Source organism: Schistocerca nitens, chromosome 5, assembly GCF_023898315.1.
Source record: "Schistocerca nitens isolate TAMUIC-IGC-003100 chromosome 5, iqSchNite1.1, whole genome shotgun sequence".
In the NCBI taxonomy this organism is placed as follows: Eukaryota; Metazoa; Arthropoda; class Insecta; order Orthoptera; family Acrididae; genus Schistocerca; species Schistocerca nitens.
The window spans coordinates 588,273,397-588,345,485 of NC_064618.1; positions in this window are offsets into that span (position 1 = coordinate 588,273,397).

A 72,089-nucleotide genomic window follows, 5' to 3' on the forward strand; every position below is an offset into this window, starting at 1 on the left:
GTCATGTTTCCGGGGAGTTGCCACTTCGCCACTCGAGGAACTTGGGACACTGGTGACGCGCGCAGCCGCAATATGAGCTCAGTGGTGGCAGGGCGGAGTGGGGGAAGGTGAGGCGAGGCGGCCACCTGCTCATCAAAGTTGTACGTGGGAGGCAGCGACGTCTGCCCCATTTGCCTTGTCACCTCTCGGCTCGATTCGCTGCTTGCCTGCGTGCCACTGTGTCGTAATGATCCACTCGACCCTTTACTACTGTTTGCATGAAATTAATGCATTTGTGCGGATATTCTTTCATATTTTTAAGGGTGGTCTAACTACGCGAAATTTTGTCAAAAGAAAGAGGGGTATTTCATATCTTGTTCTTGTAGGCCAGTGTTAACGAATAGTGATTAAAGTTAAGTTATACATACGTTTCATCTTCTCCCTAGCACATATGACGTAGATTAAAACCGACTACAAAAACTTGACGTTGGTTGCTGCCTGTTTAAGTTACAATTTGTGATATCCTTCTATTGACTTGTTCGAGGACGTGATACAGATCGGAAGAGACATAGGTGCGTTATCCAGATCTTGCTTGAAATGGATGATCATGACCACCGACTAGCTCTCCGATGGCCAGATACATTTCATGTCCATCAGACCATCAGTCCGTCATTTACAAACTCAGAAAAAGTGGTGAAAACCGACACAAGGCTAAAACTAAATTTAGTCTATAACTACACCTACATATACACTCTTAAAACCACTCTGAAGTAAATGACAGAGGGTAGGCCCCATTGTACCACTTATTTGGATTTCATCCGTTTGATTCACGTATGGAGTGCAAGAAGAATGATTGTTTAAATGACTCCTCGCGTGCTGACACACACACACACACACACACACACACACACACACATATATATATATATATATATATATATATATATATATATATATATATATATATATATATATATATATATATATATATATAAAAACTTATCTTAACGATCCGCATGGGAGCAATACATAGGAGGTTGCAATATATTCCTGGAGTGATAATGTAAAACTGGTACTTTAAACTTCGTAAGTAGGCTTTCTTGGGATGATTCACGTCTATCTTCAAGTATCTGCCAGTTCACTTTCTTCGGCATCGTCGTGACATACACCCACGAGCCAAACAAATCTGGGACCATTCGTGCTGCCTTCTCTGTACACGCTCAGTAGCCACTGTCGAATATATTTCGTATGGGTCCCAAATACTTGAGCGATGTTCTAGGACGAGACGCACAAGTGATTTGTATGCATCTCCTTTGCAGACTGATTGCACTTCCTCATTATTCTACCAATAAACCCAAGTCTACCATTTGACTTACCCATGACTGAAGCTTTATGATCATTCCATTTCACATCTTTACACAATGTTACTCCGTGGTATTTGTATGAACTGACCAATTCCAAATGTGACTCACTGATATTCAAGTCATAGAATACTACTATTTCTCGCTTTATGAAGCACATAGTTTAAATTTCTGATCAATGAAAGCAAGTTACCAGTCTATGCACCCCTCTGAAATCTTATTGAGATCTGATTGAATGTTTATGGAGCTTCTGAGGCAGCACTTTATTATAGATAAGTGGATCAGTTGCGAATAATCTGAAGCTACTATTAAAATTGTTCACAAGATCATCAACATACAACATGAATAGCAAGAATCCCAACACTACCGTGGGGCACACCTGAACTTATTTGTACATCCGTGGAAGACTCTCCATTCAAGACAACTTGCTCCGTCCTTCCTTCCAAAGAAATCCTCACTCCTGTCAAAAATATATCACATCATAAACCGTACGACCATACTTTTGATAATAAGCGTAGATGTGGCAGGGGGTCAAATATTTTTTTTACCTGACTACCTTGATCCAAGGCTTTCATTACGTCATACGAGAAACGTGCGAGTTGCGTTAACCACGATCGATGTTGATTGGAATTGATCAGGTCATTCTGTTCAAGTTACTTTATTGTGTTTGAGTTAACAATATGCACTAAGATTCTACAATAAATCGGTGTTTCGGATGTCGGACGGTAGTTTTGTGAATTGCTTGTACTAGCCTTCTTGTTGACAGGTGTGAAATGTGCTTTTTTCCAACTACTGGGCACCGTTTTTTTTTTTTTTTTTTGGTTCGAGGCCTCTGCGATACATTATAACTAAAAGCGGGGCTGACTAAGCCGCTAATTCAGTACAGGGTCTAGTACAGATTTCATCGGTTCCTGGAGCTCTGTTCAATTTTAACTGTTCCAGCTGTTTCTCCATGCCACTGACAAATTATGACGAAAGGTCAAGAACTAAGGAATATGCTCTGGGATTGCAGCAGACTGTTTCTCGCTTTCAACGACTATCGTAATAGCAGCAACTCCATCCACTGGAATACTAGCGCAAATCACATTAGCGTAACTTTACAATTCGAGAAACGGGGAAACTATGACTGCGCAACGTCTTGCAATGGAAGTGGCAGAAAACATAGATGAATCTAATAGTCCGTATTAAGATTTTCTAACTTCAACGTAAAATCGAACTGTGTTTCCACAGCGGAAGATCATTGGTGGTGACGGAGGCTGAGGTTACATCACTGAACAGTGTCTGATGGTTACCGAAATTTTCTTACACTTGTTTGGTTCTACTGAGTTTTACTGCACATTGAGTTCCAGAGGTTATCAACTTTATGTTTAATTCGATAACGTTTAGGAATGTGAATAATTCAGTTACTAAGCTATAATGCTACTAAATAAGTGGAGATTCATTTGTAAAACAAGAACTCATTAGGCAGAAAATCGCAATAGATTTCTATTCATTATTATCCTCTCAGAGATGTCATGTCACTTGGAGAGGTGAGAGTAAACTGAATTAAGGAAATCAAATGTAGTTCTTGTCAGTTGTAAGACATTCTTTCAATACTCTACGTAATTAGTAAATAAACAGTTAGTTACAATAAAAATTACTTCATGATTTAATTAGTTTTATGTAGTAACTAAATATAACTGCATTTGTCTTACATACATGATCAAATAAACACAATTAAGTCAAAAAACTGTTGAGAATTATGTGAATCTGTAACGAAAATTTTATGTTACACTATACAGTAACGCAAGCTGTTGTATAGTGAATAATATCTTACAAAATCTATTAATAAGTAATTTATTTTATGGATTTTTTACACAAGCTCAAGTACCTTAGTACTGTACCTTCCACAACACTCAGTAACTCTGAAGATCTTTACTCCTGGTACCTTGTCTGATCTCGTGTTATTCACAGCTGTACCTCGTTACAGGATTATCTATTTTCTCTATACCAAATTTCCTCTCCTTTTTATTAAGCCCTAGGAAAACTCTTCTCCTGCACACAGGATGTGTTAATTGAACAATTCCAGCTTTCAGTTCCACACAAATTACGTAACATACTCCTAGTAATGAACTAAAATTCCCAATAACAAAATAATTTTGTTTGGTGAACTGATAACATCTAACTGACATTTTTTTCGATATTTAAGGGGTTACTCATCTGAACCTTGCAAGTCAACACTCCAACTTTTTACTTTTAGAAACTCATGTTTAGTCCTCCGATACGTTGCGTCGATGTTTTCTGTGATAGTCTATTGCTTAAATTCTCTACATGTCTGTCTCATCCATTATGATTCATCCTATTTACATTTTGCGTTAATTTTATTTCGAAGCAATCCATATAGCTGGCGTTCTTTCTAAGCGTTTGTATATTACAGATGGAGTAATTCCTGAGTGATCTATCTATGCCTTTTGTACCTCTGTATAAGTCGCATATATTCTATCTTGTCCAACCTTAACTACGTCCTTGTTTCTTAAGCTGTAATTGTCCTTTGGTAAATTGCTCTCAGCATTTTTAGTTAGGATTTTAACCACTGTCTCAGTTAATTTCCACTTTGTCTCAGTTTGACCCACATTTTCAGTGTCACAGCTTGTCGTATATTCATTTTTCTGTAATCCATTGATATTTAGCTCGCTGTTCATCCCAGGTGAGCCTATTTCTACACCTGGGCTTCCATTATAGTGCGATATTTGAAATTTTCTTAAATTTCGTGTGCCGTCTTCCTGTGTATTCCGGGCAGCTCTGAGCATAGCTTCTTCTGTTGTTTTTTGGAATAAGATTGTATCTCCAAACTCGAGAATTGCGTATCTCCTAATTCTTTCACGCAATCAACGTTCTCCTGTAATTTCGCTTTTTATTCTCTCCCCTACTACAAAGTTATGGTCACGTAGGACTAAAAGTTTCGTAGAATTTCACGTATGAAATTACTTTATTTCCTCATTTATTTCCCGAACATCAGTTTGACTCGAGTGCATATTGAATCTGTGCAATGACAGTTTAACTGATTTCGATTCAGTCTTTAAAGAAATAATTTGGTCTTTCGGTTGCTCATAGGAACTCACCGTATAACCTAGCGTGCTGTTTATAGTGGTTCTTATTTGTACGCTTGAATGATGCTGTCATAGCTGAAGTGCACTCATGTGACTATAAATCTCACTCTTGTTTCCTTTTAATTCTAGTAATCGGTTTTGAATGTTACTGCAACCCATTTGTCTCTATTTTATGATTCCTCTCATTCTTTGAAATTTTCAGTATTGTATTTGCTAAACGTTATCTTACCCATTTCCCTCGCGAAAAATTCTCCTACTCATCCATCACACTGAGATCCGAATGGGGTTTTACTTTATCCCTGGATTTCTGACTTAGCGATCACAATAAGCAATTTCCGAACAGTACTTCCTTTTCTGTTTTGCAGATGCCAGTTGAGAAGTGTCGTACGTGAGCTTTCTACGAGGGCAGTTTGACAAGATTAGCAAAAAAGAAGTCAGTTTGGTAAATAACTCAGCTTACTTCCCGGTATAGTTTCCTTTGAGGAATATACACTAGGTTTAGCTATTTCATCCCATTGGAAAAATAGGTTTTGTCAAACTGTACAAAATACTCGTTGACAACAACTATCACTTCCTCATTTGATGAAAGTTTCTTCCTACCAAACCAAAGTTTCAAGTTAAGGAGTAGGAGGAAGTCACTTGAGGCATAGTCTGGTGAAAAGGGTGGGTGAGGAACCAATTCAAAGTCCAGTTCATGCACTTTAGGTGCTGTTATCGCTGTTGTATGGGATGGTGCATTATCCTGGCGAAAGAGCACTTTTCCACGTGTCAATCCAGCAACGTAGTATAATAGAACTCAGTTTCGGTGCTGGCTTTACCCAAGTAATCTATGACTATTATTTCTTGGGAATGCCAAAAAAAGTGAGTCTCACCCCGCTAGCTGATAAAATGGTCCTTGCCTTCTTCGCTGCACCTTCACCAGGCTTTGTCCATCGTTTTGACTCTTATATAATAAACGATAGGGGATTCATCATCAGTCACAAATCGGTGAAAAAATCTTGCCGCCAGCAATTGAATATCGCCAGACGTTGTGCTAAAATGTTGAGCCAAATGTACTTTTGGTTGACTGTGAGCAATCGCGGGACCCACATGAAACACGATTTCTTTACAGACAATTCTCTGTGCAGGATTACACTCTCTCGCTCAGTTGAGATGTCTACAGTCTCAGCAGTCTCACGAATTTTTTATGTGGCAGTGATGAGCTACAATATCATGGATTTTGTCAATTGTTTCCTTTTTTGATGGCCTCAACTGAACAGCAGGAGCACGTTTCGTCTTCGGTACTTGTCAGATCACATTTAAAATCATTAGTCAAAAAATAGTCTTCAATGATGGTTCAGAGTCCACGTGAGCTTCATCCAATTCTGTTTTTGTCTGTGCAGCAGTCCAATCCTTCGAATTAAAATTTTTAGTAACAGCACGAAACTGTTTTGTCCATTTTCATTCGCAGTCAACACACCAATGTAGACGCCTGTCAACAATGAGTTATATGCTGTACATTGTTGAAATTTTTTATACTATCCTTGGAGTAATGAAGCTTATCAATCAAGAAAGGGCAACAATAATGTTCAATTCATTCATAGAAATTTGTCAAACTTACGAAACCATTTGTAGTGGAAGTCAACAATATGGTAGCTAAAGAGTGGAACTTGAAGCAAATTTTGGGGAAGTATTTATTAATTACAAATTATAGTGTTCGGATATTTGAAGTAACTACCAGGCAATTTGGAGTGCAACTTTGTGCACACAGCATGCAAATCAAAGTCAACCATTGAGACAGAATTAAGAAATCTGGGTGTCTTCTGAATATGAACTGAAACTTCTTGTAGCAATATCGTGGAACACGTTGCATCATAAAGTTTTGGATTGGTTTTTCGTAGTGTTCACGTCATTCGCTTACAAGGATAGTGTCACAGTAGATGAAGAATACTATTCGAACCACATCCAAGTTATTGGCCCAATATCTACGGTTACCCTCGGCTATTATTAATATAGCCCCATGTGTTTCTTCATTGCATTTGTTTTAATTGCACACTATCACTCAATCTCCAATAACTCTCTATACCTCTACCTCTTACCTATAAACCAACACAGATTAATCATCAAACATTCAAACGTGCTAACATGCTTCACAAACATTGGATAACCTAGCTGGTATTCGTCAGCAAGTTAACGTAACTGAGTTGTCAGAGAAAATGTCGTTACCCTACGACACATTCAAGTGAGAGAAAGAAGCCAATAAAATGTAACTTTTCATTGACTTATTGTGACAAAAACAACGGTCTCGTTCTCTTCCTTAGGGCACCATTCTTATGCGGCATGTGGTCAGCACACTGCTCGACACGCCGTCGTCCGTTTTTCACAACCTGTAGTATACGCTGCTTATTCGAGGAGCTCATCAGCTGTTGTCATGAGGCTGACTGGACCCCATTCCACTCTTCTCACCAAGCAAAAGTCCTTGGCACGAATGACAACGTAGCTACTTTTCCTTTGTTACACTGCAACTAGTCTACATTCAAGGTTTTAATGAATTCCACAATGCAAAATTAACGAACACAAACAGATTAGTAAATTTAGTGGTGAATCTTTTTTCACTGACGTGCACAATGTTTACGCAGCCGCAGACGTTATCTTCCACTGGAGCATTTACATTCATGTATGTAATGAATTCCACAATACAATTCTACCAAAAAAACACGAAAACTTAAATTTTATTGAAAAAATTTTGTCTTTTTGGGGATGAAAGGAGGCAGCACACAATGTTTCACTTTGTAGAAGTGGCACCATTCTCACTTTTGACCACTTGCTTTTCTTTTTCGCTAAGTTACTTACGCTTTGTGTCGAATATTTCTTTTCCATATTCACTGACTAGTTGAGTACCCGGCATTGTCCAGATATGTATTTATCCCAGTATTCTATTAGTCCATTTCCTTCTTGCCCCTCTCTGTCCATCTCGTCCTCTCGTCTCTCCATATCCGTCTCCTCGTCTTCCCTTTCTGTCCATTTCGCCCAAGTCTCTGTCCTCCTCCTCCATCTCTGTCTGCCCATCTGCTCCTCCCCTTTTTCTCTCCACGTTATCGCAGCTACCCCAATACGTGGTTGCTGATTCTTATCCGGACAGTATTTCTTTCCAGGTAACAATTAATACTCGTTTGTGTACCAAGTTAGGTTGAAATCGATCTAGGGGTGGATTGGTTCGCGTACACGTATGTCATGTATATTTCACAAATATTGGTACACATATTTCATCTGTATATCAAGCGACTTTCTCCGTGTAGTTTCGTTTTCACGCACTTAGCTATATGTCTTACAATGACATAATTTTGCAGGTAAATCCAGTGGTATGAGTGGACACTGTCAATAAGGAAGTAATAAATTGAAAAGTCATCACTGATACTGCAGTTTTACTGCATGAATAGCGAAAATTTAGCAAGTGGTAAAACATTTTTCCTTGTATCATTCTGTAGGGAGTATGAGTATAAAAATGTTTCGTAGGGATTTGAAATTATGTGCAAAGTTGGTTGAAAATCATGAAGTGCTCTCATTCACAAATAATGGATAAACTGGTGGTTCTTTCCAGACCGAAGGCGATATGTGTATAAAATTTGGTTCAAATAAATCCAGTAGTTTAGGAGGATATGTGGAACATACATACACACGTGCTTACATACACCTTTATAATATGTATGGATTTACTGAAACATAAATATTACGATGGTGGACACAAATTGTGACATATTTTTAAATAATTATATATTTTTTTGTATGAAGTGTGGTTGAGATTATAATGGATATACTCACATACTTCTGACGTTTAATAGAATGGAACGCAGAGGATACGGGTTAGGGAGATGGGCAGCACTGCGGATGTAACTCTCACTGCTGATACAATCCATTAGTTCTGCTGTCAGCCGCAGCCGCCAAAATCAGCTGAACGTAGTCCGATTGCGTTTGACGTATGTGCGCATCCCCTGGCGATTTTACTGCAGTCTCCCTGCAATTAACATCAGCCATGCGGAATGTGACCATAGGCGTTATATTGCACTGAACACTCGATTTGCAACGTTACGGCCTTTAGTAGTGAATTGATGCAGTAAGGGAACTAACAAACGCCTTGGTGTAGGTCGGAATCCATGAACACACGACCATTGTCCTGACTGTTTTTCATTTTCGACTTCTCTTGTGTAAGCTAAGGAGCAGGTTATAAGTCTTCTATAAACATGCAAATAATGACCTGCTGCAAATCAATATATATATTTTTTTCATTTTGTCACTTTTTCGCTTCTGAGTCGACTAGTTTTCTTTTGCTACGATTACCACCATCAAGCAGTTACATGATACATGACGTTACAGCAAGAAAGCTAAATTCCTGACAGAATTAAATTCTTTGGTGCACAGTAGCTGGAGGATGGATCTCCGGCTTTTGCGGGCATTTATCTTACCGACTGGGAATTCTAGGTGTTGTTCACGGCTTGTCTCAAGAGCTTCGCTCTTTCTGCAATTACCATCATTTGGACGACGTATGCCGTGGAATGAGTCATTTTACAGGCTGTGTGTATACAATTTACTTGTGAGTATGGCTGCATCTTGGCCTTTTACGGAGCACTTACGTTGTTCAGTGAATTGAATAAAAAGGAATCTACAGAGTGTGTCAAATAGGACTTTACAGCTTTGATATGGTGTAGAAATTTATTGCGAACTTATAGAACCGGTAGATGTGTCATTTTGTAGCAAAGCGTTTCACGTAAAAGTTTCAAGTGTCAATCTGGTTCGATGTGACTACAATTTGTGATACGGCAAACTTACCACACTCGTTCCAGAATTTATCATGTCACAGTAAACAACGCATCTCAACGAATTTCTTGTGAAAGAGTAAATTTTAGGCCAGCTTGGAGCTTCTTTAGCGTATTAGGTGTGATATTTACGTCGAACAGATATTGCAGAGTTCGTTTTTTGAAACCAAAACGCACAGACAACAGGTTCCCCTGCCTAAAGAGTGACTCCAGAAGTTTAAAAAATACCGAAACGTTACTCACAAGAGAGATTTTAACACTCCAAATATCACACGTACCGGATTTCACGAAGAAATACAATTAAGTGGAAAGGGCTTTTCACAGTCTTAACAATCCTCCATCAAAACATGTAATCAATACAAAATTAAATACATCTGTTAGAAGTTGAGCTTCAGTCTTTGAACTAATAAGTATTTTGTGTTGCTGAGCACTTGTGCAGAGACACAGAAATCCAACATGAAGTATTATCATTGTATGAATGGGGAAACACTTACTGCAGACCTGCTTCAAGGTGTGGAGGATCATTATATCAGAAAAGGAACACAGTTCAAATCAAGACATGACCTCAGTACAGTAAGTGGAGACAAACACTTTGAAATATAATCTATTGAATTAACAGTGCTTGATATCACCAAGAAATTAATCATTTTGTATGTGTGTAGATCTCCCATTCTTAGTGCGAACACTTTTTTCAATAAATTAACAGAAGTTTTAGATAAAGTCTCAAGTACAAAGGTCAACATAATCCTGTGTGGGGACATTAACATCAACACTAATATCATAAATGAATCCAGCAGCACCCTCATAAATATCTTTCAAAGTTTTCGCATGTCCCTATTGGTCAATAGTGCAACAAGGGTTACTACAATGACTGCATCAATAATTCATGTTGTGGCCACAAATATTGCAGGGAAAAATGTGATGTAGCTGCAAAGGATCTCGGACTATCAGACCATCTCTGACAAATAATAACAGGAAAATCAAGCATCGAATCATTCCCTGAACTATAAGCCTACAAACGACATCTGTCAGAAATCAAAATATAAGATTTTTCAAAAGAACTAGCGAAACAAAGCTGGGATGAAGTATATAAAGAAACCAATGTGAATATAAAATTTTCTAAACTCTCTACATAATTTAAAATGAACTTTGAAAAGGCATTTCCAAAAGTATGCATGTCTGTATCAACATCCCACAAAAACAAATGGATACCAGCAGGTATTAAAAAGCCCTCCGAAACACTTAAATACCTCAGTTACATGAAAAAGACTAGCAGTGATCCAGAATTCTTAAATTTCTATCATAGATAGAAAAAGGTGCTGATTGCTGCAAAAAAGTCATTTATTGATAAAATAATATATAATGTAGAGAATAAAATCTAAGTAGTCTGGGATGTTATAAAAAAGGAAACGGGGAGAGGCACACATACGCAGAATAACCTACTGTTAAGCGCTGGGGATAAGGCAATGAATGATCCAGAATACTTAGCAAAGTATGTAAACGAGCATTTTTCAAGTACTGCAGATAAGTTACAGCAAAAATTCCCCAAAACAAATATAACACTCTTAACTATTGTTGCACTACATACAATGATGTTACTTCCAACCACAGAGAATGAAGTCAACAAAACTGTTCAAAAAGTAAAAAATAAAACGTCGGAAGGCTTAGACGAATTACCAGTGTGCGTACTGAAAAAATGTATAGAGATTATACAAGGCTCCTTAACAAATATAATAAATCAATCCTTCACGTCAGGGACATTTCCATAGCAGTTAAAATTGGCAAGAGTTCTACCTTTGCTTAAGGAAGGTAATGCATAAGACATAGAAAATTACCAGCCTATTTCCTTGGTGTCACTATTTGGGCAAGAGTTGTACCTTTGCTTAAGGAAGGTAATGCAGAAGATATAGAAAATTACCAGCCCATTTCCTTGCTGTCACCATTCTCAAAAATAATAGTAGCAATTATGAAAGATAGATTAATGAATTACCTGAATAAATACAATCTTTTAAATGAGACACAGTTTGGTTTCTGAAGGATCAAAAATACAGAGTCAGCCATAGAAGAACTCACAAAAGTTGCACTTGATGCTCTTAACAAAGATGAGTGCATCGGAGGCATTTTTTTTATCTTTCTGAGGCCTTTGATACAGTCAACCACAAGATTCTATTACATAAATTAGGAGCATTAGGAATAAGAGGGTTAGCTAATGACTGGTTTCGATCATTCCTAGCAGATAGGTTACAAAGCCCAGAGATATCACATACTTCAAATAGATCTAAACGTTTAGTAAAACACTTATCAGAACCAAAATGTATTAATATAGGGGTTCAGCAAGGGAGCGTAGTAGGACCAATACAATTCCTAATATACACCAATGACATTCCCAATAGTATTACTCATGATGAAAAAATTCGCTTTGCTGATCACAGCAATATTATATTCACTGAGAAAACAGGAGAACTCCTTGCAGAAAAAGCAAATGAAATTCTCAAGGAAGTTTATGATTGGTCAATAAGCAAAGTGACATTGAACATAAAGAAAACTAATGTCATGAATTTCAGTTTGAAAAGGGAAAATGACAATGTTAAATTAAATGTAGATGGCACCTCGATAGACTGTGTAACAAATGCTAAATTTCTAGAAATGAATATTGAGTCTCAGTTGAAGTAGTGTGCACACACAAAGGCACTTGCAAACAGAATGTCATCATCAGTGTGTAACATGCATTATCTTCTAGTTACCTTCAATTCATATGTACATTCAGTTCTTAGCTATGGCATTATTTTTTGGGGGAAAAAAGTACAAAATATGAGCACAATTTTCAAACTCCAGAAAGGAGCCATAAGAACAATAGCCAAAAATAGTAGTCGAGCTCATTGTAAAGATCTGTTCAAAACCACCGGGATTTTGACTGCTCTGTGTGAATACATTTACGATCAGCTGTACACATCAAAAATAACATTGGTAATTACTGCGCAAACAGCTCTGTCCATGATCATGGAACATATGCTAGACTCAACTTACATTCAGCAAGAAAAAATAAACATAAAACTCAAAACAGCATTTTCTACCAAAGAATAAAATTGTACAATAAATTACCAGAAAAGGTTAAAGACTTCCAAAAATAACTTATTTGTAAAGACAACTGCAAAGTACCTGTTATGCAATACATTTCATACATTGAATGATTACTTAGATAAAATAGAGTTAGGGGCTTTGGCAAAAAAATTTTATACAAATAATTAATAATGATGATTATAAAACATCCAACATTCCACATAAAACCTTCACACTACGTTTTCTCCTTCTTTTTCACTTTTCTAGAAATCTTACCCATAAGCTATGCATAGCACAATATTAATACCTCTTCCTCTTTCTGAGCTCAACATCTCACTCATTACAGAGGGATGCTGACTCTATTTTTCAGGATAGTAAATGGGAAGCTGCCGTACAGTAAATGGCCCAGAGATCACCAGTGCGCGTGTGTTTGTGTGTGCAGTGAGTGAAGCGTTATGAAAAATGTGTTTATGGTGTGTACAGTGGCTGATAGTGAGATATGAGTAAACAACGTGGTATTACATTACTTAATAAGTTACTTGTAAAAGAAGTATTATATACCAGGAGAAAATCGAATGACTGTCCCTAACTAGAAGTCTGTAAATGTATGTGTGTACGAATTAACTTAATTTAAATTGGTCTAAACTTGTAAAGACTTTGACATGTCCTATATCCTTGTAAAAAGAGATCTACAGATGAATAAAGCTGCTACTACTACTACAACTACAATGAGCATAAGTGAAAGCAGCCATTTAACCTGTGCATTATGGTGACGCTCCTGGTGGTGGAGTGGGCAACTGATGCATTACGTGAATCATACTTGAGGTTGTTTGCCAAAAAATGACACATCTACTGGTTCTGTAAGCTATCTCAATAAATTTCTACATAATAAAAAGCATTAAAGTAGTCTCTGACTCACCTCATACTTGACCTTGTTAGCAACCATGGTACATCTGCAACTACAGCTACATCTATACCCCACAAGCCACATTATGGAGTGGGTCGAAGCGTAATTTGTGTGCAACTATCAGTTCCCCCATTTCCCGGACGGCCTGCGGAAAGACTCCATGTGACATCGAATCCCATTAATTTTAGCATGATGCTCTTTTTGTGAAATATACTCTGGAGAAAGCAAAGTATTGGTTGAGTCTTCTAGGAACGTACGCGATCGGAATTTTTACAGTAAACCACACTATGGTGGACAGCGCCTCTTTTGTAGCGTCTGTCACTAGCATTGGATGAGCACCTCCATGACGCTTTCGCGCTTACTGAATGAAACTGTGACGAAACGCACTGCTCTTCTCTGTATCTTCTGTATTTCCTGATTGGATTAGGTGTCCTCTCCTTTCCAGCAGATTCATACCGAGGAGATCCTCTGGGACATAGAACTTGTCAGAAAAACATGAATATACAATAAACATTTACAAAGAAAAACAATATGCTAATGTACTTTAGTTGTCCTGTCTGTTACAGATCACAGACTGATGAGGAGTATTCTAGTATTGGTCAAATGAGAGTTTTACATGCTACCGTGGGAGGCCTACTGTTACTGAGTATTCTTCCAATAAATACTAGTCCAACGTCTGCCTTACCTGCATTTAGTTTTGTGTGTCGTTCCACTTTAAATCACTCTGTAAGCATCCTATGTGATACACAGGGTGCAATGCCCATAAGTGTAGATATTGTCTTATGTGATACCTTACCACATACACACATCAGTGTATTGGTTGGTTGTTCTCTGCATCGAACAGTCTTCTCACGAACGTGTCACATATTTTATTGAATGATATTTTCTGCATGGACCTAACTGCGTCACTAAGTGGACTATGGCTGTCAATACAGGCTGTTTTGCGTCCACACATACACATTTCAACACGTGGACTGTTGCCTCTGGGAAAATAAGCATTAATGGCTTGATATTGTCACATGTAGTTGCAGGTACTAACCAACATAAAAATGTATTACTCCTCATAGTTCTAATTATTACTCTGTAAATGAAGTAAATACTGAAGTAATGTTGTTCAGTACACTGATCTCCGTCACCAGTAAAAATGTCTGTACCCTTTGTGCTCTGTATAATGGATGTGCCTGCAACCAATGATTTTTCTACAATCATGTAATCTTAGAATAATAAGTTTTTCTGCCTGTTAATGCCCAGTTCGTTGAATTTGGTTATGTTGTGGCTGAAATGTCATTCCCTAAACTAAATGACGATCACTTGCAAGTCACCCTGCAGTCTGCTACAATTTTCTAGCTTTGTGACTTCTGTGTATAACGCAGCGTCATCCAAAAGAAAATTTATGGAATCTCCAGTGTTGTCCACTACGTCATTTATATACAGCTATGCAAATAGTCAACAATGAAGTAAACATATCTTTCTTCTGTACTGCACTGTTATTAATTGAAAATTCATTATGCAGCAGCACAGATGTCCGGAAGAAACTATTTTAGAACACATGTAGACTTTTCTTTGATATCTGTGAGAATTTTGCTATTCAATAAACAAAGATATTTGTTCCTGCATATTGTTTCTGAGCCACTGACAGCTACAGTAATGAATAACGAAGGTGATCTTTCTTCCCTTACAATTTTGTCTAATAAAAACACGGATGGAAACCGTGACTTAGGAGACAAAAATTTTTGATGGTCACAGCAACTAGCCACAAACTGGTTTCATGTGTTATTGAAAAAGTATAGTTACTGGTTTCCAGTTGATAATATTCATCATTGGAGGGGTTAACTTCTTTAGTAAAGAAGTATCTAGGCAGTCTTATGATGAACTGTATCCATTCGAAATCAGAAACGGTATTTTTTCAATAAAACCTAAAACCAGTTTGTGGCTCGTTCCTGCTGTACGCCATTAGCAATTTTCTTCTATTGTTGTAGCTGAGTACATAATTATTCCTCTAAAATTTTGATTGATATATTTCATAAATTTCATAAGTGTATGCACAAACACTTTTTATTTATAGCTTCAGTTTTCAGCCAGCATTTACGGGGATTCTTAGATATGCATTGTATTGTCTCTGGAGTGTCAGCTGCCCTCTGTTATTGGCTGACTCCTTAATACACCGGTCGTTTCAGTGGTGGCAACACCAATTTAGGTAGGCTAGTAATTCTGAAAGATTTTTCAAATCCAGTAATGTATCTAACATAACCTCAGATCAGACGGTTGTATTTCCCTCAACAATCTTCCGTCTTTGTAACATTATTAGTAAACTGTCGTGCGTGGCTGGCTGATGCAACGAAAAGTGGACGGTTGCCATAAGCAAACCGTCACGCATCTGTGGGTCTAGGTGAATCACACTAAGGTGACTGGTGAGTCGAGATTACTAACATCCACCTAGGTCAAGCTTATTGACCTTCTCCGTGTAAAGCTACTTCAGTATCCCATACTGCTCATTCCACAGATATATATCATCTATTATATACTGCAGTTACGTAAACAGAACCATTTTTGTCACAAAATCATACCAGAGTAAACTATGAACATCATTAAAGTGGTGTCACTCAGTAAGTTAAATGCTGTCTTGTTATTATACTGTTACTACTTGTCAGTTATTAATTCAATATGTCATATTACTTCCCCCAGTTGCCCAACTACCTTCTCGTTTTCCAACTTAACGACTTTGCACACACATTCTGACACATGGTTAATGTGCTCAGTGGGGGGTGTGGCCACCTCTGGCATCAATACAGGCCCCACAACGACGGGAAATGCTGTGAATGATGTCATCAATATCATGTTGAGGCAATAAGGCCCATTCTTGTAGCAGGGATGCTCGAAAGTCTTGGAGAGTGGTTGGTGAATGCTGACGTGATGCAATCCGTCTCCCTACTGCACTCCAGAAATGTTCTACGGGATTCAAATGGGGAGAGTGAGCAGGCCATGCCTGTTGTGAGACTACCCGGAAAACACAAGCCCTTTTGATAGATACCCTGGTTATCCATTGACTGGAATGCCATCTTCCGTGCAGAACATGATAGTACGGACATACGTTGACGGTTTGTTTGATTATATCGTGAATTAGATACAGGACCGGGAAATAGCAGTTTATTGATTTAATTTTCTACACCAGTGTATTTTAGACATTGCTGACACACATCTGCACTGCTCCGTTCCGCTCTGGTATATCATATCTCCCGCCAGAGATGGGCTTGCCACTAGTCAAGTACTGCAAAAGCAAAATATTTGACGTCTCCTCTGAGTCCCTTTATTTCCAGTAACACTGACAATCATTTGATCCTTCCTTTTAAACTGTTCTTCAAAAGAAACAGGGATCAATGGCGACCATGCTTTACTTTATTACTAAATGCCTAACCTTAGTACCTTTTCCAATTTCTTAGTTAACATAAAACTTTTCCTCATAAAATTATCCAATATAGACGAACGTTCATGGATAAACCCTGTCGTACATACTATAAAATAATGCTTTCTAAGATTCTTTCCTTTTTTTACATTCCCTTTGGATAGAATGGCAAGTAGGTTACAGCTTCAAAATAAATTTAAATTAGAGATTGTACACTTCTTAGACGTTAGAACTGCTGCTCCTGCGATTTTGTTTATTTTGTTAATTATATCAGCTGATTTAGATCAATGACTGCGTACTCTGCCAGAAATACAACTTAAATTTTTCTTACCACCATTCCTCATATTAAATAAGTAAGAAACATGGCTTATTGCCTCAGGCAAGAAAAAGCATAAAGCGATAAAATCATAAACACCATTACATGCAGCTGTAATGTCTTGTAGACTAAATGGAAGTTTCTGTAATCTTGTATAATGTTAGGGAAGAGAGAGATAGCATTAGTAACGCTCTATGATGCCTGAAGTAAGTGCTGTACCCTCCTCCTGCGTTAGGAACGTAAATTTCTCTTTACTCTACTCCAGTTATGTCTCCGTTAGTAAATACATTTCCCCTCGACACATATTGCACCTCCACCAAACGTAGCATGCGTGTTGCTCTCCGCCGTCAACTACAACTAAACTTCATTCCCTACACAGCCAATACTCGTCCTAACAGTTTGTACGTTACACATTCATAACGCAGGCTTCCTTCACATAAGTCCTGATTCTCATATAATTGTCACAGAAATACTTAACACAAGAATCCACATTAGTGTCAAGACCGGTAATCATATGTTATTTACGGACATTGCTTTTAAAAGCCATCTCTTCCTCAGCATTATTATTATGGATTAAATACTTTTCAGCTTTTCTTTTACCTTTGTCCTAATGTAACGACTCTGACTTTCCGGCTCAGGTTTTAAGACTGTACAGCTATTTTCTAACTTACCCAGTACCCATCTTATCATTCAGTTTCAGCAGAATCCAGTTTAACGCTTAACTCTATCAAATTTAGATACTGTCTGACAGCACAGTTCCCTGAGCGATTTATTGACAGTATTTAGTTTCAGTCCTATCGTATGTATTGCAAAACCTAAATGCTTGTCTTTATCAGCTTCTAATCTTTCCAACACAAAACTATTAGCTCATTAATAACAAAAGGAGCGTTAGCATTGGTCGTTGGAGTAGAAATATTTATTTCTGTTCAATCGATTTCAATCGCTGCATTTGTACATTTGGTCTTACAAGTACTCTTCATTCTTATGTGCAGCTACTGCAGTTTTATGCTTGTATTTATGAGTCCACAGGGCTTTAATATTAGCACTGATGATGGATGCACAGCTATTGAAATCAATCGCAACAGAAATAAAAATGTCTGCTTCGACGACAAATGCTGACCCTCTTTCTATTACTATGTTGTGGTCGTGGTGCTCGCAGCTCCTGACGGAGTACCAATTCAGCAGAACTATTAGCTCCTATTTCCTTATACGTGCTGTGTATGAGAGTACATAAACTAGGTCCCTCCTCCTTTCCAGGCCTACTTCCCGTCTAACTGTTCCCTTCTTTGGAGACTATTGACGCCGTAAGAGCTATATCCACTACACCGACTACCTGCTGACCAAGTCTCGAGAATGAGTCCCTATCTCTCATCTACAGATCGCTCTACCAACCCTCACAATTCCACATACGTTCAAGTCCATAGCAGTTATTATTGTTTCATTACTCGTCTTATCATTGCCAAAATCCCCTCAGGTCTCTTCGAAGCCTCCCTCGTCAGTGCCTTCCCTCTGCATTGTACTGGCTGCCCTGGAGAAAAGAATATTTATTCTTATGGAATTACGAAGAGTGCAATGAATTAAGACTTTTATGATTTTTGAAAGACATGTGTAAAAAGTACAGAATTAACATTTATCATTCCACTTAATTGTATTTAAAAACGGTATAGGTATATTATGTATATCATTCTTTGTTCTATGTTAAAAACATTAATAGTTGTGAAACAGTCGAATGATTTTATGTAACTAACTACTCTGATCTTAATCTTGGATGAGGATAGACCTGAGAGATATTATAAGTGTACTTACATTTCATTTTGGTTAAATATATGTGTTTATTTGCTTTTGAAAACTTTACTGATGTAGGAAATTAATAACTTATTATTTCAGAGTATTGGAACGCACAATACAGCACGAGCCAATGATCGATTGTTGTCGGCCATTTGCACGTCCGCAACGTTTTATTCGAGTATTGTCTGTAATAAAGGGCACAGGGCTGCCGGAATAACTTACAAAGTTTGCGTCTTAATTATATTATTTAACTTCAGCGTCATTTTAATTTATTTGGAAAGATTACTAGCAGGTTTCGTTAAATTCTTGTGGTTGCCGCATAACAGCTATCTTGTATCTCAGCTACGTAAATTCACAAAAATTAGCTTACTCCGAAACGATCAGTGATAAATATGCCACACAATAATATTTCTCTACGCATACCTATGCCATTAAAGCAGTATTAATTTCAACGAAATTGCAATGCAAAAAGAACATGAGATGTTTTGGGAACATGCAAAGGAGTACGGTGATTCACACCACTCTATACGTTTTTCATACTGCGGGCATTAAATCTTCAAATAATACGTATTTCCAAAAAAAGGACTGTGTAACCTGCCCGTGATAAGTTGTGTTGTCACTATAGTGTGTGTGACGTCCTCTGATGAGTAACTATACGTATATGTGTCTACAAATCATACAGTTTAATGAACTGCACAGGTGAACACAATTAAAGCACACCACTTAACGTACAGAACAGAGCACAACTACATACGTATTAAAAAACAACACACCATGCTGCCTTACTCAGTTTTAACTTCAATATCTTCCGCTTATCTTAGTAGTAAACTGGTCGCTGTGTAGTGTAACTAATGGAGTGCTGGCTGCTGATGTGTGACGCCACAGATGGACCCACGCAGAGTCCAACAGCGACCATCGGGCAGCGGTAACTGCCCACTGAAGCGTTGCCCAGGGCGATTCCGCTCGGGCTGTCGCTGATAGCTATCTCCCCCGTTGCGGCTGCACCAGCTACCGTCGTCTGGTGCTATAGCCCGCGTTGTGACTACTGAGCTTGCCAGTGACTCTATCTGTTAAACTAGGTGACTGCCCCGTGTACCCGACTACTGCGTTCGGGGCAAAAATACGTTGAACAGCCATACGAGCGGGTAACGCTCCTCTTTCCCACTCTGCAGAGACCGCAGCCGCACCGACACGAGTCGCCAAGCATTTTCTTGACCGAACTCTTCATTACCAGCAGCAGCCGCAGAAGCCAACCGAGACGCATAGATAAGCCCATTCTGCGTTGTGCCAAGAAGCGCCAAACCCACCGCCCCTCGTCGACCAGGGTCATCTCGTCGCCACGTACCACCTACGTCCACTCACGTTCCCTAAACAAAAATACAGCCTGACGAATCCTTTCTTAAAGGTATGACGGTTCTCTTATACGGAGGCTCTTAGTAGCCTCAGGATTAGGTATTACTGTCATCAATTGGCCCATCAGAACCTGAGAACACTGTGATCAAGCTATCGTCTCATGGAGATGCCATACTTTAGAGGTATTAATACAATACATTTGAAATGAGCTATTTTTAGGTAGGTTTCAAGCCCTGAAATAACTAGCAGAATCGGACCAGTCAGTAGAAAGCCAAGGAAAATCTTAATCACCATGGTTACATGAAATCACCCAACTTTCAACAAAAACTTTAATGGTTCTCGCTACAAGTGAGAAACATCCAAATGTGTGCTAATCTTCATATACCTAGAATCACTATACAGGGTGTTACAAAAATGTACGGCCAAAGTTTCAGGAAACATTCCTCACACACAAATAAAGAAAAGATGTTATGTGGACATGTGCCTGGAAACGCTTAATTCCCATATTAGAGCACATCTTAGTTTTATCAGTATGTACTGTACTTCCTCGATTCACCGCCAGTTGGCCCAATTGAAGGAAGGTAATGTTGACTTCGGTGCTTGTGTTGACATGCGACTCATCGCTCTACAGTACTTGCATCAAGCACATCAGTACGTAGCATCAACAGGTTAGTGTTCATCACTAACGTAGTTTTGCAGTCAGTGCAATGTTTACAAATGCGGAGTTGGCAGATGCCCATTTGATGTATAGATTAGCACTTTGCAATAGCCGTGAGGCGGTACGTTTGTATCGAGACAGATTTCCAGAACGAAGGTGTCCCGACAGGAAGATGTTCGAAGCAATTGATCGGCGTCTTAGGGAGCACGGAACATTCCAGCCTATGACTCGCGACTGGGGAAGACCTAGTACGACGAACACACCTGCAATGGACGAGGCAATTCTTCGTGCAGTTGACGATAACCCTAATGTCAGCGTCAGAGAAGTGCTGCTAGAACATGTGCCTTTACAAGTACGACACAACATGTGGTTCATGCACGATGGAGCTCCTGCACATTTCAGTCTAAGTGTTCGTACGCTTCTCAACAACAGATTCGATGACCGATGGATTGGTAGAGGCGGACCAATTCCATGGCCTCCACGCTCTCCTGACCTCAACCCTCTTGACTTTCATTTATGAGGGCATTTGAAAGCTCTTGTCTACGCAACCCCGGTACCAAATGTAGAGACCCTTCGTGCTCGTATTGTGGACGGCTGTGATACAATACGCCATTCTCCAGGGCTGTATCAGCGCATCAGGGATTCCAAGCGACGGAGGGTGGATGCATGTATCCTCGCTAACGGAGGACATTTGAACATTTCCTGTAACAGTATTTGCATAATTATGTACGTGAAGTAGAATTAGATTCAATATCTATCAGTATCAGCTTCGCTATTCCTCACTGAAAACCACTAAACACGATGATGGTGCAGGGTTTTAGTCTCTGTGCTGTAACATAGAGAATATGGAACCTTTAACTGCCAGTAAGCCATTATGACGTTTAATTTTAATACTATTTACAATAAATCGTATCTAGACCGTTATTTCTTAACTATAAATCTTCGATAATGCGTGTGACGTCAAAATAACGTCACGTATGCACGAAGCACTGTTTCCACTTGCAAGTTTACTTTTACGCTAGCTTCTTACGGAATTATCCCTACTAATCTTAAAAATACTTGTTAAATTTCGCTCGTGTAGTTATAATAAAGAAAATACCTATGGTACACAATACAAAACATTCATGGATTTACGGGCTTAGAAGCTTCGCTTTTATTTCTTTTCGCTGGATTTAGAGCGGCAATATTGGGTTCTAAAAATTAGCAATTGCCTGTTCGCATTCCCAGTTTTTTTACTAGGCAATCCCTTAACGATTTCATTGTAAGTCTATTTAATTTTGTCTATTTTTACACTTTGGGAACGCTGAATAATCTTTGTACCTCAGTATTTGAAGATGGAGCTGCTAGTAAAAGGGAAATGACCATTTGGGGTGTTCCTAAATAAAATAGCCACGATAATGTATCAGCTTAGAACTATATTCCTACAGATTTCTTCTGTAGTTTCGTTTTTAATTTGTTCCTCTCCTTCAACCCCAAAATCCTTGGTTTTGATGAGAATTTCACGTTTCTGTTTATTGTCTCCATTTTACATGTTGATTTACGTCACCGAAAAGTTAAGATCACGAAACACGTATGTTACAGACTGTTCAAATGGTTCAAATGGCTCTGAGCACTATGGGACTTAACATCTATGGTCATCAGTCCCCTAGAACTTAGAACTACTTAAACCTAACTAACCTAAGGACAGCACACAACACCCAGCCATCACGAGGCAGAGAAAATCCCTGACCCCGCCGGGAATCGAACCCGGGAACCCGGGCGTGGGAAGCGAGAACGCTACCGCACGACCACGAGATGCGGGCTACAGACCGTTCCTCCTGATTTCGTACTACTTGGTGATCTTTACATTTTAATAAGTCGAAAATACTCTCACTGAATTCGAATCGTTGTTACATCTGCAATATTGTTTTGAGATAAAATTTTGGGCAAATTTCACATTGTTCAGTTCTTATATTGCGGCTTTTGCCTTTAAGTCTTCCAGTATTTCATATGCCTCCAGTTCATTTGGCTGAATTTCTGTTTTAGCGACATTCAGTTTAATGAGGCTTCTTAAATCAAACTAGGTGGCGAGTTCACTGTTTTGACGAAGATTCACATAACGGTTTGGAATATCTCGGGAAGTGTGGACAGTTGTGGTGATTTTGATTAAAAGAAGGTATTAAAATCACTGGTTACTCATGAAGTGTAATAATGCATTACTGTAACGATTATTAAGGCTGTTCAAGGTAGAATCATTAGTAACGGAGAGGTCCTCAAAACTGATTTTGTGAGAAAGGAAATGGTGCACTTACCTACTATCGAGTAGGGCCCCGCGAGCACGAAGAAGTGCTGCAACACAACATAGGCTCGAATAATGTCTGAATTAGTGATGTAGGGAATAGACTCCAAGAATCCTGCAGGGTTGTACAAAAATCCTTAAGAGTACGAAGGGTCGGAGATCTCCTCTGGACAGCACGTTGCAAGGCATCCCAGATACGGTCAATAAAGTTCATGTCTGGGGAGTTTGGTGGCCAGTGGAAGTGTTGAAAGTCAGAAGAGTGTTCCTGGAGCAACTCTGTAACAATTCTGGACGTGTGGGGTGTCGCATTGTCCTGCTGGAATTGCCCAAGTCCGTCGGAATTCACAATGAACATGAATGCATGTAGGTGATCAGACAGGATGCTTACGTACTTGTCACCTGTCAGAGTCTATCTAGACGTATCAGGGGTCTCATATTACTCCAACTGCACACACCCCGCACCATCACAGAGCCTACATCAGCTTGAAAAGTCCCCTGCTGACATGCAGGGTCCATGGATTCATGAGGTTATCTCCATACCCGTACACATCAATCAGATTGATACAATTTGAAACGAAACTCGTCCAACCAGGCAATATGTTTCCAGTCATCAATAGTCAATTGCCAGTGTTGACGGGTCCAGGCGCGGCGTAAAGCTTTGTGTCGTGCAGTCATCTAGGGTACACGAGTGGGTCCTCTGCTCCGAAAGCCCATATCGATGATAATTCGTTGACGCATGTTGACGGCCTAGCATTGAAATCTGCTGCAAATTCCTGAAGGGTTGCACTTCTGTCACGTTGAACGATTCTCTTCAGTCGTCGTTGGTCCGGTTCTTGCAGTGTCTTTTTCGGGCCGCATCGATATCGGAGATTTGATGTCTTACCGGATTCCCGATATTTACCGTACATTCATGACAAGGTCGTTCTGGAAACTCTCCACTTCACTGCTGCCTCAGAGATGCTGTGTCACATCGCTCGTGCGCCGACTGTAATACCATGTTCAAACTCACTTAAATCTTGATAATCTGCCATTGTAACAGCAGTAACCGACCTAACAACTGCGCCAGGCAGTTGTTGTATTACGAGTATATAGGCTTGCCGACCGCAGCACCGTATTCTGTCTGTTTATAAATCTCTGTATTTGAATACGCATGCCTGTACCAGTTTCTTTGGCGCTTCAGTGTAATTTGACGGCTTCTTTTGGCTGTAGTATACTCTCGACACAAGCTTGAAGTAACAACCATCTCTTATTAGTTGCGAAAAGTAATTTATAACGATCAATCTTCAGAAAATCTTGAAACTGCTTATATAATACTTTTCGCTTTATGCTTATACTGAAGTATGTAGATATACTACGGCACAAATATTCTAAATTTTTGGGACGTTTGCGGAAGGTATGTAATGCCGCAAGATGGGTTAAATGTCACGAGCACTCTACAATGACAAAGTATGGATTTTCCTTTTTTCTAGTAATGTCTGAAACGAATTGTGTTTTTACATCACAACGTTCGTTGTAACCGTAGACATGTATTGCAAATTCATGCTTTATTGTCAAGAAGAAGCCTTTTGCCACCCCATCAGTTATATCGATCATGTCAAAAAATCTGAATTCTACTTTTTTCTCACTGATAAAGAATTTCATAGCAACTGCCAGCTCTTTCTTCATAGACGGTGTGTTTTTCATCTACATAAATAAAAATCAATTGCAGCATGTATGAAGGATCATCATCTGAGAAAGGCTTAATTGATTTGGTTATTGTCAGGTCAAGATTGGAAAAAAAAGAAAATTTTTGGAAATCCATCTGAAAAAACGGGAATTAAAATCAGTCTTTTTTTTTGTAACTGTGGATGGCTATGACATTTTTGATATGAAAAAGAAAATTAAAAAAAATTGCGTTCAGTTTGACAGTTCTGCTTTCACATGCGTACACCACGAAAGTAATCAATTTGACAGTGGTATGTGTAACATCTAAATACTTGTGCAATACATAAAGGGCATACGTTTTTACTGAAAGTCCCGAAAAGTTCGTGACCGATTTATCGCAGAGTTTTGTACTATACTCTACAGAACATTCAGAAGGAAATTGACACAGAGAGGGAGGAAGAGATTGACAGAGAGATGGTTTGGGAGGGAGGAGGCTATTCACAGAGAGAGATGGGGAGGGGAAGGAGGAGATGTACAGAGAAAGAGGGGTGAAGAGAAGAAGGACAGACAAGGGTAGGGGGGAGTGAATAAGGGAAGTAGTTTATATATTCCCATACGTATTTAGCAACTGTGAAGAATTGCTGGGTTCGCTAGTCGATTATAATATTAAAATATTTGTTCTTTACAGCGTCGATAGCTTCTTGTTAATCAGACGATGCTGTGACTTGAAGTAATCTATTTGTTGCTTTTTGCTTTCCTCGATGGACATAATCTGAACATTTTGACTCCAGAAACTAGTTTCACATTAGTCCCACGTAAACAACGACTAATGAAATAGGCGGGACATGTTTTGCAAGAAATCCGTACATATTTAATTCCATTACCAAAACCTTGTCGATATGCGTCTGGTTTTTCCGCAATGTTGACATGTTTCCACGTTTTCATATAACAGCCATATGTTTGGAGTGTTTGGAGCTTTTTATGCACCTCAATAATTCAGACATTCCGCACACAAGATCTCAATCACGGATTTTACAGTAATCTTTTGTCTCAGGTTTGTTAGATCTCATCAGACAAGTCTTAAAATCATAAAGTACCAACCAAAAATTTTTGCAAATATTTTTTCTTTTCTTAATGTTGATCATGACGATCCCAAATCTTGAAACGAAGAATGTTCTTGGTCATCACTTTCTTCAATTTTTATTTATAACAACACTCAAACGAATAATTAATAGAATGTTTTCTCGCTATTGTTGCGCGATGCACAATGGAAAACAAACAAACTCTACAATAACCGCACGAGAAGTTGGTCGACTGCGCCAAGAAACTGATTGTTGCATCACGGGACCAGTCGGAACACTTCGAGTCGACTACTTCGTTGTTCCACGGCAGCCAACGTCAGCTATCTAACAGTTGTAGCAATAATGATGTGGTATTACAACAGCCTTATTTTAATTTCATATTCATTCCAACAAATAAGTGCCACTTTTGAAGATGAGAGTCTCTATCGTCCACATTCGCGATCCCTTGTTACTTAAGTGTGTTATTTTTCCCATGCCACCTGATGGGATTGAGGCATGCATGGCTGTAAGTTGTCAGCCTGGATGACAAACACGGAAACATACCTGCTTTTTCTCTACGACTCACACGCCCCGACGTAATCGTGGGATTGCTGTAGGCGTAATACGATTAAGTTCCGATTTCGCCCTTAACAATGCTAAAAGCCCAATTACTTAGAGGGATGGCATTCAATAGGAGTTTGGGATAATCCCCTTGAATAAATCGGTGGGATCAAAGAGTAAAGTAGCAGTGGATGGTGACTCCTAAAAACAACAAGTTTACCATCTTAAGTTCGATTTTACCCCAAATTTCCCTAAGCCCCTGTGAAAATAATAAAAAAAAACCGAAACACTCATAATACAAGATTTTTCGCACTAAAAAGGGCCGAAATCTCGAAAAGTGGAAACACTGGCACGAGGTCTTGTGAGCTGTTGTCCATGCGAGAGAGGCCAGCATCGAACGCTAACGCAAGTCGATAGCAGTTATTGCGGTTATCGATATTACTTGTGGCGTCAGAATGACGTCACCTTTGCAGGAAGTATTGTGAAGTGAAATGAGCGTCACCCCCCCCCCCCCCCCACAGTTGTCAGGCTGTTGTACAGTTGTCAGGCCGTCGGCTGCCCTGTGTTAATGGCCGGCTCTTCAACCCACCGACCGTTTCATTGGCGGCTACACTAGGTTAGATAGACTAATAATTGCGAAACATTTTTAGAACCCACTAATGTATTTACAATAGCCCCAGATTGGACAGTCGCTTTCCTCTGAGCAGTCTTTCTTCTTTCCAACGTCGTTAGTATACTGTCACGCATGGCTGGTTGGTGTAATTGAACCGTAACGATTGCTGTAAGCGAGCCGTTACAAGATTCAGTAGTTTTTTTATATGTAGACTACGGTGTACAACAGGCACAAGATTATTTACGAATAAATGTACATGTTGAGACGTATAACAGAAGAATACGCAATGATAATATCTCCACGTTAGTGAAAAGTAATGGAATATATTGGGAAAAACGCAAGAAGATCTAAAATGAAGACATATGGCAAAATACTGGAGCAGGTATCCACATTTAACTGTACTGATTGTGAAACACTCAGCACAACAGATCCCGACATAGAAACATAACGTTGCAAATGTTAACATTTATCTGTAACAATTAATACATCTGCGAAATATAAAATCAGAAAGGAAACTAAGCTGAAGTTTTATGAAACAATGGCTGTACTTGCAGTAATACACGGAAGTGATCCATGGCTACTCTCGGAGAAAAACAGAAGGAAAATTACATCAGCTATGGTGAAATTTCTCAAGTCAGTCAAACATTGCACACTGATGGACAAACTATGAGACAGAGAAATAAGACATGAAGCATAGGATTTTTTTATTTGGACGCAAAGCTTAAAAAAGTATGAAGCCAACAGCTGTAACTGTTTAGAAAGAATGCAGCAATATGGTCTGCCCAGAACTGTCATGAGCTACAAGGCCACTGAACAGTGTAATGGCACATGCTAGATGTTTCCAAGGAGGAATACGTAATAGGAAAAAGGAAGCAATGCGCTGCAGCAGAGATGCTGGTAGATAGGGGAGATGTGACAGTCATTTTTTAAGTCGGCAAAAAGGAGAGAAGTCTATGGTATGTCTTGATGAAAGAGGAAGCGGATGTTTTTACCACTCTTCCTATTTTACTGTTTTGTTAATAATATTGGATTTTGGGTTAGTATAAATAATGTGAAGTCAATTACAGTGCCTGTCTATTTATTTGATAAACAGTTCATCCCACCACATCGAAATAAGTTTCTTTCATTAGGTGACACGGTCAACAATTAAGTATTTCCACGGTGACTGAATTCGAGACGATCATCGCAGGATACAATAAGAAAATTAGAATGTTACCGAGAAAAATACAATATTTATGGCACAGTTGATTTATCATTGCAATAGTAAACGATTTTCGTATACATAGCAGTGACAATAATAAGTCATCTTGTCGCAAACGTGTCTCACGAGTGAAATATTCCACAACTATTGAGTATGTTATATTTCAACAATTCAATTACTGTGTGTACCTTATTCTGCCAATAAAAATCGAATCAACTACCAATGAGAAAATTAATACTAACATAGTGATCGTGAATGTATGGAATGAAAATTTATGTATTAGATAATGAAAATAATGCACCGCAACCAAATGACAATGTTACAATCGAAAACAATATACAACTGAACTCAACTATGATGAATGGAAAGAATGGTAGACCATATGATTTCACGTGGCAACAGTCGATGAGGTTAACTCACAGTTCTAAATATGACATGTCTCTTTGCAAAATAATTTGGATAGAAACAATGTAACAGACGTAGGAAATTTTTCCGAGCTCAATATTCAGTGATCTGAACGGAAACTCACACACTCAGGCTATACGCACAAAAAACAATCATCATTGACAGCTGTCAACTAGAGAAAAATCCTTACATAAATTAATACAAATGAATTCTAAGTTACGCACAGATCTGAGTACGAAAATCACAAACGTGTCCACTGGTCTCGGAAATTTCGACCAGTGTCTCAGTACCTTAGACCAAAATGTCCTGACACTTTAGAATGTCTTCAGAAATTTGCGTACTAATATGAACACACAGTTGACAGATGCAGCCATTGAATTAGATGTAAAATTTGCTAATGTACAATCAGCTACAGAAAAAACTGTGTAATATGAGTGAAGATCAAGATGGAAGTGCACGATAATTTGAGGAACTTGCAACGGCACACGGTAGTTTAACAATGTGCACATGAAAGCTTAGCTAAAGTGGTAAGATTTCAAACACATGTATCTGGTATGAAGAACACGCGCGAAAATTTCCCGGAAGATGTACAAAATCTCATGCAAGAGGTTAGGATTTCTGACTTAAGGACAAACTTTCTTGAAAACTGAGTATGAATGTATCATTATGGATGTAACAAGATCAAATGAGAGAACTGAGGCCGGCGCCTTTGACTTACCTTAAGGGAACATGCTCGTGAAAATGACCAATAATTTGAAAAACAATTTATTGGTCTACAGTAAAGAGCATGTCATGCTGATTTCAAAAATGTATAGTTTATGTGCATTATCATCTTCCGTTCGTTCTAAAATTGAGGTTGAACTTACTGCTGCTCAGGGCCACGCCCATCTGTCCGTTTGAAGTGCATCAGAATACGTGATGAATTATTTTGTTCTTCCGTTGCTTCCGTCGTTAGTTACGGATCGTTAACACAGGTGTATCCTAGAAGGCACTGACTCCTGGAACCAAAGTACAGGCATGTCTAGAAGGTATGGTTCGAATGTAAAAAAGGTCTGAGAATATATGATTTCGGAATATCATACGAGTGTGGTTTTGTAGTTATTGTGTGTTGTTTTGTTTCTGTGTGTGTGTTTCCTGTGCTACAAATGCCGAGAGTAAAGAAATTTAGCCCGAAACGAAAGTTTCGCGGCAACCAGTTCCAAACACAACCGAATAATACGCATTAGTTACTTCAAAATCCGCCTGCGGAAACTGTGTCTACAGGCAGTGCTTCTAGATATAAACTTTCGCTTTCTGAATGTAATAAGAACAAACCTAGTAGTATTGTGAGCAGCAACAACGACGGAAGTGTTATTGTGAACCAAAGTATGCTGTCAAGACTTTTGAATGGTGCTGTGAAATGTAAGTACTGAAGTTGTGAAGATAGTATTGACGTTTCTGAGGACATTTCAGCAAGGAAAGGTCTTTGAAGTCGGTTGTGATTGCCTGTAGTTCGTGAAGATGCACATTGATACTATGACATCACCAGTAACTGATAGTCGACATTACTGTGTAAATATTCAGCTTGCTTATGCAATGCGACGTATTGGAAGGGGAAGGAGAGCTGCTCAGATTTTTTGTGCAGACATGGATTTGCCTCCACCTCCACTGAGGTTTGATAGATACAATAAATTAATACATAATGCTTTATGTGGTGTAATTGAACATTCAATGAAAAGAGCAGCAGAAGAAGCAGTAGAAGTGTCTGAGAATACAGGCACTGTGACAGCATTTGATGGGTCTTGACAGAAGAGAGGTCATACTTCTCTGAATGGGGTTGTAGCTGCCACATTTATTGAAATTGGTAAGATACTAGGTTATGAGCGTCCAACAAAGCACTGCCAGGTTTGTTCAAGTAAATTTATTGTCACCTATGTTTGTGTAAAGAACTTTGATGGCCCAAGTGAAAACATGGAAAAGAAAGAAGTTCTAAACATATTTAGAAGAGCAGAGGTCAGTCGTGTTGTGAGGTATGTAGGCCACCTTGGGGATGGAGACTGTAAAGGACACACTAATGTTGTTAATGACGGACCATATGGGGACACACTGATAGAAAAGTTTGAATGTGTTGGACATGTACAAAAAAGAATTGGAGCTCGGCTGAGAAAATTATGTAGACTTCAGTGGAAAAAACTGTCAGATGGGAAACACACAGTTTGGTCCAGGTCGTCTTACAAAAAGTGAAATTGATTCTTTGATTCAGTATTATGGACTAGAGATAAGGAGAAATGTAGGAGATTTGGAGAACATGAGACGAGCTATTTGGGCAACATGGCTTCACAGAGTGTCAACAGATGAAACCCACAGCATGGTTTGTGCCAAAAAGGGGAAGATTCGTGGGGCAAATACTGGTTGAGCAATGCTACAGGCATACAACATACCCATAAGCATTCTTTACCACTGGCCGTAATGAAGGCAATTAAGCCCATATATAGGGATCTGGGAAATAAAAATCTACTTAGGAAATGTATGCAAGGTCTCTCTCAGAATGCAAATGAAAGCTTCAACAGCTTTATATGGGAGAGAATAAACAAAACTGTATTTGTTGGGCTGACAGTGCTGATGATTGGTGTAATGGATGCAGGTTCAATGTTATTAAGAAATTGAACATCCAGACAGGAACGAATATGGCTTAAACTCTAACTGCTACTGATTAGCGACGGGTAACCGAAGCAGAGGCACCTGCAGAAGCTGTTACCAAGGACTCAAGGATAAAGAAAAGAATGAAGAGAATGAGTATGGAGGATAAGGAAACAGGAGGCCAACTGGAGTATGCAGCTGAAATACTCTAAACGAGCTTAGTGGTAAGTTAATAAATCTGTAAATCTTCTTTTTCGATTTACCGAAGGCTTGAATTTTCATCATTCAGGTACACTTTTCTCCTAATTGACTGAAGCTAAACTCACAAAAATTGGTCTTGATATTTAGAATGACCTCTTCTATCTCCCATGCCTACTATTTCCTGAAAAATTTACAACATGGTGATGATGTCGGTGATATTTGAGCTATATTTTTAAATATTTTTGTTGTAGTAAAATCAGTTACTTGTCTTTTTCACAGATCAGCATCAGGTAAGGAAATTGGAGGCCTAAACACTTATATGAATGTTGTCTGTACTCTGACTCTTTTTGCAAGTTGTGCTGTCAGTGGTTCCAAAGAAAATGGTACCACAGTGAAATAGTGTTCCGTTTTTATACTATTGTAAATATTGTTGTTAGTATCAAAATATAATAAATATCTCAATGATTTTTGGGAAGTGCTTTGAATAATGACCCTAACTGTGTGTAAGAATTTTGAGCTATCTCTCATTTATCGATCAGTTGCACTATAAGGGTGAAGATAATGCTAAAAATGCAGCCCGTTCAAGGGCGTGTATCCTTAACTAAAAAGTGCCTCAGGAGACGAAAAACTTATGTTGACGTGATTGAAGAGGTTTTAAACGAAAGTGAACATAAAAGTCCCTCTAAAATGGATGGTAGAGAGATGGTAAGATCCGCTCCGAACTCAGCAATGAAAGAGATAGTTCGAAAGAACCGTCTTCCAAAGCTAATCATAACAGGAAAGCAATACAAAACAGTAGCCATGCGACATATTGTTTCGCCAAAGTCAGATTATGACAAAACCGAAGGAGAACAGTTTGCAAATAATCAAACACATGTGCCAGTGTCACCATGCGCAGCATATCCGCCTCCAAAAAATCGTAGGACAGCGTCGAAATCTGATGACGTAATGCCTGGCCTGTCATCTGTCATCAGCCATCATAGACGAGGGTCTAATAAAACATACACAGTTCCCAGCCATCCCACAAGAATCTCAGAAAAAACACCCCGTTGTAATTGTGTGAGAGTCTTTAGAAATGTTTTGCTTCAGCACTGATTCGAAATGCAAAAGATTCAGTTCCTTGTTGGTTTCATACGAGGTGACGGGAAGTAGTGGGCAGCCGAAGAGGCAGGTCATGGTCGAATATATGAAGAATGGAAACATCCTCCAGGCTGTGGCTAAGCCATGTCTCCACCATATCCTTTCTTTCAGGAGTGTTAGTTCTGCAAGTTCGCAGGAGAGCTTCTGTTAAGTATGGAAGGTAGGAGACGAGGTACTGGCAGAAGTGAAGCTGTGAGGACGGGGCGTCAGTCGTGCTTGGGCAGCTCAGTTGATAGAGCACTTGCCCGCGAAAGGCAAAAGTCCCGAGTTCGAGTCTCGGTCCGGCACACAGTTTTAATAATCTACAGCCGTTTAACATAAAACAAGCCGGAATGCGGCGATATATCGAAAGATACTTGAACTGGACGAGATACTGGAGCAACACGATAACACATGAAGATGTTTTGAGAATAATAAAGAGTCGTTTGCCGAATAACATTGGTGAGAAGCTGGTAACTATGTCAGCTTATGACCAGAATACTCTCTCAGGGTGGTGGATTCGATTGTCCTAAATTATAAGAGTAGTCAAAACTGAAATGAGTGTAACAGAAACCAGGTGGATACATCGAAAAATGAAGGATTTAATAATACAACTACAACGACGCCGATAACAGGAGAAATCAGAACAGTAATATGAACACGCAGTGCGGTTAGCATCCACATACGCCGCCACAGGGGTATAAAGGTAATGTAGGAATCGGAAATGGTCAGGGTACAAAGGCTCACCATCAAGAAATAACCATAATGTTTGGAATAACTGTTGCTGTTCCGAGGCAACAGGAATGAACCCCCACACGTAAATAACAATTATGAAAAGAGCGGATATGGGAGTGATATAAACCAAAATCAGCGAAACACCACCCCCAATTATGCGTAGAATAGAATATGGCAAAATACCAATCGCCTTGTAGATATTGTAGAAGTGACTGATGGCAGTGGCAGCACCCCTCCTCCGCAGATGGCAAATGGCGAATAATTATTTCTTATGCGGGATGAACTATGTACGGATAAGACAAATTATATAGAAGGAGTAAACTATGAAGTAGATGCTATGGTTAATGCCGAACTAGGAACAATATATGTACGTATGATACCAAGCCTTAATAACGTTGAAGCAAAGGCACAAGTTGGGAAAAAACAGTATGGTAAAAGAATAGGTGGCATAACTACTTTTCACTTTGGACAGAAGCTGCTATTGAGCACCTATTCCCAGTCTACCAAACACAGAAAGCTTAACAAAAAGTGGCACTTGTACACAGTTTAATGAACTACTGCGTCGTAAAAAATTAATTAATTAACTAACTGGACATTTGACTTTGACACAGGTAAGACAGGTACAGCATTTAAACTCTCTTTCGATTTTTTTTTTTTTGCCTAGATGCATACACGCTCCTGCATACAGTCCACTTCGGCACGTGTTTAAGTCACAGCACGGTGTAAACAGAGTATCCACAGTAGCCACAGTTACAATCAAAAATGGCACTAGAACTCTTCAGAGAATATTGGTGTAAACAGTCACACGTCTACTAGTGGCTGAGCAGGATGGATCAATGTCTTTGCATAGTAACTAATGAGATTTTTTTTCAGGTTGCTTCACTAAATGCATTTATGACGCTGGCCAAGAGGTTGATGTGTTCTTCCCAAGAAGATGTAGCAATGAGAATATAATCGAAAAAAAAGTAAGTTGACTGCGCAGTTCAGGTCGTCTGGTTTACCAATTTCCAATTCGGACAAGAGAATCTACGGTTGTGGTAACATCTTTTACTTCGGTTTGGATTTTAGGGATTTCCGCAAGAACTTTCTCCTGGGACAGCTTAAGATTTGCCATTTCCGTAGCAAGATCATTTTGCTGAATGTTTAAATACTCCGCATTTAAACCTCTCGGAATCTTGTTTGGTTGGCAATGACTCAACCATAGCATTAATATCTGGCATAGTTAGCCTGATATTTGCTTGTTCAGTTACTATTGCTTCCTGCTGCTTAGGCCGGCCGGAGTGGCCGTGCGGTTCTAGGCGCTACAGTATGGAGCCGAGCGACCGCTCCGGTCACAGGTTCGAATCCTGCCTCGGGCATGGATGTGTGTGATGTCCTTAGGTTAGTTAGGTTTAATTAGTTCTAAGTTCTAGGCGACTGATGCCCTCCGAAGTTAAGTCGCATAGTGTTCAGAGCCATTTTGAACCTGCTGCTTAACGAGACGATCTTGTTTAGCAGAGATACTTGCCTGTTCTACTGCTACAGTATGAACTATAGTGAAAATTTTGTCTTGTTCCGCTGCCACTGATTCTTGTGCGGAAGCTATCCTAGACGGTTCAGTTGCTACAGTTTGCGCTTTAGCAGACACCGATTGTTGATTAGCAGTTAACGTCTGGGTGTTGTGTGATGTCCTTAGGTTAGTTAGGTTTAAGTAGTTCTAAGTTCCAGGGGACTGATGACCATAGATGTTAAGTCCCATAGTGCTCAGAGACTGTTGAACCATTTTGAGTTAACGTCTGCACCGTTTGGGATGTACTAAGTAAAAGATCTTTAATGTGGTCATTACAACTATCAGTGGAAGGGACTTCCTCAACTGACTGAACATTGTTCGTTGTATTCTGTTCCCGTTCCAATCTCGACTGGGCGCGTGTCCTAATCACAAATCACTAAGCCGGCCGAAGTGGCCGTGCGGTTAAAGGCGCTGCAGTCTGGAACCGCAAGACCGCTACGGTCGCAGGTTTGAATCCTGCCTCGGGCATGGATGTTTGTGATGTCCTTAGGTTAGTTAGGTTTAACTAGTTCTAAGTTCTAGGGGACTAATGACCTCAGCAGTTGAGTCCCATAGTGCTCAGAGCCATTTGAACCTTTTGAACAAATCACTAAACAAAAAAAATCTTCATGTGACCCACGCAATTTCAAAATACACACATTAAATCAATATAAATCTACACGTGATTTTTTTCATATTTACATCTGTAACTAATAGAAATAGGAAAACTCTACAGAAAAGGACAGTATTAGATTCCAGACGGGTAAATATGCTGTTGCTTGCCTGCAGCCTGGAGATTTAGGTGATCTGTTGGGATGAACCTCACAGCATGTCTGCCAGCCCCTCTGCCCCCTCTGTGGTCTCTAACAAGCACAGCCTATGCAACACAGAAACACACGTTATTGTACTCTTGTTATCAGTAGCATACATACACGGAAATGATACAAAATCCTAACAAGTTTCCCAACTTTGCAAGCAGTACTGTCAATTGGTCGTCACTCTTAAATGAACTGCTACAACTTAAAGAGAAAAATTAATTAGCTAACTTGCTTGACCTTTGACTTTGACAGAGATAAGACAGGTATTACATTTAAACTCTCTTTTGATTTATTTTTTGGCTAGATGCATACATTCAAAAATATTTTTTACCTGTCTAAGTTCAAAATCTGTGAAAATGTTTCATTATAAATGATTATGTTTTCTTCGTGGCTGCTCTAAAGAGAGAACGGGTTAGGTACAGGACGAGTTGGCGGTCGGAGGTTCCGTTTCTCCAGTTCTCAGAGAACGCCAGGCAGCGTCATTGAAAACTGCTAGAACTCGCGATGAAGACTCCCTCTCTCTTGGCAGCTAATGTACTCACTGGGATTTTCTGGAAACACTTTCAGAATGAGAAGGTTGAACAACAGTGGCAGTGTGCTATCTTCTAACAAACTGGTCGCTTAGGGAACGTCTTGAACACACAAGCTGACGACGAAATATTGCGCGTCGTTCGAACCGTGATAGTAGCAGATTCGACAATATTGTTAATTCGCTAAGAAATCACTATGCACTGTACTGCTAAACAGACTAACAGTTTTTATGAAGGTCTGTGGATCCAACATCGAATAAAAGTTCGTACACGATATTTACCTTCTTTTTCATACGAGAATTTTTTTTATTCTTAATAATTGCGATTACAAGTTGCCCTCTGCACTTCAAATTACGTCTATATGCAGACTTATAGAAAAAAAAGAGCCGTTCAATCGGCATTTCTTACCTCCAACAGTTGCAAAAAAAAAGGCTAGATGTGTTTCTTTTTCTTACAGAAAAGAGCGTTGTCGCCATAGCACAGAGCGTTGTCGTCACACCAAAGAGCGTTGTCGTCTCAATTACGGTAGCGCATCATCGCTGGTACTCGCAGCTGGAATAGTACAATAATATTACATTATGCAGCGACGTAAGTACGGGAAGTCTTTGACATACGCAGTGTAGTGGGAGTAGTTAACTAGTTGTGGGTAGTAAATATTTTCCCCCTTCTCCTCTTCCAACTTTTGATGTAGTCGGCATGTGCACTATTTCCAAGACGCTTGTGGGCCACTTAACGAACAGTGATCAAATGGACAACACAGTGCATTGTTTGAACATTAACTACTGAAAATGACAAAATGATACTTAATTGCACAAAGGAAGTACTATGAATAAACCACATTAATTATATATTGACACATACATAAGACAAAATTATAGGAAATTCGAGCAAGTGAAGTAGGAATTTTTGCACGTTCTATGTACAACTAGTTACAGGAACAGAGTGTTCATCTGAAAACCTGTATAGCTAAACGATATATTAACAATGAGAAAAAACAAGTATTATTACTGTACACTTTGTATTTTCTGCAGATATTTGTTTTCTACATGCATTTTGCTACTATGAAGTATTTTATCTAATGACCAACTTCAAAACCAACTTCACACAATAGATGTAAGACTATGTACACACAACAGCACAAAAATGGGCCACCCCTTAATTCCAATGCACAGGCCGCACTTCATTTATGCAACCAGCAGAGCATAGCTGCTACGCAGGTTCTCTAAATCCCGTGCAGTACACTCGTTTCACTGAACACAGCGGTTACCACAGAAGACCACTAGAGGACTCTACTCGGTGTTGTAGTTAGTGCAGATCTAAACTAATTCCACGATATAACAAATATTAAAAACACGTTATTAGAGATGAGATATTCCCTAATGCTTGTAAACTAAACTTCATTACAGTAAGTGATACTTCAGAAGTTTTATCATACTCAATGGATGACGTAACAAGTTGGTGTTCGTGATTCGAATATGAACCCACTGCTAACCAAACAAAACTTGCGTGCCTGATAGAGACTCAACTAGGCATAAGGAGACGTAAAACATAGAAGTAACACCGAAAACAGTTTACAAGGCTGAATGTCCAAACTTGTAAATAAATGATGATAGGTTTGGCACTTCACCGGGGACCCCATGAAGCTCATATTGCCCCTGAGAAGTAACCACGACAGGTATGTAATAAACAGCAACGCACAAATGTGAAACAACATGAAGTAAAGTTATGATGGACGAGGAGTAGAACCCAAAACCTATATGAATTGTTAACTAAGCGCAATCAGATGGCAGATATTAAATATGTTCACAAATAGTGTGATACTGGAACCAGAAACGACGATAAAAATATCTGATTTGCAGGGATTCGCACCCTACACCTTTAGATATTGTTTTATAGCTACGAATAGACATGAAATATTTGTTTCCTCACGAGCAGCTAGATGTGCACATGTTCGGCTAGAGGTAACGCAACAAATACGAGTAGTTCTGACTTGCCTGGGGTTCCAACACCACGCATATCGTCGTTGTTGACCCAAAAAACAGGAGTCGACTATCGAATTCTGTTTCACTAGTAGTCAGGATCGTGTCATTCCTAGAGAACTGCAGGAACGTGGCACCGTGATAAAAAAACGAAATGGTGGGACAGTATCATCCTGAAGGGTTCAAATCCGGGGATAAATTGGAAAAATTCGTAGTTTATTAATAAAAGATTCTGAATGAATTCCAATTTGGTCTGTCATCGACTTATCAAATATATATTCAGGGACAGCGGCAATTACTTTCACGCAGCGACTACAACTAATCTCGTTGTCTACTTTGCCAATTATGTGTATCGGCCGTCACAAGGGCAATACGGAGGCGACGAACCCTACAGTTCGTCACTTGCTCCATGAAAATGTCGACGCACTGTAAAGGCATTAGCTCTCAATTTCAAACAGTCATGAGAGTAACATTTTACCTCTTATGTCACAGAGCTACAAACAGCTATTTCGAACTGAGAGCGACATGTTCAGAAATTTGTCATCATAAGACGTCTCGCTACGTTCAGTAACCAGTAGATCTAGATGTAAGAAATATAAAATACTGCTGAACTGCTACTGAAAATACACCTACTCTCATAATTGTCATAATTACATTATAGTCCGTCGAACCTACCTGAGTATGACAAAAGACTTTACATTTAGTTAAGATAGCCATTGATGAGGCACCTGTTTTAGTAGCGTAGTGAATATTAATATTTTCGCATTAGGTTATAGAAAAAAACAGACACAAATATCAGGGTAACTGTCAACAATATATTTCGTTTAAAGCGCAATCACAAAGAGAGAGAGAGAGAGAGAGAGAGAGAGAGAGAGAGAGAGCGAGAGAGAGAGAGAAAATAAAAACGAACTTCTTTGGTGATTATCGACAAGGGGCAAGAAAGTTATACACATCCGGTTGCCACATTAGAAAACGTGCAATAGGTGTCCTTGCCAAACAAGCTACTTGGTGCCGTCCAGGTCGCACTTGTTACTCTGCGACTGTGAGGCATCTCATTTGTTGGAAACAGATGCCAGCTGCGATGGACACATCTCTGTGAAGCATATCGTTATACAAAGCACAGTCTTTTTATCATATGATGTATGTCAATTATAGTGCATTTTGTGGACGTATGCAGGCCATCGTTTGAGATAATGTTTGTTATTTTTTCCTTGTGATGTTACCACATGATATTACAAATCGCCATAAGGTCCCATCGGTCTAGATTTACGGTGACGTTGACCGTAATAACGCTTCCTTTCTTTTAACCTCAATGTGAGTACTGAAAGCGAGTGTCGCACGAAAGTTAATTGGTCGTCACACGTGCCAGTTACCGTAAACATTGTCATTGACCATAGTAGTAAATAGCGGAGACATCCTTCACCAACACATGTTTGTCTTCCTGAATGTAGAGGCTAGTGTTTCTCAAAACGAACGTACTTGAAGCGATACAGCTTGACTTTCTCCACTTTCGAACCAGTTAATACGGAGCAGTTGATGAGTGCAGTATTAAATTTGGGATCACAAATTAAAGCTGATGTGGGAACAATGGAAACACAGTTAGGATCTGAATTAAAAACAGAGATGGGAACAATGGCAACACGGTTAGACTCACGAATAGGGACATGTTTTGAAAACATGAAAGATGAATTAAAGAAAGAAATTAGAAAAGAAGTACAACCGATTTTTAATGCTCACAATATTAGATTAACTTCAATAGAAATTAGACAAAAGGAACAGGATAGAGAACAGGAAGAAAGAGATAGCGTGATGGTACAAAAATTTTCAGAGTTAAATATACAATGTGCACACGATAAGGAAGAAATACTTGAAAGAATCGACGAATCCGTACCAAATGACAGAATAAATAACCTAACACAACAATATGAACAGTTGACTACTAAATGTGTCAATACTGAAACCCGAGTCGCGACACTTACGGAAGACGTAAATAAACAGAAAGAACAAATAAGTGACTTATCGGAAAGAGTTGAGGAAATTTCAGATAAATTGACAAGTCGTAGTTTAAATGGGGACAGAGATTCAGATGATACAGCTCCATTGCCATTTGCAGAAACAGAAGAGTACCAGAATATAAATAAACATGTTGAAAATGAGGGAAAATTTAATGAACGCGTTCAAAGGGGATTTGAGGCTTTACGAAAGCAAGTTAAACAAATTGAAAGCAAAATCGTGGGAAAAGACAGTGGAAGAAATTTAGAATCACCGATAGCGGGTGGTTTTGAAGAAAATAATTTATTTCATTTACGAGATGCAACAAGAGAGCGCCAGACGCGCGAACTTAACAATAATCGACATACGGACTGGGACAGACGCGGTAGGTCTTTGTCGCCACGAGGCGAAACCTTTGAGTATAAACACTTTTTAACTGTTCGGAAATTTAAGATCTTTCTCAGTTCTAATAATGACATACATCCATGTTCATGGTAGGATCAATTTATGTACACACTTCCGCCAAATTGGCCACTAAGTCACAAACTGGAATTTATGGGTGAATATTTAGAAAACGAACTGGCTACGCGCATGCGCGCACTTATTAGAGATTGTAATAATTTAAATGATTTTTATCATCAATTTCTGTCGGCATATTGGTCCGAAAACACGCAAGACAGAGTCATAGTCTTATTATGCAGCGTAATTTTAAACAGTCTGAGTTCCGCACGCCGGCAGAATACTATGAAGACATGATTCGAAAGAATCAATTCCTTTCCAACTCGTATAGCCCGACTGAATTAATTCTTATTTGTTTAAATAAGCTGCCGCAATCGATAAGACACATTGCTTTAGCCGGAAGATGTAAAGACGACGTTGAAACTTTTAAGACTTTGCTACAAGAACTTGATTATGACAATAAATTGTGTCTTGTTTATTGTCATCATAATCACATAACGTGGGATCGGTATCTTCATATTTTTCAAAACATTCTGAATGAACTCCCTAGTGATTCAACTTTTTTACCGCCTATATTGATATTAAAAAATAAAGCACCGACAAATCGTATTTCTGAAATCATTCCTTTTCCGCCTACACGGAAACTGCAGCATTCTGAAGTTGTCAACCTGGCTCTACAAAATGTTGCATCTGCGACTGCTAGAAGAGTTCGCAAAATTATTCATGATAACACTGTTGAAGTAGAAACTCTTAAATCACGGCGCTCTAAGGGAATACATGATATATCGAACGTTAAAATTTTTGTGGAATGACATACTTTTGAGAAATTAACAATTACACGTAAACACGCAGAGAATACAGGGATACAGCGCAGTGTTCTAGCGGCAGCACATAGACAAAGCGGTAGTCAGTCCGCGCGCCACACAAGGTAGCCGTTGACCGCCAACAATTACTTCCTACGTCACGCTTACCTACGGCTGATCGAGCGCTCATTGCGAATGCACTGACAACCGTAGACAAATACACAGACTAATTTCTCCGATTAAATTCAGTATAAAGCTATAGTGACTTGATAACTTGTTATTAACGTTCAGTTTTTCCAGGATACAGTTGTATAAAATATTTAAGAACTTCAGGTAAATTCTCTGTGTGTCCGACATTAAGAAGACTTGCTATCGAGAAAATTGCAGGAAGAATGTAATTTCGAGGAAGAAAGTAATAAACTAAAAAGGTAACTATTAATTGAGTTTATTTTTCAGGTAACATATTTCTACTTAGGTGTGTACTATATACATAACTTGCTTCTCACGATTACGTGATTTATACTTTGTGTTAAATTTTATGCTCTATGAATTTACTTGTGAAGCGACATGCTTGCGTACATTTGCTGTTTTTGACAACGTTTTATTAATGAACAGGGTTGTTACTTGTGTATATTATGCATCGCTTGGCTGCTATGCTTTTTCACTGATGTCATATTTGTTATTATGTGCCTGCTGTGCCTATTTATTTAAATTATAACTGTCACCTGATTAATTGTGCTGATATGGCTATGTCTGTAAGTTATACTTTGTGATTTATCTGCTTGCGCCTTCATGTTTACTTATTAAGATTACATATGAACATTTATTTGCTTATGCTGATATGATGCTAATGACCTATTTATTATGTAAGATATATACTTGCTACTTTGCGTATGGATAGCATATTTACACATTTCTGTTTTCTTGTCATAACTACTCTTTAATTTAGTATAGAGAAGTACGTATATACTGTGTACGAACATAGAGTTTAGGTTACACTATGGTATTAATTATAGACTGTTTGCTTGGCAGAGCCTTGTGGTAGGGATTGTGCTGCATCCACTTGTTGACATTCTGTTTTCTACTGGTATATTTACTCGCTATTGCAAGTTTTGCTTATGCTCAGTGATTTATATTTTAAGATAAGAAGATGAACTGCTATAATTCTACGAACTACATGGGTACAAGAAACTTCATTGAAGTCACATGAACTGGAGGTTCTATGGAAGATATATAAATTCATTATAATAGAAAGGAAGCTGACTACATGAAATACCAACACTAGCTTTAGACCACTGACAGTTATTACACTGCATTCTTCGTGAGCAATTGAAATAGCAAGTGACAATTGACACAAAGAAATACTACGCATGTTTGCTTCTGTTTGCCATGATTCTTGAAGTGGTGTACACCGATAAATATTACGATTTCTTCATTCAAATTCTTATGTGATCATTAATACTGTGTACTCGCACCTACTTACTGAACGTTATTCAAACTGAAGGTTGTTAGAGGTCATGTATGCATTTCTTTTATTTTATGATGGACAAGTTAACCAAAATATTTTTTATTATTCATAATGAGTAGAAGATTTGGCTCAGGTGGATTACACAGTGGTTGTGTATGGACACTGTGTCTTTGGATTGCATGGGATAATGAATTGAAGTTTGCACTAGGATTTTATGTGTACTTGTTTGAGGAGACTGACTAGAGGAAAGAGTTGTTATGGAAGTGAAATGATATTGGTGATAAGGCTTATATGTATCGACGTATTGAAGAGGTGTTATTGAAGTATTGAGATTATGTGATGCTGATGGTTATTGGAGTTTTGGTGGATAAGAGGTAAGGTAAGTGAGGAGCATACTTTTTTTTGTTGGTTTATATAGAACAAGAAGGATGAAGATGACAGACTAGAAAACGCCAGTGGAAGGAATATTGTCTACACACACACATTGTTAAGTCAATAAACAGTATGCACTTTTTTTTTGGGGGGGGGGGGGGGGAGGAAGTATTTGCCTATCTTGGCAAACTGACAGTTGTTCAGCAACTGTACATTTTGATGTGGCTTGGCAAACAATGGTCTTGACATAATGACTATGACGTTGTCTGACTATTATTGACTATTGTACACTGCTAGCACTACTATTTGATACACATGTTGAACATCAAATTTTGACAGAATTGCATTTCACAATTCAATTACACAAGATGTGTGAGTGTGTTTTGAGTGTTTTCCTTTCCTAATCCCAAATAATTGGTACCGACCTACCTCCTAAATATTATTTTACTTATTTGTAGTGGCTTCCACTGGCACCCATAAATATTATAGGTTTACTGATATTTGTGTATTTGTAATAGTTAATATGACAATTATCTGACATCATTTGTGTGTTTATTATAATTTGTATGTTTAGTGTAAGAGCATTATAACAATTTTGTAAAAGCAATTGTGTATGCATTCAAACCGTTGTTCGTGCTTACACCTATTGTCATTGATGGGTGCCACTTGGAAATGTTTAATTTCTACTGGTGAACTCTGATGATTTGTTTAATTATTGCTGGTGAATATTATGGACTGTTACCTGCACTTGTTCAACATTGCTGGGTGCTACTGTTGGAACTGCTCAACCACTGATGAGATGTCACTTGTTGCTGTTTGCACCTGCTCGCCATTGCTGTTCAAATACTGCTGATGAAATGTTATGAGACTGCTATTTCCACCTGTTGACTATTGCTGGCTGCCACTGTTGGAACTGTCAACTACTCTGAGGAGTGCTACTTGTTTATTGAACTATTGAAAAGATTTTTAAGTGAATATTTGTATAAACTGATTTATTGTGTATTTACTGTTTATGAAATGTTATGAGACTCTTATCTGCACCTATTCGTCATTGCTGGTGCCATTGATTGAACTGTTTAACTACTCTGAGAAATGATACTTGCGTTAACTATTATGTAAAATCACATGTATGCAAGAATTTGTATTTCTTACTGTATTTTTATATATTAGGTTATTGAAGGGTTTTGCAAAGCCAAAATTTATTTAGTTATGTGATATTTACTTATTAATATCATCTTTTATTTTTGTCTGTGTTTTTTGGAGGAATTTTGTGGTATTTTCACCACCAATGCTGACAAAAATGCCACCAAATTCTAGCCCGTGGAGGAGTGGCATATGAAAGGTGGCTACACTGAGTTACAGCGCCAGAGACTGCGCCAAAGATTATTATTCGGCCGCCTCCACTGGCGCAGTAGTAGTTGAGAGGATGTCGAGGGCAGTTGTTGTTCTGTTAGCCGAGAGAGTAGATGCTGTTCGATAGGTGTAATATATAGATGGAAGAAGTTGCAATTGTCAGAATGTATTTGTGGAAATGGGCTTTTGATTTATGATGCTGGTGTAATGGAAAATTTTCGTCAATATATAATGAGGTAAAAAGGTATTACAGTTTTCTTTAATGACAATGCCTGTTGCTCACAGGTGCAGTCAACAAGGAATCTGGCTCGTGTTAATTTATTAGACTTGTAATTCTGGTTTCTATGCGCAATTATAATATTTTTGGTTTTTCAATTAGTTCATTGTAAATGGTGTTTAAGATGTTTTGTCGTATTGAGAAAGAACCGAGCCAGATACATGTACGTTGCGTCACACTAGGACACACAGAACAGTTACACTTGTGCTTTGCTGTTTCGTACCTTCTATAGTTGCAGGGGACTGAATTAATCAATTGTGTCAATGGAAATTCCTTGTCATTCTTTATTTTTATTTTATGCAGGCAGATTGCGTGCTAGTAATAGTCAGGGCCAACCGGTTACGAGACTTCGTAACCGGTCATACAGCTAGAAAAATTATTGCATTTATTCATTAATATTAGTCCTTTTCTTTTTAATTAAGCCCCCATGCACACACTTGCACGTTGCACTTTATTACGTCCCTTTCATGGTTACTTCTCAGGCGTAATATACGCTCCATGGGGTTCCCAGTGCATTTCTTCACGTATCGTAATTTATTTCCAGGCTCGGACATTCGGTCTTGTAAACTGGTACTGGTGAACGCTTATATGCGTTAGTCTGTTTATGCCTAGTCGAGCCTCGATGAGACATGCAAGCTTTTTTGGTTAACAGGGGGTCCAAATTCGGATCATGAACAACTCTTCATATCATTTAATGAGTGTGAGAAAAATTCTGCAGAATCACTTATTTTAATTATGTTCAGTTTACAAGTGTTAGGGACTGTCTTATCTTATTAACGTATTTTCTAATATTTATTACATTGTGGTAATAGTTAACGTCTGACCTGACTGCTATAATAAGCAGTGTTCTCTAGTGATGTCTTGTAGCAGCTATTGTGTATAGTCAATGGACTGTACCCGAAAGTGTTTTGGAGTTTAGAGGGCCTGCGACACAGCTGCCTATTGTTGGTTGTGTTCAGCAGAGGCCCGCCGTTTTGCTGTCAAGTATACAAGAACAGAGATGTATGAGAGCAAGAAACTATAAACAAAAGAAGTTATTTACACAGAAAGAACTATGGTCACGCACAAGGAACGGTTTATTTAAAGAAAGCTTACGAATATTTTAAAGTAATATATCAAAAAATTGTAATGAGTAAGGTACGAAGGGGAACAGCCTAATGAATATAGTGACGGTACTAAGATTAAGTGCGATTTATATTACAATATCTGCAGCTATTTACAGTAAGAATAAACTACTTTATTTATATAGAACTACAACCGTTTGTGCTATGACGATTAAACAATATTGTACACTATTCTACTGAAAACTACTTCTACATTAAAGTGAGTAAGAAAAGGTAACGTAGTGTTTAGGAAGAAATTAAGAAAATATTGGAGTGAGGCACACTGATTAAAACGGCAAAAACGTTTCACCGTAGCAACTACAAGCCTCGAGATAGGTTAAGATTCATTATTCATTACGGCAAATAAATGTTATTTACACAAATTCAGTGCATTAAGCAAATCAGTGTCAACAAGCGCATAAGGAAGTACGAAATATTGACAAGCATATACTCCGCGAGGTATGAAGATGAAACGTTATTAGGAAAAATATTAAATGTCGAGAGTTGTACTTTATGTGTGTGTATGTGTGAATGAACTAACTGACTGACTTACCGGAAGTTATGCTTAGTTAAGAAATTACGTAGTAATAAGAATTTTGAACTGACGATGCAAAGTAGCACGTCCCGCTTAGCGGAAGGATTGAATTGGAGATGGTAGATAACAAATAAAAACCCCTTCCCTCACCCATCTTATTAGTTTATAAGTTATGTGTGATTGTGTGTGAATTTATGGAAATGAGGATAAGCAGACACATTTATATTCAGTATGATGAAACAGCTAAACATGAATGTAGCTCTGCCAGCTGAAGCGTAATAACGAATACAGTGGATCTCATGTTAATATAGCCTGCGTGTTAAGCGATTGTGTAAATATGTGAGTGCTATCTCCAATGAAACAGATACATGGCTAAGCAGTACAAATCTGAGGGTAAATGACAATTACGTTCACGTTGTAGGAAGAGTAATAAAAAACTAGCGTTGTAGAAAAAATTGTACACTATTTCAAACACAGAGTTACCAGTGAACTTGACTATAAAATGCACTGAAAATCTGTATACATATATCTCAGTTGACAACATAAGAAGAAGATTTCAACAGTGATTAACGGAGTGAAAAATGTAGGTATTAAGCAAACGATTTGGAGATGTAGATAGGAATATAAGAAACACTATGCTGTGTAGTATTTCACCAGTTCTCGTGGCAAGTAGCGTAAATCGTATGTGAAAATAAATACTAATACAAGAAGATACATTGAGTTCACCTTAAAAAGAAGTTGCTTTGTACAAATTCCTATGCTTTTCCTTTCCTCTTGTAGTGATGAAACTGCTCTTGATTGTGTTAATAATAATATCACTTTTCAGGTTGTTACGGGAAATGTAAACATTTTGAGAAGTAAGTTCTTCGCTCAGTGAAAGAAATAAAAAGGAGAAAATTTCCTTAGAGTTAAAAATAAAGGTATCATATGAGATTAATTATGTGGAACCTAGCATTAGAGTATAGATAAGATTTCCTTGTAACTGTAGTTGTATGACTCTTATTTGTTTCATGTCTGTAAATACAGGGTGTTCAAAAAAACGGGTCCAATACTTCCAAAGGTGGTCGTACCCATCGAAACAAGAAAAATAAGTCCAATAAACATGGGTTCAGAATTGCGTACTTTCTGCGATAAATACGTATTTACAGGAGGTGTTCAACGTGGCGTCCATTCATGACAACGCACCCCTCTGCCCTCCGGCGTAAGGAATGATGCACTCCTGGTAGTACACCCTGTGGTTGTTGCCCCTGCTGGTACTCATTGAAGACGCGACATGTAGTGGCCTCATATCGTTGACTGGCATAGCGTAAATCAGCTCCTTCAGGTGTCCCCATGGCCAAAAGTCTAGGGTATTGAGACCTGGGAAAAGAGCAGGCTAAGGTGTGCCCTCTCTCCCCCTCCATCCCCCTCCCACGCTCCATCGTCTCTACCAATCCAGATCCAGCGGTCCTGAAATATCTGCGTCAGATTTTCACGCACAGTGCGTTGAAGGTGAGCTGGTGCGCCATCATGAATGAACCGCATTCACAATCGTTGCTGCAGTGGTAGAGCCTCCAACTAGGTAGGCAATACCTAGCTCAGAAGTCCATATAATACGCCCCTGTTAATCTTTGTGGTAACGCGTGTGTCCCTATTAATCTATCGCCAAGTACGCCTGCCAATGCATTGATTGAGAATTGGGGCTGATGTCCTCTTTCCGGAATTGCTTGAGGATTTACATCGGCTCTTGGTTATTGTACTGTTTCTCGTGGGTGGACTTGGGTTTAAGAAAATGTGAACTAAATATTACGACAAATTTTATAAATAATCGACAAGTACGCCAAAGAAGAAGAGAGAGAACTATAATGGACATGTTATTCCGTGGACTCTTGCGCTTCTATGCATGAAATATCTTTCCTTTGTCGTTCGCTTATCTTATATGCTTGGATTCGGACCTAAGAGGACGTTCTTGTGCAAAGCTCATCTTGCTGTACCAGCTGATACTGTAAGTTGTGCCTAAAACCCGAAAAATATAATGGTTCTTTTGTCAAATGAATTTGTGTATGTGGTCAATCTATTATAAATCTGATACCTTTATTGTATTAAGTAGATATGGGCCTTAACATAGAATTTTCATTGTTAGGCGCCATCTTAAAAAAATCTTTAACGTTTTTCTTTTATCTCATCTACGAGACGTGCCGTCGGTTAGAACAATTAACTTTATTTCATATTCCACGAGACCGGATGCAGCTACTAATAATTTAACAATTTTACTTACAGATTTTTTATATATCACAAGATAACATCCCAGGCAGGAAAGGTCTGGTCACAGGATTCTAGTTCCATTATAGGATTTCATTTGTAGATGCTACTCTTGTTATCTTGTATTGGGGAATCGAGACGAAACCACGATGTATCGACGATTACGTAACTACCCTGAGAACTGAGCTAGTTTACTGAGTGCTTATACACGTCGGGCTAAATTAAACAACGTATTACACTGTTAATAATATTCCTACATTAGTTATTTCTCTTTTATGCTGAGCCATTGCATTAATATGTGTTTCTTTTTTGTATAAGTCACAGCTCATATTTTATTTTATTACATTACACTAATAGTCACAAAACAAATAAAAAATTTATATTTTATTACATTACATTATGGAAATTCTCAACGCCATCTCTTGTGAAATAAAATCTTGAATGTGAACAGTGGATCTGCGGCACATTTCTGCAACAGCCATTGACAGAATCGCCGTCTGCATGATGATCCTGTGGCCTTAGAGTCTAAACGAGCTGTAGAAGATATGGGTACAGCAATTGTTCATGAAGTACCCCTTCCCCTCTCCCAGATATGAGAGTGAGAGAAACCTTCTGCTGCTGCTGGTCGCACACATGTCTCTCGGAGTTTCTTCCACCAAATGTAACACATGCTACTCCACGTCAGGCGTGTGGACTGTGCGGGTCATGGTTCCGAGGTGCAACAGTACCTTTGTCCCTAGCACACTGGAAAAGACGGACGAATAGCTTATTAGAGGGCACTCTGTGCTTTGGATATTTTTCAGCGTAGAGGCCACGGGCTCGCAGGCTACGTCCATTTGCTAAACCATAGCAGAGTATCATATCTGCCATTTCACTTGTCGAGTAGTAAGCTTCCATTGTTGACAAGAGGTAGAAGAGAGAAAATGTAAATGTACTACACCATTTGTAAGCACAAACAGCTCAGTAACAGTAAACACGTAAGTGAATCCGCGTTTGGAAGAAGGTAAAACACTATGATACGCACTCAGAGTTGACAGTATTGTACAATTAGGCACACAAACACGACAAAAACTAACATAACCTACAACACCACTCGAACCACACAACCGACTGTAGGTAGAGTACTATGTACTGATCGTAATACACTGCCAACACATTCGAGGAGCGCCAATTCAACGATTGTGCTAACATCCGCAACCAAGTGTCGCGCAGCCCTTCCTATCAACACGTGTTTATTGTACTTATTTTTCTTGCTCTGATCACTACTACCACCTCTCAAAGTATTCGACTATTTTATATTTGAATACCCTGTATGTTCATGTATATTTTGTAAACCTATGAAAACAAATCTTACATGACATCATACTATTAGAAAGTGCAAATACTGTGAAAGAACGCTACGTAAGTTGTGCGACATACCTCAGATATGTGGAGTTGGCACCTAGTGGTTAGAAACAGTGCTGCAAGTTCGCAATCACCAAGTGATTCATCATCTACAATGCAGTAAGTTTCACGAATCTGCAGTGCCGAGCTGAATGAGCAGAACAGTGGCATGTGCGTGCATGAACACTCACTCAAATGTCGACGAAGATTTCATCCAGACATATCTGGTCCCTCAGGGTCCTACAGCCTCATTGCAGTGGGGACCGTCGTAACTTACGGAATCTGTATAAGGTGTAAACAGTAACTCGTAGTGGACACTACGAACTGTTTACACTCCATCACACGCGCGAATAATGCTCTGCTTGGTGCGGATAACAACAGTCACGAGGAATTTCAAATAATGGAAACGACAGAGACGATGCACATATTTGTTGCAAACTAGAGTCCAGCAATTGTCATAAATGTGATTAAAGACAGGTAAATATTTAACTGAATGCGAAAAGTCACTAAATGATAAAACAAAAAATTTGTAGTATTTTCCTTATATATGTAAAGTAATTGATTTATTTGTAATTTCAGTATAGTGTAAGAATTTTTTTGGTAAAATATATGGCATGTAAGGAATTTGAAAAAAATAGGATTCCACGAAGGTGACACAAATTAGTGAAATAGTATAATAAGGAATAATAGACAAATAAGGAATAGTTGAGCAGACAGAATAAAGATTCTTGACCCTCCTGCCATGAAAGCAGACCACTGCACCTTGCCCCTCTGAGTAAAAGCCACAAAATGTATAAATTTGTACGAACCAATAAGGAAACTATATTTTGTACTTTGTGCTATGTATATGAATCCACATCCTACAGTAGGTGTAACGGCTTTTGCTAGATGTTTCCAAACAGGTTGGCGTAAGATAAAAAAGGAAGCGATGCGCTGTAGCAGAGATGTTGGTAGACGAGAGAAATGTGGCCGTTCTTTTTCTTTTTTTTTCTTAATTTGGCACAATTAGAGTAGTCTCTGGTATGTGTTGACGAAGGGGGGAACATTTCTCTGACTCTTCCTTTTGTAACAGTTTTATCAACGATATTGGATTTTGGGTTAATATAAATAACTTCAAATGTATTACAGTACCAATATATTTATTTGATGAACAGTTCATCAAAACTTATCGAAATATGAATTTCTTTCATTAGGCGACACGGTCAACAACTAGCAACTTCTACGGCGGCTGTATCCGAGACGACCATTGCAGCAGACAGATGAAGTAAAGTTTACCATTGAGAAGAAAACGCAACGAAGAATATTTACTATTAAATTTCCTAGGAAGTTTCTTTGAGATACGTTTGAAGCTGTCTGTTAGATAGCTGACCGTGAAAGCAATTTATTAACTTCCATCTATTTCTCAGTTAAAAGTCAGAAAACATTTCCAATCCGAAAATTCTAATTCATTATCCAGCCAGTAGTAAAAATAGAATACATTACAACAGCTAAGTATCGGACAGTCGAGGGGAAGATGGTTTTCGCAACGGACTGTGCAGCCTACACTATGAACTGAAGATGACGATTTTTAAGGAGGAGGCTAACAGTGGCAAATTTCGGACCCTTCGTAACTTATCACCCATATCAATGACGTTTGGATAAGAATTTAAAACAATGATTCCAAAGAGACTGATGTAAGACAAGCGACGTGTTTTGCAAGGAAACGTCCTATTAAAAAATGACTTACATTTAATGCAGTTATAGAGCTAACAGTTTCAGATCTTTTAACAGAATACTATTTCTTTAGGGAAACAGGATGGGAGGTTAAATATAATCCCGAAACTTGAGTACAACGAAATCAGTGAACGCTAAGAAAAAGAAGGGAATAACAATACATTCAGAAAAAATGGTTTCTGACCCACACGACAATGCACTTTGTCAGTGTAGCGTGAGGTACATAAAGTCCGTCTTTCAGCTGTCCCAGACGCATGACAAGAGCTTCCTAAATACGAACACAAAAATAGACGAATAGCGACATCTAGGATGAGTCTTTCAGGCTACGCTTTCGCTTTCATGAAACTTCGCGCCGTATTAAAACTATGTAGTGGACCGGCACTCGAACTGGAAGCTTCTCCTGGGCCGGACAATGCGCTTACGACTTCACCCTCCGTTGAAAAGTGAAAGATTCATCGGTGTGTCAGGTTTTGGCGAATTATATATTCATATTTAGGACGCTGTAGACCTGTTTGGTATTGATGTAAGCTGCCAAGGACAAAATCGGACAAATAGTAACTTATTTCGAAGTCAAGATGCGAAGTGTAGGCTGTGGCTAAATGGTTGCGCGCTTTCTGGAGGATTATCACGCTAAGTTGGTTGTGCAGCCATTTCCGCCGCTATATACCGTTAGTTCCAGACTACAGCTCGCATTCTTTCAGGTGAGTTATGGATTCATCAAGGTGTCAAATGTAGTCTCAATTTATTGGTGCAATTACCTTCGTTACCTCATAACGGTCACCGTGAGATTGATCAATGGAACACGTAACTAACGAACCAATAGCCGCTGATTGCATGTATAGTTTATTATGAATACCGGTTTTCTGTGTTAGCCGCCTTCAGGTTATTGTTTCCTACTGCTCATCAGAAAATATTTTTTTGCACAGTACGTGCACTTTTAAATTGTGACCTATACATTTCGTACAGCAGAATAAATTTTGTGTCTAGCCGCAGTAGAAAGTTATCTGAAGACGGTAAACATCGAAACCGATAGTCACAATAAAATGCACATGCTCTCAATGACACAAAATAATTCTACTAAGAATTCTGCCATCATCACAGACTGCCAGTGTGACATATCTCTGTCTCTGATATGTTTGTACTGTTTTATAGCCCCTCGAACATACGTTGTTCTCTTCCACGCTCCCAGTCACTAGCAATTTTTTTCAGAAACTAAATAAGAATTTTTTAAAGTAGTTGAAATCTGGACTGAGGCGCATTCTTAACTCTCTGAATACGTATTTATAATACATGTCAACTCGACAATTCTGCTCAACTTTAACTTGTGCTAACTTAAAAAAGACTGCCATACACGCGCAGTGATAAGTAGCCTTCACAGACTAATCCTTCACGCTACCACTCTCAAAGATGCTCTTGATTTTGGGCAAGAACCTCTAGCCAGATGTCTTAATACGAATACAAATCTATAAGAAGTTTTATTTCAGAAATACCGACACCTGCTGAAATAAATCTTACATCAGTCTGACAACGTGTTTACAGCGGTCCTGATTTAGAAGTCGTGAGACACTTTCTGAGCCTACTTTCATTTTATTTGTTTTATTTTTGACGACATAGTAAGAACATCGCCATACAGTTTCATGAAAATGATATTATGGAATCTGAGTATATCAGTTAATCAAGACTGGTTGTTAATAATGATTTATTTCACCAGTAATTTTTGGTGGTTTTGAAATATAACTTGTTTCAAGTCTGACCTCTGGTAAATCACCTGCGCTAAATGAATACCGACATACAGTTTCTTGACAGCTGCTCAAGTAGATATTAATTACGAAATAGCGTTTCCTGCCTCTCCTATTATTTATTTTCCCCTATTGGTCAGTTTTGGTTGTTGTGTCATGCTGAAGTACTAGCGGCAAAGAACAGGTTGTAATTGCGCAAAACAGTGACACGAAAACAAACAAATAAATGAGAAATAGCAAAATTACTGAACCGGTGATAACACCAGTACACTGACCCAGTAAACCGTGTTTGACACGCATTTTTAAAGCGTTTTTATGCCAACTGTACGCGCGACAACGAAGTACACGAAATGAAAATATTGTTAGCGTGAAAGAAAAATAACACATGCCGGACGAGCTAATGAAGGTATGTGAGTAAAAAGCAGACAAGCACACGTAAGGAGGGCATTCATCGCTGAAACAATTCTTCAAGTTTCAAACATCGGACTTCATTTAGGAAAGTACGTTTGGAGCAGGGTATTGTATGGAACTGAACCATGGAAAAGATAAAAGTCGTATCAGAAGAGAATGTTGCTTGGGAAGAATGTTAAAAAATAGGTGAACTGATAGGAAAAGATGTGGTTATCCGCAGAACCGATGAGTGTAACACATCAAAGACACTGACAACAAGGGGCAAGGTAATAGAGCATTTGTCGAAACTCCAGGGAGTAATTTTCGTTGCACTAAAGGAAGCTGTCGAAGGTACAAACTGTACGAGAAGACAGAGACTGTAATACATCCTACAAATAAATACATTCTACAAATAATTAATGACGTTGGCTGCAAGTGATACTCTCACATGAAGGGGCTGACGCAGCAGACGGATTCGTGGAAGACTGTTGTCAAAAAATAAATAACAACTACAAAAATATAAAAATAAACGAAGAAAGTGGCATGGCTGTGTAAGGTTTGTGTTTGCTTGTCATTTACTGACGGTTGGATAGCTTGATGGCTTCTGCTCATGCATGTCAAATGACTTTTACTTATTCAGTGCAATGACCTCACCTTCACTTATTTTAATTTTTTATGTATTTGATTCTTTCCTTAATACCCTTTTGAGCATTTACTATCTGTTGTTTTGAGCTACCAATGGAAAATGGCGTAACAGCCGAAATTGTCGAATAGCGCAGAATAAAGAATAATAACAATAACAGTACAAACAAGATCCTATCTGCTGATTAGCAACTTAAACTTTTCTTCTTCCTCGGCTTTTTTCGTTATTCTTACTGAACTTGCCTCATCATGCGATACCATTTATCCCGCCCAAAAGCATTATCTTCACTTAGGCTTAGCTCCTTCATACCACGTATGCAATTCGTCAACCAATTGAATTCCCCCTTTCCTCTTTGTAGCTATAGCAACGTCCCTTTTTACTACACGAAATTCAGGTCTTCATCTCATATGACCGAACCACCTCAACCCGGATTCTGAGTGTTTTTCAAATACGGGGATGACTTTAACAATAACTACACTCCTGGAAATGGAAAAAGGAACATATTGACACCGGTGTGTCAGACCCACCATACTTGCTCCGGGGCCGGCCGAAGTGGCCGTGCGGTTAAAGGCGCTGCGGTCTGGAACCGCATGACCGCTACGGTCGCAGGTTCGAATCCTGCCTCGGGCATGGATGTTTGTGATGTCCTTAGGTTAGTTAGGTTTAACTAGTTCTAAGTTCTAGGGGACTAATGACCTCAGCAGTTGAGTCCCATAGTGCTCAGAGCCATACTTGCTCCGGACACTGCGAGAGGGCTGTACAAGCAATGATCACACGCACGGCACAGCGGACACACCAGGAACCGCGGTGTTGGCCGTCGAATGGCGCTAGCTGCGCAGCATTTGTGCACCGCCGCCGTCAGTGTCAGCCAGTTTGCCGTGGCATACGGAGCTCCATCGCAGTCTTTAACACTGGTAGCATGCCGCGACAGCGTGGACGTGAACCGTATGTGCAGTTGACGGACTTTGAGCGAGGGCGTATAGTGGGCATGCGGGAGGCCGGGTGGACGTACTGCCGAATTGCTCAACACGTGGGGCGTGAGGTCTCCACAGTACATCGATGTTGTCGCCAGTGGTCGGCGGAAGGTGCACGTGCCCGTCGACCTGGGACCGGACCGCAGCGACGCACGGATGCACGCCAAGACCGTAGGATCCTACGCAGTGCCGTAGGGGACCGCACCGCCACTTCCCAGCAAATTAGGGACACTGTTGCTCCTGGGGTATCGGCGAGGACCATTCGCAACCGTCTCCATGAAGCTGGGCTACGGTCCCGCACACCGTTAGGCCGTCTTCCGCTCACGCCCCAACATCGTGCAGCCCGCCTCCAGTGGTGTCGCGACAGGCGTGAATGGAGGGACGAATGGAGACGTGTCGTCTTCAGCGATGAGAGTCGCTTCTGCCTTGGTGCCAATGATGGTCGTATGCGTGTTTGGCGCCGTGCAGGTGAGCGCCACAATCAGGACTGCATACGACCGAGGCACACAGGGCCAACACCCGGCATCATGGTGTGGGGAGCGATCTCCTACACTGGCCGTACACCACTGGTGATCGTCGAGGGGACACTGAATAGTGCACGGTACATCCAAACCGTCATCGAATCCATCGTTCTACCATTCCTAGACCGGCAAGGGAACTTGCTGTTCCAACAGGACAATGCACGTCCGCATGTATCCCGTGCCACCCAACGTGCTCTAGAAGGTATAAGTCAACTACCCTGTCCAGCAAGATCTCCGGATCTGTCCCCCATTGAGCATGTTTGGGACTGGATGAAGCGTCGTCTCACGCGGTCTGCACGTCCAGCACGAACGCTGGTCCAACTGAGGCGCCAGGTGGAAATGGCATGGCAAGCCGTTCCACAGGACTACATCCAGCATCTCTACGATCGTCTCCATGGGAGAATAGCAGCCTGCATTGCTGCGAAAGGTGGATATACACTGTACTAGTGCCGACATTGTGCATGCTCTGTTGCCTGTGTCTATGTGCCTGTGGTTCTGTCAGTGTGATCATGTAATGTATCTGACCCCAGGAATGTGTCAATAAAGTTTCCCCTTCCTGGGACAATGAATTCACGGTGTTCTTATTTCAATTTCCAGGAGTGTATTAAGAATTGTCTGCACACTTGGTTTTTCAATTCTCTTGTGCTCGCCAGTCATAACAAGCAAATTTCTGTAGTCTGTAGCTTCCGTTAGAGTCTTTTTGATGCCTAGATATCTCTGCTATATAGTAGTGCTTGCCTCAGAGCAGCTTTAGACATTTTACTTTTGCATCGTGTTTTACAGATTCGCCTTTGGTTTCGAGGGTAATTACGCATCGCTCAGACACCTCAAAGCATACACTGTTTCTTCCAGCCAAATATTATTGGATGAGATTTGCCTGCTTCAATTAATTGGTCCTCTGGCATTGCTGGTTACAGATATTTAAAATTTTAAATTGTTAGAAGCGTGACGTTATCAAGTTCAGTATCACTGGTTTGTGAGTCATTGGGGCTGAAGTTGTACATCATGAGCTCGATCTTCTTTCTGCTGATTTGTTTTAAGTGCCTGCCCCTCACTTCTCAAGGTTTACCGGATAGTATCAAAAATAATGACTACATCATTAGCGTCTCAGCGCTGCTGTGTGTATCTTTACGCTGTTTAATTGATTACAACATTAAACAGTACAGGATGTAAAGGTGTTTCCCTGCGTCAACATCAAAGCCCTCAGATAAGCTTGTACGGTTTATGATGCAAGTTTCGTCATTGGAGTGGATGATATCCAGGACACGATGTGTACGTAGACCTTGCCTCAAGTTTGTTCTCAGTACTCGATCAAAAGCCTTTCTTGGATCCATGAAGACCAACAAAATTTGCTTGTTTTCTCGAGATTCTTCCAGGACTAGTGTCACTGTATGAATAACATCCTATGCTCACTTTTCTGCTGTGGTTCCAAACTGATTTCCTATTGAGGAGAACGATGTTTTCTTCACAGTAATGGATCTCTTGAATCATAAAGTGAGCGATTCTCTATGAAGGTTCTAAATTTTAGGAGAAAAAGGTCCGATAAATTTACCTGTAAGCTACACCTGTCTCTATTCTTTTAAAGCCAGTCATGACAGTAATGTCTCTAACATCTTTTTGAAAGTTGTCACGCACTTTTCGAGTCATCTGGAGGAGCTCATCGTTCTTAAAAAGCTGGTTCCACTAAGATGGCTCTTTAGTTGTGAATATAACGCTTATTTATACGGCGAAAAGATTTTCTGGAAGAGAATGCTCAAGAAATTCAACTCCTGCTGCAACTAAACATTCATTACAAAACCTAAATCAACTATTGACGGTTGGTTTCCGATGGAATGTTTTATTTGCCTTTGATTTTAAGCGGTCATTTTACCCCTAAAACTTAGAATGTTTATTGAGAATCGCTTGTTATATGTTTCAAGACTTCCAGTACTCTGAAGAAATCTAATATTTCTCGTCTTGACATGTCTGCGACTTGCATACCCCTATTATGATACTGATATTTCATTTGCTACTTACTTGGTTGGCAAATGGTTCAAATGGCTCTGAGCACTATGGGACTTAACATCTATGGTCATCAGTCCTCTAGAACTTAGAACTACTTAAACCTAACTAACCTAAGGACATCACACACAACACCCAGCCATCACGAGGCAGAGAAAATCCCTGACCCCGCCGGGAATCGAACCCGGGAACCACTTACCTGGTAATGGTAGTAATATGACCGAGCTCTACAGTATCTTGTAGTTACGTAATAATGTTCCCTGCACAACCCAACGCCGTTGCGAATTTTGTGTTTATTCATTTGTCCTACACACACTGTGACAACTGTTTCTGAGTCGAGGAGTTTATATACAAAATTCTCGATCTATCTTAATGCCGAATAGTGTGAATTTTGTTGAAGATAGATTCAAGAAGTACTCCATTTGGTTGTGTGACACAAGTTGGTCTTCCCCATTGCCTCAGTTGTTCTTTATTCGTCAGGGAAGAAAGCTAGCCTCCAGAAGTAGATAGCTGAAAAGTGTAAACATTATAAAAATGTGGATAATTTTCTTCCAGTGCTGGAATAACTTCTTGGCACTCATCAATCCACTCGTCACCTTCCTGTCTTCCTTTGTAACATCTGTTGGTGCTAAACGGGAACTGCTGCGGCAAAATTGTTAGCTGAACCTCGACCTCTTGGCTACAGTGCTGTAAGAACTGTTTGCCTTGGGACTTCTAGTACTTTCTGCAACATGACAACCTCATATAACTGTGAAATCCGAGCACCAATACCAAATAACTGTTCACTTTTCACATACGTTACAACGAAGAAATAAGAACTTGAAGCAAAGTAACACCACAATTGGACGTTGCAGATATCCCAAAAAAAGGGGCTGAAATTCTGTGTCCTAGTAAGGTCGAAACCAAAATCAAATTTTCCGCAGCCGCGCATTCCGACAAAACGGCTGGTAAGACCGTTTTTCTGTTTCCCTTTTCCAGTCACGAAGTTGTCTGGTGACATCTAGTGTATCTCAGCTTTTCTAAAGCCATTTACTGTGGTCTCTTCTGTTTTCTCAAGTAAGGCTACCCAAAAATATGCGGTGGCAGTGATGTAACAAATACAACGAAGTGATGTAACTAATACAAGGGAGTTATATTCTCAATCAAAGACGAAGAGAACTGATAATTCACTGATGAACTGAACTTTCCCTCAAAATGTTTGAACTAAGTAGTGCACACGTTGGCCTTAACCGAACCTGAGGAATGTGCAAGACCAATTGTCCGTGGAGAACACCTCCCACGAGCCGGCCGTTAATGTGTTCTGTGGGAAAATCGCTCGAGAAGAAAACTTTGTGGATGGAGGCAATAATGCTTGGAACCACTGTTATTGTTGTTGCCTTCTCTGCAAATGAAATAGCGTCAATTTTCCGCTTTCCCTTTGCTCCAATATAGGGAATAGTACTTTCGACCAATGTTAATCAAGTTTCATCTATAGACTCTGTCAGAAGCATAATTGCCTTTCTTATAAGCTCTTTCCAAAGGATGAAAAAAGAGCTATTTTCCTAATTAAACTACAACGTAAAGGTAATGGATGTTCAACTGGGCCTACGCATATACACTACTGGCCATTAAAATTACTACACCAAGAATAAATGCAGATGATAAACGGGTATTCATTGGGCAAATATATTATACTAGAACTGACATGTCATTACATTTTCACGCAATTTGGGTGCATAGATCCTGAGAAATCAGTACCCAGAACAACTACCTCTGGCCGTAATAACGGCCTTGATACGCCTGGGCATTGAGTCAAACAGAGCTTGGATGGCGTGTACAGGTACAGCTGCCCATGCAGCTTCAACACGATACCACATTTCATCATGAGTAGTGACTGGCGTATTGTGACGAGCCACTTGCTCGGCCACCATTGACCAGACGTTTCCAGTTGGTGAGAGGTCTGGTGAATGTGCTGGCCAGGGCAGCAGTCGAACATTTTCTGTATCCAGAAACGCCCGTACAGGACCTGCAACATATGGTCGTGCATTATCCTGCTGAAATGTAGGGTTTCGCAGTGATCGAATGAAGGGTAGAGCCATGGGTCGTAACACATCTGAAATGTAACGTGCACTGTTCAAAGTGCCGTCAGTGCGAACAAGAGGTGACCGAGACGTGTAACCAATGGCACCCCATACCATCACGCCGGGTGATACGCCAGTATAGCGATGACGAATACACGCTTCCAACGTGCGTTCACCACGATGTCGCCAAACACGGATGCGACCATCATGATGCTATAAACAGAGCCTGGATTCATCAGAAAAAATTACGTTTTGCCATTCGTGCACCCAGGTTCGTCGTTGAGTACACCATCGCAGGCGCTCCTGTCTGTGATGCAGCGTCAAGGTTAACCGCAGCCATGGTCTCCGAGCTGATAGTCCAAGCTGCTGCAAACGTCGTCGAATTGTTCGTATAGATGGTTGTTGCCTTGAAAACGTCCCCATCTGTTGACTCAGGGATCGAGATGTGGCTGCACGATCCGTTACAGCCATGCGGATAACATGCCTGTCATCTCGACTGCTAGTGATACTAGGCCGTTGGGATCCAGCACAGCATTCCGTATACCCTGCTGAGCCTCCCGATTCCATATTCTGCCAACAGTCATTGGATCTCGACCAACGCGAGCAGCAATGTCGCGATACGGTAAACCGCAATCGCGGTAGGCTACAATCCCACCTTTATCAAAGTCGGAAATATGATGGTACGTGCCGGCCGGAGTGGCCGAGCGGTTCTAGGCGCTACAGTTTGGAACCGCGTGACCGCTACGGTCGCAGGTTCGAATCCTGCCTCGGGCATGGATGTGTGTGATGTCCTTAGGTTAGTTAGGTTTAAGTAGTTCTAAGTTCTAGGGGACTGATGACCTCAGGAGTTAAGTCTCATAGTGCTCAAAGTCATTTGAACCATGATGGTACGGGTTTCCCCTCCTTACACGAGGCATCACAACAACGTGTCACCAGGCAACGCCGGTCAACTGGTGTTTGTGTATGAGAAATCGTTTGGAAACTTTCCTCATGTCAGCACGTTTTACGTGTCTCCAGCGGCGCCAACGTTGTGTGAATGCTCTGAAAAGCTAATCATTTGCAAATCACAGCATCTTCTTCCTGTCGGTTAAATTTCGCGTTTGTAGCACGTCATCTTCGTGGTGTAGCAATTTTAATGGCCATTAGTGTATATTATGTGCGTGTCGATGCACGAAGATATCAGCCAATCTCTGTTAGATTATTTTCGTGAATAGATGTTCAGTGAATAGATGTTCAGTGCCTTTCTTAAGAAGTAGGTGTGCCATTTTTCCAGCTATAGAGCGTTTTCCTTATTTAGTTGACACTACATTAGAAAGTGAAACTTTGTTTTTTTGCTCACATCTCGTTTTTGTTGCCTTCAAACTACAATTTTCATTTTTATGCTTCGAATAGCTATTACTACACTCACATCGTCCCACTGCCGTCTACTATTCTCTGCTTAGGCTTCTACCTAGATATTCCGAAAAAAAGACAGGGACTGCGCTTTTCGGCTTCGTGGTCCATGTGAACCTAATGCTCGAATTTTAGACTAACACGTTTTTTCTACTTCTCTTCTTGTACTTTCTGCGAGTTTTCTACACCACATAGGTCTCTCCCATCCAAGTTTCCATCTCCTTCTATCATGCCAGTTCTCATCCTGTGTGGCTCTGTCCTGCATCGCACGCCTCTTTCCATCGTTCCAATGCAGCCCGGGTCGTCCTTTTTTCTGTGTCGTGGAGGTCTCCAGTGCCATATTTTAGAAGGCCATCTTTCTTCTGGAATTGATGTAAGGTGTTCACAAAATACTAGCCGTTTATTTTCAGTTGTGTCAGCAATATCCCATCTTTTCTCGTAGCACTTCATTTCTTACTTTGACTCTTCTCGTTACTTCACAACTTTGTCTTCAAAGCTTGATTTCCATTGCTTTTCTTCATATTTCAGCTTATCTAAAAGATAAAAACGATCTTAACTAAGAAGCCTGAAGAAATTTTCAGATCATAGAATATACACTCACTGAGGTGACAAAAGTCATGAAATACCTCTTAATACCGTGTCGGACCTCATTTGGACAGGTGTAGTGCAGCAATGTAACGTGGCATGCATTTAACAAGTTGTTAGAAGCCCCCTGCAGAAATATTGAGCCATGCTGTCTCTGTAATCGTCCATATTTGCGAAAGTGTTAACAGTGTGAATTTTGTGCACTAACTGACCTCTCGATTACGTTCCATAAATGTTTGATGAGATTCATGTCGGGCGATATGCGTGACACAGGGAACAAGAGTTTCTTTCTGAGGACGACACCAACTGACAGGTCATAGAGGAAGGGCTGGGGAAGGCTACTGAACATCTTTTGTTACCAAGCACCCTTTAAGACAGTTCATTAAACAACAGTGTAAGGCTGAACCACAGACACACATTATAGAAAATCTTCGGCTTTCATTGTTGAGAAACGGCGTTAAATGTGAAATATCAGAAGCGAAACAATTTAGATATTCTTTTAAAGTTTTTGACAAAAAATTCCATTTAATCAAAACATTAAATGCTAATAATTTACATTGAAAGTCATTCCGAGGTGCACTACATTAATGTAGTGGCCCCATGTCAGGCCAGGGCACAAAATCACAAGCTACGAACTGACCTCAGATGTAGACCTCGGGACCCAGGCCCCACGACAACAGGCCGAGAGAGGCCTGGTAGTGCTCTACAACATACAGCAAAGCTCTCTTATGCACTGAATAGGTTTCACAAAACCAAAGCCTTTGCTCCTGCTCCAAACGAAATCAAATAAATTGTATTATGTTAAGATTTAAGCGCCACAGTGTCAACTTTCCTCGTGATGCTAGGTGAGATACACATTTAAAGCTGGAAATGCGATACCAATGCCACCGCAATGTTAATAACTACAGAAGCAGCCTTCATCCACAATCCAAGGTATACCAATGGCCTATTATTAGCGAAAGGTGGCGACACTTTGGACACATCTTTCACCCCTTGCTAATTACGTAGTCCTTACAGAGGCATTGCAGCCAACTCAGCAACTTAGCGAGCCATCAGGATGAGTAATTTTAAGTATCGCAGGGAATGACATAGTTTGCTTGCCGCTCCCAACAATAGTTGTGGGACTAGATTTTCTTCTGTGTCAGCGGCGGGGATACGTGACCAGGACGGCAGAAGTCAAAGAAACAGCCACAGGCTCTTCCAGGAAAGCATCTCGGCTTCTACAAAAGTGTGAGCGCTGTACTTGTGAGCGCAGACGGTGGCCTCTCACCATGAAATCGGCCCACGAGGGTGTCCCAGTCTTGAGCAGGACAACGGCAAGCGGCCTGCGTTCCGGAGATGTATTGTCCACGTTGTGTGTGTGAGCAACCGACAGGTGCTCGGCTTTATGATTGCACTGGGAAGAAGAGCATAGTCTTCCCCAGATATGGAATGCACGCGAGTTAGTCTGGTGCCAAGTTTGGTGGGGAAGAGAGTATCTTTTGGGGGGTAACTTTCTCATTGGAAGAATATCGCTATGCCATGTCTAGGCGGGACTTCTGGCGCAGTTTTGCGCAGTTTGTGCGAGCAGCTTGACCATTGGAAGGGAGAATTTTCGACAATTCCATGTGGACTTAGTATCGAGGAGGGAAGAGAAGAGAGATTTTCGTGGCATTTGGTGCATATCATCCATAGAGGACAATCTGCGCAGCTTGGCCGAGGTATGCTGTACGCTCGGCAAATCGGCGGAGAGCCGCCACGGAGGGCACTCTTGGAATTGTCGACGAGCCAGCCGCGATTTCTGCACACCTCCGTGGCCTCTGCAGTTGCAAACCAGCAGCCAGTCTCGACGTCACCCATTGGACATTTCAGTGGTGAGCTAGAGAGAATGTCGGCATTCTGGGCCCATTAGTAATCTTTGTCTGAGGACTTAGTCTTCACTGTAGCGAGTCCATCTTATATGCAGTCCTATATTTGAACTAATATATGTCGTACAGACATTCAACTCGCGGTTTACAGTCTCTGTCAGTACCTCATAAACAATCAGGTAGCGTGTTGCTAATACCTTGAGCTTGGCCCCCTTCCCCTTCAATAACTTTGCCAGTCATCATCGTCTGTCACCATGTGTTTTGTTTCGTGCTCGTTTTTTTTGTAAGTTGATCTGTATGATAATTCTGGGAATTCAGGTGTCCGAAAAGAGCAGTATATCATTTCAGTACCCTATTCAAACTATTTAAATCACAATAAATTTTTGTAAGCTGAGGACACGTAAAGTTGAAAACGTTACATTGGATTAATAATTATATCAGAGATTCACATGAGAGGTTCTTAAGGACTTCAGTTGTCCTAATGGAATTGCTTTTAGCATAGGTTACATATACGAGGGCAGTTCAATAAGTAATGCAACACATTTTTTTTCTCGGCCAATTTTGGTTGAAAAATCCGGAAATTTCTTGTGGAATATTTTCAAACATTCCCGCTTCGTCTCGTATAGTTTCATTGACTTCCGACAGGTGGCAGCGCTGTACGGAGCTGTTAAAATGGCGTCTGTAACGGATGTGCGTTGCAAACAACGGGCAGTGATCGAGTTTCTTTTGGCGGAAAACCAGGGCATCTCAGATAATCATAGGCGCTTGCAGAATGTCTACGGTGATCTGGCAGTGGACAAAAGCACGGTGAGTCGTTGGGCAAAGCGTGTGTCATCATCGCCGCAAGGTCAAGCAAGACTGTCTGATCTCCAGCGTGCGGGCCGGCCGTGCACAGCTGTGACTCCTGCAATGGCGGAGCGTGCGAACACACTCGTTCGAGATGATCGACGGATCACCATCAAACAACTCAGTGCTCAACTTGACATCTCTGTTGGTAGTGCTGTCACAATTGTTCACCAGTTGGGATATTCAAAGGTTTGTTCCCGCTGGGTCCCTCGTTGTCTAACCGAACACCATAAAGAGCAAAGGAGAACCATCTGTGCGGAATTGCTTGCTCGTCATGTGGCTGAGGGTGACAATTTCTTGTCAAAGATTGTTACAGGCGATGAAACATGGGTTCATCACTTCGAACCTGAAACAAAACGGCAATCAATGGAGTGGCGCCACACCCACTCCCCTACCAAGAAAAAGTTTAAAGCCATACCCTCAGCCGGTAAAGTCATGGTTACAGTCTTCTGGGACGCTGAAGGGGTTATTCTGTTCGATGTCCTTCCCCATGGTCAAACGATCAACTCTAAAGTGTATTGTGCTACTCTTCAGAAATTGAAGAAACGACTTCAGCGTGTTCGTAGGCACAAAAATCAGAACGAACTTCTCCCTCTTCATGACAACGCAAGACCTCACACAAGTCTTCGCACCCGAGAGGAGCTCACAAAACTTCAGTGGACTGTTCTTCCTCATGCACCCTACAGCTCTGATCTCGCACCGTCGGATTTCCATATGTTTGGCCCAATGAAGGACTCAATCCGTGGGACGCACTACGCGGATGATGAAGAAGTTATTGATGCAGTACGACGTTGGCTCCGACATCGACCAGTGGAATGGTACCGTGCAGGCAAACAGGCCCTCATTTCAAGGTGGCGTAAGGCCGTAGCATTGAATGGAGATTACGTTGAAAAATAGTATTGTGTAGCTAAAAGATTGGGGAATAACCTGGTGTATTTCAATGCTGAATAAAACAACCCCTGTATCAGAAAAAAAAGTGTTGCATTACTTATTGAACTGCCCTCGTAATTTAACAGAGGCAAGCATCATACTCAGATTCCTCTTATTTTTCTCACTCGTTGTTGCAGTATGTATGGGGAAAAAATTTACTGGCTGCAAGAAACATGTTAGTGCCACTAAATAAAGCGAAACTACTTTCTAAAGACCAGAATAGTGACAAAATGTGACTTGGAACTAGGTACAGGTCTGTTCTACTTTTAGGCCAAGACAGTTTTTAAAAATATAACAAAGATACGAAAAATGAAACGTTAGGAACGTTATTCTTCTCCTTCTTGAATTAAAAAATCAAAGACCGCATCTGAAAATGGAAAAGTATACATTTTAAAAATACATCGTTGAATGGTGAAATTCTTCTGTAAAAGGATGTGAAGCACTGCACTTCACTTGCAATCTGAAGGACCTGCACTGGGGAAGAAGTTTTTCGGGAGGAGAAAATATGTTACATTAGATTGAGCGGTGTAGGTACAAAAGATAGGGGGGCTGTGAGGCAGGAAAACTCTGGACACGAGGGTAAGTGTTGGAATGGATAATGAGATGGTGGGGAAGACAGAGAGTGAGGACATGTTTGGTGTGTGGCTAAGGTAGTGGTAAAAAGAGGAAAGGGTTGGGGATGGACGGAGAGGGAAAGGAGAGTGTTCTCATGTGCAGTGGGTAGATGAGGAAGCGTTAGGGTTGGTAGGACCGATAAATATCGGAACGGATCTCATTGTATGGAGGAGGGAGTTGACTGAAGTTGCGTTTGTATACGGAGAGTATGTAAGTGTAGGGATTATGGGATGTGTTTGTAGAGGTGTAGCAGCATACCAGGGTTGGCGATCAGTGGTGTTATTAGAATATAGTTTATGAGTAGTATAGATTGTAGATGGGTGGAAATTTGATTACATGGTAGAGGATCAACGTGGGGAAGGTAAAGGATGCGGAAAACGAAGCGAAGTGCATGGTGTTAAAGGATTTGGAGGGATTTACTGAACTTTGGTGTGGGGGGTGGGGCGGAGATTCATGCAACATTTGCATAGCGGAGATTTTGTAGGTGTGAGGAATAGTAGAGTTCAGCCTGTTAGTAGTTTTAGCCTATTCCGGGATTTCTGTTGGATGGTTAGAAGGTGACGTTTCCCAGTAGTTGCCAGTCGAGGATTAATCCAAGATAATTTAGTGTATTAGTTAATTGGACAGGACAGTGCAAAAGGCCATCTAAAGGGAATTAAAAGGGTGAGGCCCAATCCCACTCACAAATACAATATATCCACCCTCTTGTTCAAACAGTAGCAACATTATTGATAAGAAAATACAATTCAGTGCGAAATAGCCCCTGTCCAAGTTCCAATCTCAGTTAACACGAACTGGCTAGGAAAGTGCCCAAGCAAGACTCTCCCCATGTAAAAATTCAGGTATATAAAACTTGAATCCTTAGAAGTTTAATTCAAAGCACAACACTGGTGAAGCTTCATCTTCAGTTAACATCAAACCAACACTGAAGGAGCCCACCCAAAATTCTTATAAAATTTCCAATTATTTAAAAAAAAATGAACATTAGGAGATTTAATTCGAAGAACAAAGCTGGTCGAACTCCTGCGGCAACTAACTTGAGACTGGCACTGAAGGTGCCAACTCAAAACAACTTACGTCAAAATTCAGTTTATGTAAAGACAAGAAACATTACAACAACCAATTCAGAACAGCGGTGGTCAAACTCCAGCTTCGGTTAACATCAGACTTGCACTGAAGGGGCCTACACAAAATTACCAAGTAAAATTTCATCTCTTTAAAAACAGAGCATAAGAAGATTTAATTCAAAGCACAATGCTGGCCAACTCTCCCATCTTCAGTTAACCTCAAACCGGCAACGAAGGTGCCTACTTAAAATTGCTGACGCAAAAATTAAGTTACCGAGGTAAATGTAAATTTTTCGAAACCCAACCCCTGGTAAAACTCCAACTACAATCAAAACCAGTTTTTGAAGATACCAAGCGCGTACTAGTATCGGTAACGTAACGTCAGTTAATATGAACCAGTCCAAAATTTTAATCCCAGTACAAACACTGTTCCGAGTTCAGATACAGTTACCATTGCTACCAATGAACGAGGTAGGTCCAACGGCTGCCACACATAAACAGAATATGCACAACCTTGAGATGCAACTACTCGCAGCTCACGCTGGCCCCTTGCTGAAACGACTGCCGCCAATTGGTTTTAAATCGACAATCACTGACTATCTGCCTGCAGGCCAAAGGCCTTCATCAGCTAGTCATACCCAAACTCAAGAGCATCCTCAATGCTTCGTCTTGGAAAAGTACTGATTCAATAGACAAATTCAGACAACCCCCAACCGTGCCGATGACATGCACCTCGTCGCGGCTCCAACAGGCTGTCTCCTCACAGCCTCCGTCTCCAAAGCGATGTTTTCAGGTCGCTAACCATACCAAGAAAGCCGCTCCAACCAGCGCTGCTCTAGGTCGCGTCACAGTGTCATCAGTAGTTACAGGGGTCGAGGCATTAATTACAGTCGCGTTCTTCAGACGAGTGAGCAGCCGGTTGAATTTTAACTAACCGCGCTCGTGGTGACGTGCTGTACCGGCACTGTCCCCTACCACCCTCCCCCCTCCGTTACACACTGAAGTCCGGCCGTGAGGTGAGAGTAGAAAACGTGATATAGACATTAATTTCTGGTCTGACAACATACCTAAACATTTTTCATAATTACTTGCAACAGTAACTGGACAGTAACCGAACAGTAACCAAGGATATGTCAGCGCTAGAGCGATGTTCGGAATCAAGGCACCCCTACCTCTTCTTGGCTGCAAACCCAACTCTAATTATTCCATTTTTACATGGTTTCACTTGAGACAGGTGCACCCTTAACATCCGCTTAGTGTGCAGGTCTTGACGACCAGGATGGCGGCCGTCACGAAGCTCAAAATCTGCGCCGGACTCACAAATTTGGGTAGCAGTTTTCCCATCACCTTATTCGGTCCACTACTAGCAACGGCCAAGTTTTTAAACCACCATTGTCCCCCAGGCGAAGTTAGGTTGACCGCCTACCGATATTGTACCTTAGCTCCATCCTTTCATGGGAAAGCTTCAAATTTTTACCCTGTGCAGCACAGACACGCTCAGGTAGTAGATCGTTCAGATACCACAAACTTGAGAGAGGGCTGTTGAGTGTAAAGGTGAACGTAAGGGGGATCAGTGCATGCTTATAGGATTTGTGCACTAGCGTGTTGAAGGTGTATCCCAACAACGACTATGATGAATCTCGTTTTTTTTACAATCTGCACCGTGGTATTCAATAAGGTTAGCCTGTAGGCTGCTATTAACTCTCACCATGAACAATGGATTACCAAAATACAGTATGGCGGTGGTGGTATGGAAGGCACTTGCCTGAAAATAAAACTTTTGAAAGTACCTAGAGATAAAATTCGGGAAAATGTTGGTAACCAATATCCTATAGGGTCGAATATACCAGAGATCGTCTGGAGGGCCTTGGTAATAATTGTGGTGACGTCATCCCACGTGTCGGGTTGAACCAGCTGAACTGCATCAAAGCGTTGAAACATACCAAAACATAGTATCCGTGGTAATGGACCCACATTATCAATATGGACCCTCATTATCAATATATAACCTCTTCATACGTTGGGTGGTAACATTTGCTGCCACCATATCTTGGCGAGACCCAGTAGCTGATTTGTCTTGACACTAACTTTATACCCAGTCATCACACCCTATATATCCTTGCCGCTGTCCTCCCTTGCGAACTGCTGTCTTAGCTCTATTCTGGTTTCAAAGACGTCAAGACGGTCCCTACTAATATAGTCCCTAGGTGAGCTCCATGGCCTCCTCTGCCCTACTAACGTAAGGCACTGATACTTAAATGGTAGGATCTAACTCTTTCGCCCTTTCGGATCTGCTTCTTCATCTGACCACGGCCAGGATCAGCATCCTATTGTCCTATTGTTTCAGTACATCTTTGAACAATGGCAGGTATTATGCATCATACATGCTCTCTCTTCAGAGATAGTTCTTGCTCTCCTGTGCTGACGTCCTCTGGTCCATCAAACATCTGGCTAAGCCTGTCGGCTAAAACATTCTCGCTTCCACAGATGTGCTTGACCGTAAATTTAAAGGCTGACAGCCATACTGCGAACCGTTCTACATGAGCAGTGTTCTATGTTATAGCCAGCACCCAGCTGAGGGCCTAGGTATCTGTCTCCATCTGGAAGATGCGATAAGTACACATGGAATTCTCCCATTGCGAATGACACAGTCAGCATCTCCATTTGTTCCCGTTTCCTACTGTCCATGTTTCGCTATCATAGAATGCTATGCTCGAAAGTACAATTTGGAAATTTCTTCCTCAAATTAAGGCCTATATTTGATACTAATAGAAGTCTCTTGACCAGAAATGCATTTTTTGGCAGTGCTGGTCTGCTGTCTGTGTCCTCCTTGCTCCGTCCATCATGGGTTATTTTGCTGCCTAGGCACCAGAATTCCTTAACTTCTTCATTACTAATTCTGATGTCCTCATTTCTGTTAGTTTTCGTTACTATAATCTTTCTTCAATTTACTCACATTTAATATTCTGTTATCATTAGACTATTAATTCCATTCAGTAGCCCATGTAATTCTTCAGTAGCACTGAGGAAAGAAATGTCATCAGTGAATCCTTATCATTGACATCCTTTCACCCTGAATTTTAATCCCAGTCCGTCATTGCTTTTTCGATGCAACCACGACCTCAGAACTACCTCCCTTATGCCTTTAACGTTTCTAAAGCCACACTGATCGTCATTTGACAGATTCTCAATTTTCTTTCCCATTGTTCTGTGTATTACTCTCATCAGCAACTTGGATGCCTGGGATGTTAAGCTGATTGTGCGATGATTCTCGCAATAGTCGACTCCTCCCATCTTCGGAGTGGTACGGACGTACTTTTCAAAGTATACTTCATCCTCTTGCGGTTCTTGAACGGAGTATTCGCTGTTAATAGGTCATATTTATTGCAGAACTGAATTAGTATTTTTCTTCTCTTGTTACTACTGCGAAGCCCGTGTTCTCTCGTAACTCTTGTTTCTACTCCTTCCCCTACAATCGCATTCGAACGCCGTAATTATTAAGTTCTTGTCTCCCTTCATGCTGTGGCCTTCTCCACCAGACATCACGGCGCCTAGAGTATCAGCAACCAAACTGACAGCCTGAAGCCGCGGGTTGCCCGCTCGCAGACACACCGAAGCACTACACAACCAACAGGCAATATTGATGAATGGCCACAGCAACAACCACAACAACAACACCACAGCAAAGACACCAGCGGCCACCAGGGGCTACTACCGGCCCACATAAACATAAGGAAGAGGTCGTTGCAGATCGAGGAACTATTTTCACACATCAAATCACGTGATGGAACATAGTTCCGAGGTACTCATCCGCCGAAGCGCTATAAAGGCCGGCGCTCGGCCGCACCTCGGCAGTTCATCGACCGCCAGCAGACTTGGATATCTGCCGCCCCCAGCAGCCCGGCTTGGATCTTCTCGCTGATCTCTGGATTAGGCTTGGTATATCGGAGAAGTCTCTGGCGGAGAGTAGTAGGAAATTATTTCGGTTGTCTTTTATCTTATTCTTGTATGTAGCTGTGATTCGAAGTCGGATCACTGTTTTGTGTTGGTGTTATACTTGGAGAATTTGTTTTGGTTAATTGAACAGTCCAATAAATTGTTTTCGGACTTTGATCGTTAGTTTCTTCTGCTTACGCAGACATGTCACTTCACATACTGAATTACCTGTTCAATATCCTCATATTCTATCTCTTCATCCTCTGCTTGCGGCTTCAACATGTGTACCTGAACTATTGTTGCTGGCGTTTGTTTGCTGTAGATTCTGATGAGAATAATGCTATCAATGAACTTGTCACAGTAACTCACTCACTGCCCTACCTTCCTATTCATACCAAATTCTTCTGTGGCTGTTATTATGACCCTATACTTGTCATCAGTAATCCAGATGTTGTTTCCGTTTTCCTCACAGAATCCCACTATATCTAGACTGAGCATTTACCTCTTCAGGTTTCCTAGCTTCCCTACGACGTTCAAACGTCGGACTTTCCACGCCCGGACTCTTAGAACCGTACCCTTCCGTTGGTTATTCAGTCTTCTTCTTCTCATGATGACCTCCGTCTTGGAAGTCCCATCCCGAAGATCCGAATGAGGGAGTAGTATGGAATCTTTTGCCAATAGAGAGATAATCACAGCATTTTTTCTATTACAGGGCGTGTTTCTTGTGGATACAAGTTAGGTGTCTTTAATGCAGTGGTTTCCATTTACTTTTGTATTCTCATGCAGTTGATCATTGCTGATTCTTCTACCTTTTAGGGACATTTCCCATCACAACAGAAACATAG